This window comes from Saccostrea cucullata, unplaced genomic scaffold (assembly GCF_032062105.1).
Source record: "Saccostrea cucullata isolate Sc308-1 unplaced genomic scaffold, CSIRO_AGI_Scuc_v1 ctg2392, whole genome shotgun sequence".
Classification (NCBI taxonomy): Eukaryota; Metazoa; Mollusca; class Bivalvia; order Ostreida; family Ostreidae; genus Saccostrea; species Saccostrea cuccullata.
The window spans coordinates 7962-69976 of record NW_026935877.1 but is presented as its reverse complement, the minus strand read 5'-3'; the positions used below and the strand labels follow the sequence as shown (position 1 = coordinate 69976).

Here is a 62015-nt window from a genome sequence, read left to right as displayed (position 1 = left end):
AAACAGAAAAAATAGATGAATTCCTTATTAAAATTTTATAATGTTATAATATCTACATCAATTTACTAAAGTTTTGTTGTTCTCTCTTGTTTAATTTATAAAATTTTCGAAATAATAAACATCAATATCAGATAACTAGTGCCTTCTCTCTTCTTTTTTTTTGTCTTCTTGTTGTTGTCTCAATAAAATTGAACTTCTTTAAATTAAAATAGTAATACAAAAATTCCACCAATTTAAACCAAATATGGCGAAAACATCCTTCGGGAAAGGGTTTTTTAAAATTGAAATAAATTAGGATTTCATCTTTTTAAAGGGGGTGGGGGAATACTAAAGGGTTAGTTAAATTTCAATTGCATCATTGAAAAACAAATCTAGACAAGTAATTATATCTCATGTATACATCTGTTTAAACTGCAAAATAGCATTCAATAAAGTCACTGTACATGTATATCGATACAATATAAGTTTTGTTAACATATTTCATCCATTCCTTTCATATCATGCACGGATCATCCAACTTTCAAAAACGAAAAATTCTAGAGATTTGTCAAGGTTTAATAGAAAAATCAAGTATCAAAAATAATTTATTTATTCTCTTTTATAGGTTAAAATGTTAAAAAAAGAGATAAAATTTAAAAAATTCAATCAAGGAACAAACCATAATCGATAGAAATATTCACTACTTAAAGAATTTTTTCTCTTAGTGACAAAGATCTGCCAATTTTAAAGCGTATGCACCGCTTTACTCCCATTTTTGCTAATTTGCCGTGGATCATCGAAAACGAAAGTAGAATTTTAATTAATTAATTTTGTTTTTTTATAATCATTGCAGATCATGTAAATTTTAATTCATCAGGGTATAGATACTTATGAAATTTTATACTTGAAAGCAATTCACTTTATTTTTCGAAAAAATAGGTCTAACTATGCAATTTGATGTATCACGTTTACCGGATGATTATGATAACAGTTTGTCCGTACTTGTAAATTTAAAGGTATTTAAGGTTTCGTCAAAGATCAACATGTCTAAAAAGTTATTTTTACAATAGCTCCAAAACTGTGTGTGGTATAAAGTCAAAACGTTTACAGTTTATAAATATATCATTTATTAATAGATAGAAAGTATCACTTGATTACAAAAATTTTAATAAAGATATTTTTTGTGAAAAATTGCATCAGAAAATGTGCATATTTAAAGAAAAATGCACCTGCTTAATTCTGTCCTTTTTGTGAAAACCATCATTGCAGAAATAATATATGTTTATCATTGAAGGGCAAGTTGGACGTGAATGGTCTCTGAAAGGCTGTGATTCAAAGCATGGTATGTATAAAGACAAGGCCCCTATAGAATCCGCCATTTACAATGTACTTTCACTTTCAAGTCTTAACATTTGGACAAATTAAACAGGGAAAACAACTTTCCAGAGGCTATCCAAGTCCAACTTGCCCTTCATTGATAAACATATTGTGTTTCTGCAATGATGGTTCTCACTAAAAGCACGGAATTAATTAGGTGTATTTTTGGAAAATATATGCATTTTTAAGAAGAATTTTTCTCAATTAATATTTTTTCCAAGTATTTTTTATATCAAGTGATACTTTCTATCTGTTAATCAATGAAAAATTTATAAACTGTTAAAGTTTTAACTTTATACCTCACATAGTTTTGATGCTATGGTAAAAATAAATTTTTGGACATGTTGACCTTTGACGAAACCTTAACATACTTAGTCTACTCGTTTCATAATCTTGTAAAACGAAAGTAGCTATAAATATTTCTTTAGGATGTGTCGAAATGTCGGAGGAAATAAAACAAAAAAGTTCCTATAAACTCTTGGTGGCTGCTATTGACTTTGGCACAACTTATTCTGGATATGCCTATTCTTTCAAGGACAACTGGGCAAAAGTTGTGGCAAATAAGTGGGCAAGTGGGAACCTAATGTCTCACAAAGCACCGACAGCTCTCCTCTTAAATCCAGACCAAACGTTTAATTCATTTGGATATGAAGCAGAGAAAAATTATTCTGAACTTGATGAATATGGGGGAAAATGCGAGGACTATTACTTTTTCCACAGATTTAAGATGATTTTGAAAACAGAATTAGAGAAGGTAGAATATGTTATCATTTGAATGCATCCTATAATTTGATAAACTAGTATATTTTCTTTTTGTTTATGAACATGTGTACAAAAATAACAACTCTAGCTGAAAATATGATGAAAATCTATAGAGTGATACGATGAAATTATGGCCATATAAACTGATAAAGATGGAGTGTTGAATTTTATTTCTGATTTAATAATATTATTACTTTCACTAAAATACTTTCTATATGCAGAGAGTCAATAGAAAAACCAAATGTATTGAGGAAAACAAAAAGGAGCTGGATGCTATTGTGGTCTTTACCCACTGCATACGATATTTGAAAGATCATCTTCTTGAAGAAATAAATAAAACCCTTGTAACGAAATCGGAAACAAAAATTGAAGTAAAAGACATCACTTTTGTCATCACTGTGCCAGCAATTTGGGATGATACAGCAAAAATGTTCATGAGAAAAGCTGCAGAAGCGGTACGTCTTTCTCTCTCTCTCTCTCTCTCTCTCTCTCTCTCTCTCTCTCTCTCTCTCTCTCTCTCTCTCTCTTGGCATTCCACTGATGTTGCATACTTGGTTCTCGTTGAAAATTTTTGTTGTAACTTTTAAACAATTTTTAGGCCGAAATTCCGAGTGATCAGTTGCTTCTAGCACTGGAACCAGAGGCTGCATCTATTTATTGCCAATATATGCACTTGGAAAATCCGGACAATACGAGGAAAAAAGAAAGTATCAACTCTAAGTACATGGTTCTTGATATTGGAGGTACTTTACACATACATGATTTTAGTTAAAGTTAAAAAAGAATACGAGTGCTGTACGATCAATACAAAAAATTTCGAAATTTAGGACAAATAGATGTATCTCTTAATGAAAGTAACAAATACCAGGTAGAGGCAAAACAATTATTTTTACTGTCTTTTGGAATAATGATAAACAAATGCAATTCTTTAATAGACTACGTAGATAACGAATGGTATTCAAGCTCAAAGACCATTTAAAATTCAAGAATCAGCAGCAGAGTATACATGAACCTCTATGAACATCAGAAGTCAGATCATGTGCCATGGAGGAGTGAGCATCACATTTCGAACGCTCACACCCGCCGTGTGCTGCTTGTCGTGTTGGAAAAAAATTGAAAAATCCGTTGGCAATTCAGTGTGATAATTATGACCTAACAATAGGGTTGTATTTGCTGACAAGGTCATTCTATAGATCATAACACTTGTAAAATGATAAATTCAGATAACTGTAAGTTGATATTCTTGTTTCATCAACTTGTTTGTTAAATGCTTGGTTTGTTTTAGAAATTGTTCGTACGTATAGCATACTCTTGTGTATGAAATCAACTGAGAGACATAAGCCCGTATACGTAGTTATGTAGGTGATAAAGGTACCGGTATAAATTGCTTCTTCAATAAGAGGTGTTAAAGATTGAAAAGTTAAAGTCATTGCGTTTATCATAAATTTAAAGCTTTGTTACTTTATACAATTTGGAACATAATTCAATGTACAAGTTTTTGAATAAATACTGCTTCATATGTATACAGAATTTATTTGGTCTGCTAATGGCGGGGTGAAATAGGTACGCATGGGAATTCAAACATATTGTCTCCAAAACACAAAATTCTAGATATGGTCAATCAGAAACTCAAGCATCTTTCTAATATGAACTTCATATTACATGTACTTTTATGTACAATCAGAATTTTTATAAAATGATTCTCCAAACGTCAAGTCACATGATACAAGTATTTTTTTAAAGGTGGAACAGCAGATATTACAATACACCAGCTAGAAAATCAAAAATTGGTAGAACTAATTCCGGCAACCGGCGGGGCATGGGGAGGCACATGTGTAGATAAAGCGTTCCACAATTTTCTGGAGAACATTTTGGGTGATGAGGTCATGGAGAAGTTTTCGTCGGATATAGATTACAAAGATGACTATTTCACATTCTGGCAAGGTTTTGAGACCAAGAAAAGAAACAAAATAGGAACAGCTGTTAGTGACAATGTTCATATAAGGCTTCCATTGGGATTAGAGGATATTGTTAAAGAAGTTTTTAACTATAAGCATATGAAAAGGGGCGAACCAATAAAACGATGTATTGAAAAGTCTATATACAATGGCAAAATAGAATACAAAGAAGGAGTGATATGGATGCCATCTGCAATTTTCAAAGAAATGTTTTATCCAACAATTAGGAACATCACAACTCATCTGGAAGGTCTTTTCAAAAAAGAAAGTGGCAAAAATGTTAACATATTACTGATGGTTGGTGGATTTGCTGAGAACGAGTTATTGCAATCTGAAATGAAAGAGAAGTTTCGGGGAAAGCGTTTGGTCATACCCGAGCAAGCAGATTTGGCTGTTCTGAAGGGAGCGGTATATTTTGGTCATATTCCAGACGCTATTTCTAAACGGGTTGCTAGGTATACCTATGGCATTCAAACTTGGCCGAAATTCGACCAATTCAAACACGATTTAAAGAAAAAAGAGATGGTTTCCGGAGAAGAAAGATGTAGAGATGTCTTTTTAAAATTTATTTCCAAAGGAGATCGTATTGAACCAGGCATGAAGAAGTCAAACATTTTCCAATCGCTGCAAAATGAAAAGAGGAAGTTAGAGTGTGGGGTATTTATATCGAATTCTGAAGACCCTACATATATTGATGAAAGAGGATGCTGCAAATTAGGAACATTAGAAATTCCAATGGGCGATCGAAGTGAAACAACTCAAATTGAAGAATCTATTATTTTTGGAGAAACGGAAATTCGCGTGGAAGCCTGTAACTTGACTACTAGAGACCGATACGAGGTGAAATTTGATTTGCTGGCTGAGGATATTGAGATGCCCGATAGCAGGACTTGGAGTGTGCACTAAATTTTTTTAATCGAGTACATAAATTCAAACTGTTTTCCTCGTGACCTGTTTAATATATCTGAAATGTATCTTTCAAAGATCTACAGAATGTGCCAAAAATATAAATCGATGACGAACATTTTCAATATTCATACATTAGGTTGAATTGTTTTGAAATTGTTGTTAATGTATTTTTGTCCAAAAATATAAATCGATGACAATCATTTTCAATATTCATACATTATGTTGAATTCTTACAAAATTTGTTAGTATTTTTTCCAGATTGATTCTATTGGTAGCTAGTCCCTCAAAATCACTGTAGAATATAACTTCTTAAAAAGTAATCAAACACTAGGAAAAAAAGAATAATATTTCATTCATTAAATGTTTTTTATTTGTATCTACTTGTTGTGTCTTCCAATTTTTTACGCTATCAGGAATTTATGTTAATAGACTATTCTTGTCTCTAGGAATATACTAGATTTATTAAGAATGATATAGTTTCTTTGAAAATATATGTATGCTAAATTTATCTATAGCAACCTCTAACCCATTGCTAAGTGTAAATTAATTAGTAAGTTTAAATTTTCTATATGTATATTTGGGAGAATTAAGGTTGAAGAGTTACCCTGGACATATTTTCCACGAAAGAGGGACATTTTGAGTTTCAGGAACACGGTTTAGAATCACCTAATCATTTTCTATTGAAATACGATATTGAATATTTAATAATTCTTTTGTAGAACAATATATACTTAGGCTATATTTTTTTCAACTTTTGAAAAATAATGTCGGAAACAAATATATTATAAGGGAAAAGAGAATATAAAAGCACTAAAAAAACCTTTTTGAAACAATATATAGCTCTACTGCTTTGTGCTTTTAAATACACGAGGTAAATTAAAGAAAACCGTACCAAGCCTAGTAAGACTCTTTTGTGATTTTAATTCCAGAACTTTGCTCTAGCTTAATGTTTTCTGAATTGAATGGAAAAATAAAGAACATTTCTAGATATAATTTTTTTTACCCCTCTTCAAATAGTACGATTATGTACGATGAGGTCAATATAAAAACTAATAATTAATACATAAACTGCTATCACTGTCGTGTACAATGTTATTTTCCTCAATTTGTATTTTTAAAAAAAATTATACCTCTATGAAAGTCTATTTAAAGATTACAATTCTCATTAAGTTTTGGTTTTCAATTATCAAGGTAGTACGAACGTTTGAGGCAGAGTTATAATCTTTTAAAGGTACTTGGACACAGATTTGAAGTTAATATTTTTTCTATAATATTACGACTTATATATTTTAATAGCATTTCACACAAAAATTAATTAAAAATCTTATTTCGTTTAAAAGTTATTAAAATTTTAATTTTTTGGCGCGTTTGATTGACACATCTTTGCACTTTCACAAATTTTAACTTTTTTCTTAATCCTTAGAAAAACTGACATTCTTGTTGTTTATTAATGAAAAATATTAATCCTATAATCCAGAAAATTCAGAGTAGACATGTTCGAAAGCAAAACAAACACACAATATATTGTCAGTCCGTGTAGTTGTTGTGAGCAGACTTTGGCGTTTAAACGCACCCAGTGAATCAAAACACCAAACAATAACAAAGCTTTCGCGCTGTTGACAAAAACTGTGTACATAACACGAGTGTGCTCGATTTGCTAAACTCTGTACACAACGGAATGACAATACTTGTGAAGGAGTTTTGCTTTCTAACATTTTTACTCTAAATAAAATTATTTTCCGGATTTAAGTTTTAATGTTTCTCATTAATACACAACAAAATTGCCACTTTTCCTAAGGATTAAGAATACAGTTAAAATTTGTGAAAGTGAAAGGATGTGTCAATCAAACCCGCCAAAAAATTAAAAGTTTAAATAACTTTTAAATGAAATAAGATTTTAAATAAATTTTTGAGTGAAACGCTATTAAAATATATAATTCTTGATATCATACAGAAAAAAATAACTTCAAATCTGTGTCCAAGTACCTTTAAAACAATTTAACACCGTTTGGGCCTCTGTATTCTTTGACATGATAATGTCACAAACGGGCAGTCATTTTATGTTAAAACGAAAGTAACAAAGTGCAAAAATAAAATGGCACAGGAAAGAAAATCATCATCGACCCGGCTTTTAGTGGCAGCAATTGACTTTGGAACAACGTATTCGGGCTACGCTTACTCCTTCAAATCGGACTGTACAAAGATTCTTATGAATAAATGGGAGGGTGGCCAACTGACCTCCTATAAAACACCGACATCTCTCTTATTGAATCCAGACAAGTCTTTCAATTCCTTTGGTTTTGAAGCGGAAAAGATTTATTCTGATGTTGCAACAGATGGAGAGGACGATGAAGGTTACACTTGCAAAGATTATTATTTCTTTCAGCGATTCAAAATGATTTTGAAAACCACTCTAACAAAGGTTAGTATACTGTGGGTTACTTATTGTTCCCCCACTTTTGCAAAAGCAAGGTGACATTAATTTCATTCGTCTATCCGTCCGCCAGTCTGTCCGTCTGTGACAAAAACAGTAACCTTGGTCATATCTTTTGAATGAGAAGAGCTAGGACATGTGTTTTACCTGTGACAAGACCTTTCTAAATTAAACACTATGATTGTTGACCCCATGACCATAAAGTTTTACCTGCCTTTCAAAACCTTTTACTTTAGTCATAACTTTTGAATGAGAAGAGATAAGGTGGGGCTTTCACAATTCACATGTGTATAACCTGAAATGACCTTTTAAAATATTTTATGATTTTTTTTTTAGCTCATGACCATTAAACCTTGGTGTTTGGCCTATTTTTTGTAATTGTTATTGTTTCCTTCCTAATAACTTTTGATTGAGAATAGATAGGTCTTTATATATGACACTTGCATTGCCCGTGGTAAGATATTTCCGAGCGTGCTATGATTTATGATTTTTTACTTCTTAACTTTGACTTTCATGTTTGACCTAATTTTATAAAAATCAACTTTGAAGATACATAAAGATTGAATGACATATGCAAGGGTATTCATAACAAAAATACTTATCCTTAACTATAAATATTTTACTAAAAGCTCTCTTCACTGATAACTTTGACCCTTTGATTTACTGAAGTGATAACTATGAAAACTTTGATTTGCCATAGTGATCACTGTGAAAACTTTAATTTACAATGGTAAAAACTTTGAATGACTATAGTGATAACTTTAAAAACATTGATTTACTTTTATAGTGATAACTATGACACTATATAGTGATCACTTTGAAAATGTTGATTTAATATAGTGTTCACTTAAAGACTTTAATATACTCTAGTAAACTATATTTAAAGATATGTATGTCGTGTTAAACAGTATTTTTGCACAGCTGAAACCGAACAAAAATTGCTGAAGTATGATAAGCTATCAAAAATGAAGCATTCTTGCAAATTCGACGAAAAATTATTCGGTATTAACAAAGTACTGGTCGGGAAAAGAACACGAGATTTTCATGCATATTTATAAAGGACTGACGTTTATCCTGGATCTGCGCATGTGCGCGGGAAAAGCATCGCGAGAATCAGGTCAAGGATTTTTTTTTGTGATGTCTGTTCAGTGAGAAACCAATATAACTGACAAATCGACCAATCAGCTCAATGAGTTGCATTTAATGCATGGGTTACTACATAAAGTACTACATGTGTTTTTCGAAAAGGCCAGTTTTTTAAATCGCTCTCGGAAAAACTTGATGCATTTTCCCAAGTATTTACACGTCTAATGCATTATGTACATTATTTTCTACTAATCCCATGCTCATATTTGCATACAAATGATTAACAATGATAAAAAAGTTTCCCCAACTCCATTGTACAGGTCCGTTTGTTTAGAGTTTCCCCGTGCTGTACTGCCAGTGAAAAGACAATTGCACGTGATTATTCCTCGGTACAAAAACCAACCAACTCTGAGATGTGCTCACGTATTGACAATCCCTAACTCACGTGTTTGTAGTAAAAACGTAGTAGACCATCATGCTTTTCGGTTCATTCACGAGATTGGACCATTGTTTGCTGTGAGCATGCGAGACCACGTGATCACGAATATTTTGATAAGAGGCGGTTTATTATCCGATTCGGAGAGAAAATAATTTTTACCAATTGATTTTTCATAACTTTTAAAAGTGATGGAGTGGAATTGTCTTATTTGCAGAAAGTATATAACTTATATAACTTGATGAGACACCACATATATCTATTATATATATATATATATATATATATATATATATATATATATATATATATATATATATATATATATATATATATAATAACATCTTTCCCACCAAAACATCGAAAGCAGGGGACCACGTACAACTATTTGAATTTGCTTATTTCAATTAATTGTACTTTGTACCTTGGGATCAAAGACACTATGACCTAGCCCGTTTCGTTAACAAAATAAATATTAATGATCCCTCAGATACAATGCAAATGTATCGAATACAAATGAAAAAAAATTATCGAATACAAGTGAGAAATTATCGAATACAATTAAGTGGGTAATTATCGAATACAGGTTAGAATTATCAAATAAAAATAAGAAGTTACCGAATATAAGTAAAAAAGAAATATACAAAACAAATGAGAAATGATCGAATACAATTTGGTGGGTAATTATCGAATACAGGTTAGAATTATCTAATATAAATAAGAAATTACCGAATATATTAAGTAAAAAAAAATATACCAAACAAATGAAAAATAATGCAATACAATTGGAAAAGATCGCATATTGCTATGTTTGTCATGCATTGCCATATGTAAGTAAATTTAATTTCTATTTAATATTAGAGAATTCATCGAGAAACAATGCACAAAGACAAAGACGGACGAGAAATTGAAGTGATGCAAATATTTACCCATTCTATCAAATATCTAAAAGACCATCTTATGGGAACTATAGAAAAAAGTACCATTGGCAAGAAGTTAAGTGTGAATGACATTGACTTTGTACTCACTGTACCAGCAATATGGGACGACACGGCAAAAATGTTCATGAGAGAGGCCGCTGTAAATGTAAGTCTGATTGAGCGTTTTCAATATAATTGTTACTTTGCAATTTGTCTAAATAATGGGGAACTCTTCTCGGTTTGCAGGCTGGATTACCAGACAAACAATTGCAAATTGCTTTAGAACCTGAGACAGCATCTATTTATTGCCAACTGAAGCATGTTTATAGTGTTGAACAGGACGAGGAATCATGGGCAAAGGAATCAGGCATGAAATATATGGTTATTGATCTTGGAGGTAAGCCCTCACGATCAAAGAAATTTATAACCATTAATATGGGTTACTTGATTATATAGACGAACTTAGGCATCTTTTAAATAATGTTTGCTCCTATCCTCCGAGTTAGTGTAAATAAAAATAGTTCGGTGAGTAAGGAGATTTTTTTAATAGAAATTTCTAATTATATATTAACAGAAAATCCATAAATATAAAAAAGTTCTTTCCTGGAGGTTAAAAAAGTTATAAAACGGGGCATTTTTAGGCATTTGGTCGGGGGATGGCCTTATGCTTTTTGTAGTGTGGTATATTAATTTTTATTTCCTAAAAATATTTTTATCGATTTAAATTTCCTAAAATTATACTGGAATTACGTTGTTTCAAAGCTTCTCTGATATACATGTATATGTATTTTGCTCTCTAATTTATGGCTGCTTCACAAGATTGACATACAAAGTACAACCGAGTCATTTAATTCTCCTTTTAACAATTACACGACTAAGAGATTTACATCAAATCCTCCCAAACAATAGCATACAAGCATTTGATCAGAGAATTGGTCAGTATTCTGATGAACACCAATCTTTAGAATTTGTTACCAAAATACATCTTTAATTAATTAAACACACAATGACTCTGGCTCTCTAATAGAATGATTTGATTTCTTTTTATGAAAAATGCTTCCAATTTAGGTGGAACTGCTGATATAACTGTACATCAGCTTCAAGAAAATGGGACTTTGGCAGAAGTGGTACCAGCAAGTGGTGGAGATTGGGGCGGGACGTGTGTTGATGAGGCCTACAGGAATCTGCTAGCGGACATTTTTGGAGAAGATGTGATGGAGACATTCGATGGGGAGTTGGATTATATCATAGACTATATAGAATTCTGGCAAAATTTTGAAATAAAAAAAAGAGAACCACTTAGGACTAAGTTGTCAGAATTGGTGCATCTTACGATACCTATCGCTTTTACTGAAATAGCCAAAAAGAAATTAGGCAAAAAAGGGGGACATGATGCAATTATGAATGCGCTTATACGGGAATCAAAACAGAGAAATGAAAATTTAATCTGTAGACAAGGAAAAATTGTGATGCCCATTGAGTTCTACACGAAATTATTTACCACAACGATTGATAAACTCATCAAACATTTGTCTCAGATGTTCAGAGAGGAAGTGGGGCCGGATGTGGATGTCATCTTGTTGGTTGGTGGTTTCTCTGAGTGCGAACTGGTACAAGAAAAACTCAGGCAAAATTTTGGAAATAAGCGTTTGGTGATTCCTTATGAAGCAGGCCTTGCTGTTCTGAAGGGGGCAGTTCTTTTTGGTCACCACAAGGATTTGATCTCACGTCGAGTAGCGAGATATACATATGGAATTCAAACGTGGCCAAAATTCGACAAAACAAGACATTCTCTATATAAAAAGCAGAAGATAAACGGCGAGGACAGATGTCGGGATGTATTCTTGAAATTTGTTTCCAAGGGTGATCCCATAGAACCTGGTCTTAAGAAATCTTATATTTTCCAAACTCTCAAACAAGGAGAAAAAATACTCGAGTGCGGAGTCTTCATCTCCAACAAAAAGAATCCAGAGTACGTTGACGAAGAAGGCTGTTTTAGACTTGGGACTCTTGAAGTTCCATTGACAAATTCAGAACTTAGGACTACTATGGAGATTGAGGAGTCCATCATTTTTGGTGAGACAGAAATAAGAGTCACAGCGTGCAACTTTGCTACTGGCAAAGAACATGAAATCGTTTTCGATCTTCTCTCACCAAAAATCAAAATACCCAATAGTAAAAGTTAATATAGGTAAAAGATCGATTAACATTTTTCGACATTATGAACTCTATTTCTATATGTATTTATAATATATTCATGTTTTGCAAAATGTTTGAAATTCTGTTGTGCATCGGGTTGAACATTAGAGTAAACATTTTGATAATTTTTATCAAGATCGCTAAACTCAAAAGATATAAAGATATAATTATGAAGTATAGCTAATTACAAATATAACGCATAATACTTGAAATGATCATATTTTACATTTATATGTATCAGCGAATCATATCATAAAGATGTTTATTCAATATAATAAGAGCATTTTAAAAAATTCTGACTTCTTTCTCTTTATTTAATCAATCCATAACTGGTAAAACACAAGTAAACCCAAGTAGAATGCAGACTATATAATTATATCATATTCCGTGGAAATGGCATTTTCACGAAGCGCATCTGACCGAATTGTCTTGTCATACAAAATGTCAGTATAATAGGCGAAATTTTCTATGGTCTCATATCAGAAGCAGAAGAGCTAAGTATACAATTAATTGTAATCGAATTGTTGTGTAAATGAAAGTTTGTCAGCCAGTATACCTGTATTAATAGGATGAAATATATGGAGATAACGAACAGTATTCAAATCCAAAAGTTCAGTAAACAGTACAATAATATGAGTAAAGCAAACTCGCACCTCCCATACATCAGAAGGGGGATCAGGTCCTATGAAGGAGTTACTATTTCCTGCCGATTGTGCCATAACAAACAGTATTCAAGCTCAACAATTCATTATTTTCCGATCATGACAAGGAGCACATGGCAGGAGTAACCGGTCGGCAGGGGATGCCCACTCCTCCATGGCACCCGATCCCACCTCTTAAGTTTTGGAGGTCAGTGTTTGCACTGCTCCTATTTTGTATTGTTTTATGGCCTTTTGATCCTGATTTCTGTTCGTTATCTCCATATGTTTTATTTTATATGTACAATGCAATTTGGAGCAGAGGAAACACGGACGAGGTGGAATCAGGTTCCATGGATGAGTGCGCATCAAACATACATGAAATTGTTGATAATGAGTTTAAAGACTCAAAAATGAGACCAAGTTTATCTGGAATGAATCAAGAATATATTATTTTACAGACATTTGTACTAAATAGAACACTTTAATTACATCTTGAAAACACAAGGGAGATAATGTATTTTCTTTCATTATAATTTATTAATTGGGTTTTCTTCATTAAACATGTGTATTTATACCTCAACAACACGAAGTTTGCTACGGTACAGCTAGTATAACAATAAAAAGCGTGAAGATTTATCTTGGGGTGGGAAAAGCCAGGATTAAAAGGAAAAGTCAAGATTATAGTAGGAAAATCTAATTAACTCTGTTGAAAAAATCAATACTAAAGATTGAAGATGGAATTACTTACTTTAAAGTTGCATTTTCGAACTCTTCATGCAGCCTGCTTTGTACGGCCAAGAAGAATATAATTTTAATTGTTATGTTATTCATGATCTTTATATTTAAATGTTTCTAACGCACAGGTTCCACCATACGTAGAAAAAATTAAATCGAAAGTAGGAATTAAAAAAGAGAAAAAGAAACAGAATGCGAAACAAAACATGGGCGAATCTAACAAGGAAAGAAAGTCGAAGGCTGGTCGTATGCTGGTAGCCGCCATCGATTTTGGAACCACTTATTCTGGTTATGCCTACTCATTCAAAGACAACTGGGCAAAAGTTCTTACTAACAACTGGTCTGGAGGGGAACAATTGTCGTACAAGGCTCCCACTGCGCTTTTACTCAAACCTGATAAATCCTTCAAGGCCTTTGGGTTTGAGGCAGAAAACTGCTATGCTAATCTGACTACAGAAGAGGATGGCACTTGCAAAGATTATTACTTTTTCCAACGGTTCAAGTTGATTCTAAAAACAGAACTGGAAGAGGTATGAACAATCTCAATTTTAATTTTACCACCAACAATACACCCTGTATATCATAGTTGATGAAGGTATATTGCTGCATAAGTAAAGGATGTACATAATAATTAATGTAATGATTCATGCGTCATATATAACTTTTAAATTTGTCAAATTTGAATTAAAAAAAAAATTCAATTATGTTTGTTTTCTAATTTTATTTTTACTCAGTGTCATATTTAACAGTAAAGAAATGATGATTACTTATTTTTGGTTTTTGTTAAAAGCGTGTTCACAGAACAACACAATGTAAGGATATACGTGGGAAAACTGTGGATGGAATGTTGGTATTCACGCATTCGATGGAATATTTGAAAAATCATATGCTGAAGGCATTAAACAAATCTCATGCATTCGAAATCAAGATCACAGACATCGACTTCGTTATAACAGTGCCAGCAATATGGGACGACACGGCTAAAATGTTTATGAGAGAAGCTGCTGAAAAGGTAATAATTATATATTTCTTTTTTGTTGAATATCTCGAATATTTTTTCTTAGTCCCGGGTAAAAATCCCCGAATAGTCATTACAGCAGTTGATGCAATCAATCAGTATAAAAAAAGAGCAAAATTGATTATTGTAAATTGAACTAAAAGAAACTTTATTTAAGGAAATAAAAGCTATGGGTTTTTTGATTTTTTATTATAATTATTATTTCATTTAATTATTTTTGCAAAATAAAAATCATGTAAATGTATATAAAAAGGGTTTTTGTTCATATAATAAGGCGAAAACACAAACTGACATACAATGTAGTTGTAAACACGTGAAGTGATCCTACACACATACAGTTCCAATATCGTATTTTCTTCATATAACCTGAAATATACGTATATACACATACTTCACAGTTTACCTCTTAAGTACCTATATATGTAAATGTTGAAAAGAGATGTAAATTTGCTGCTACATTTATAAAAATGTTTTGCGATAACGTTTCACTGTAGGCCGGGATACCTGGAAACCAGCTACTATTTGCCTTGGAACCTGAGGCCGCGTCTATCTACTGTCAGTTGATGTATCTGGAACCTCAGAACGATTCCAGCTTTCGTATCACAGAAACAGACACTGATGCAAAGTATATGGTTGTGGATCTTGGAGGTAATCAAAAGATAATAAAAGCGAGGAGAGGTTTTTTAAAATCATGCTTAGATATTATATACTAAGTATATGAAATTCTTTATTGATACCACATGTTACTTTTATCAAGTTTGTAATCTCTTTGGTTTTATTTCAAATAGTTTTTTCAACTACATCAGTTTTTTTTTATCTATTAAGTTGTTCAATAATTGTTATCAATATTAGTGGTCAAAGACTCCTAAAAACTATTTTCACCTTTAGGTGGAACAGCAGATATCACCTTACATCAACTTCAGAAGACAGGTACAATCGTGGAATTGACCCCAGCGTCCGGAGGACTATGGGGTGGAACACGTATAGATAAAGCTTTTGAGGGTTTTCTTCAAGATTTATTTGGCAAAACTTCGATGGAAAAATTTCAAACTGAGGATGATTATGCCGAAGATTATTTTGACTTTTGGCAGGGATTTGAGGTCAAAAAAAGAGGATTTGATTTTGACAAGGAGACAGAAAATGTCCATATACGTATTCCAATGGGATTGACAAACATCGCGAAAAAAGTCCACAGTGAGCGAGATGTCAATAAAATAATAGAAAAATCGAAATTGAAAGGAAAGGGAATCAGATTTGAAGCTGGAAAAATACACATGCAAACAACAATAATGAAGAAAATTTTTCAATCAACTGTAGATGATATTGTTAAACATCTTAGAACACTCATCGAAAACGCTGGAAAAGACTTAAGAGTGATTCTAATGGTAGGGGGGTTTTCAGAATGTTCTCTTGTTCAAAACTGTGTTCGTCAAACATTTGAAATCAAGGACAAACGTCGGGTTATAACACCAAATCAATGTGGACTGGCGGTTTTAAAAGGTGCAGTGTATTTCGGACATCATCCAGAATTGATATCGGAGCGTGTAGCAAGATACACCTACGGGATCCAAATATGGCCAAAATTTATCCAAGGAGAACATAAAGAAGCAAAGCGGGATGTCAGAGGTTCCGAAGACAGGTGTAAAGACGTATTCTTTAAGTTCGTTACCAAGGGAGACCGATTAAAAGCAGGATTCATTAAAAGTCACATTTTCAGGGCATTGAAATCAGCCGATGGTGACCTAGAATGTGGCATTTTCATCTCTAACAAAGAAAATCCTAAATATGTTGACGAGGATGGTTGTGAAAAACTAGGAGTCCTAAAAATTGACGTAGAAAGAGGGACAGAAGTCGAGGAGTCTCTAATTTTTGGACACACAGAGCTACATGCAAAGGCCTGTAACTGCTCAACGAAAAAGGAATACAGCGTCACTTTTGATTTGTTGTCTGAGAAAATCAAATATCCTTCAAAAACTAAAACCTAGACACAAGGATGTCTGAAAGCTTGCTGTGATAAGTTCGACAAGAATAGAATAAGCATTATCATTAGACCCCGTACATTTAAAGCGTAATTACAACAAAATTTCGAATTTTAAGTTGTTTTTCCTATACTTTAAAGCCACTTGGTCCGATTCTAATCGCTAAAAATATATTTCCGTTTTTCTTCTTGAAAAATAATTGTACATAAATTGTTTCAACTTTTGTCTTTTTTCCTTTAAAAGATATCAAAATTCAAAAGTTAAAAAATTGTTAGGTCACACAAAAAATAATCCTATGTTGATCAATGTTGATTTCGCGTGAAATCACCTTCGAAAAATTAAATTTATCGCTTAAATGTTTATCTCATGAAGAACAAACCCGAGCATTTTTTTTCACAACAAAGTACATATATATTACCTGTACACGGACAATATTTTAGCTCCTTTAAAAAATCATTTAAAATATCTGATTTTCCTTTATTCTTTTAATATGCATGTTAATATAAAAATTACTATGGATTATATTCAATTAATCTCTTAATTTTGAAAAGATGTATTATGACTAAGGCTTCTACTAATAAAGAAAAAAAATACTCGGGTTTGAATTATCTTCATTATTAGATATATCCGATAAACTTATTTTTTTCAAAATTGACTTCACGACAGATCTGAACTTTCGCCAGGAACTACTGTGTGTCAATAAGGTTTTTAATCTGCGTTTTCCATGTAAGGATTGTTGTAATAAACTTTTAAATCAATCTTATAATTTATTTTTATATATTATCTATGTAATGACGTACTTTTATTGTGTAAGTTAATATGTGCCTGTTTCGGGTTAAGCGACTTTAAACATAATTCACTGAATAATACAATAAGCATTGGGCACTAGGAAAGGCCTATGAACACCATCTCCTTGTATAATAGGTCAAGATTCAATAGTCAGAAAGAGAAAGGACGTTCTAAGTATTTAAGTACTTGTGTCCAATCCTTTTGTTGTAACATCTTAACAATAAAATATGTTCAAACCAGTCAGTAATTATACATGTACATGATAATAAAAGATTATAATGAAAAATAAAGATTCACAATTAAGTATTATTCATTAATATTATATTAAATTTAAAAAAAGGTGACAACCTCCTAACTGAATTCAAACTATTTACACACTGTTCCAGCATAATACACTAATAACAAATATTTAGAAAATATGTATGATTGGATATCTGATAATAATGATTTTTAAAATATGCATTAAGATTTCTAGCATTGTTTTTCCTTTGTGTTTTATAACGCCCAGATAGTTATTTAATAATTTATTTACAATATTTTCTAGCCATATATTCATTTAATTTTTTTACTGTAGTTCTTTGCACATTAAATAAATCCTTCAGTCACTCATCCAGGGGTTGATATTATCCAAAGTTTTTATAGCTTTGATTATTACCTCTGACTAACTATGCAATTATATTTTGATATATTAGTATAACATTTTATTAAGTATTACATTGTTTTATGATTCATTCTCTATTTTTGCAGTTAATGTTGTCTTGAATGATTAAACATTTGTTACATTAAAAGTTCAAATCTGAAGTGTGCTCCTTTATGACCGAGAAAACGGGAAAAAAATCTTAGTCAATCATTGATGTGGAAATAATGGTAAAACAAAATGAAAAAAGAAAACATCAGTCAATATTCGACTTAACTATAGAATATTTACATCCACTGAAGATTTTCTCCTTTATTTCTTAAGAAACCCCATTGCGTTCATCCCTGCATAAACTACAATAGGCATGTCGCCTGTTCAGATTTCTTAATCAGTGGCTGTTCCATCAACATGATCAATGAAACGTATAAAGACGTTCGCATCATTAATACAATAATTAATCTTTTTAATCCTACTTTAATTGATTATTTAAACAGATATAAATATATAAACAATAAAATGTCTTTATTTGTTTGTTATTACTGGTATGAACGGTCGCAGCTATTGCAGAAAAATTTACATAACCCGCTTACGCGGGTTATGTATTTTTTCTGCAACAGCTGCTTCCGTTCATTCCAGTAACAACAAACAAAGAAAGCATTTTATTGTTTAATTGAATATTATACTGGGGTGCGTATGCTACATATACTTAAGTCATGTTGCTACATGTACATAAATAAGAGAAGTTGACAATAGAACAATTAAATTGATGTCTGTACGTTTTTAAGACAATCTACTGAAAAAGCAAATGAAAACGATTTGTCAGCTGACTCGGCGGTGTCTTTTATTTCTAGTTCAAATGGAAGAAGGATATGGAAATAACGAACAGTATTCAATCTCAACGTCCATTAAACAAATATACAAAATAAGAGCAGAGCAAACACGGACCTCCGAAACATCAGAGGTGGGATCAGGTGCCATGGAGGAGTGAGCATCCCCTGCCGACCGGTCACACCCGCCGTGTGCTCGTTGTCATAATCAGGAAATAACGGAAAAAATCCGTGGTCAATTCAGTGTATAAATAATGGACTAACAATTGGTATGAAAAACGTCAGTCAGCATTTCATTCAATGATAAATTGTATTTGCTGACAAGGTCATTGTATCGACCATAGAATTTACGAAATGATGACTTTAAACGAGACTGTTGATATTCTTGTTTCATCAACTTGCTTGTCAATAATTTACCTCGTTTAAGAAATTGTTCATACGTAGAGCATGCTCTTGCGTATCGAATCAACTGAGATATAAATACTCCGTATGCAGGTGATGAAGGTATATTGCTGCATAAGTAAGGGAAGTTGACGATAGAAAAGTTAAAGTCATCACGTTTATCATATAGCTTGGTTGTTAGATTACCATTAGTGTCTTTTTCAAGTAAAATATCCAAGTATGAAGCAGAAGTGTCGGACTCTGTGGTATCTTTTATCTCAAGCTCACCAGGATATATCGTGTCGACGTAGGAATGAAAATTATCATTATTAATTGACAATACGTCGTCGATATATCTAAATGTCGAGTTGAAGGCCACAGCAAGTGTTTTCTTCTTTTCACGTAAAAGATTTTGCATAAATTTTGCTTCATATGAATATAAAAATAGGTCTGCTAATAACGGAGCGCAATTTGTACCCATGGGAATTCCAATAGATTGTTGGAATACCTGGTCTCCAAAACCCACGTAGATATTGTCAATCAGAAACTCAAGCATCTTCTTGATGTCAACTTCAGAGTACTTATGTGTGCAATCAGAATCTGTTTTAACAAAATATAATTTTTCAAATGACCAATGACGAGGTAAGTAAACTTACGAGTTCCGAATAAGTATCGAATAAATCAAGAAATGAAAATGAATAACTTTAATTGATAAAACGTCATCCACATATACATGTATCTAAATGTAAAAATGTAAAATTGAGGTTCACTGAGCAAGAGATTTTTCGTTTGAAAAGGATGTTATTTTTAATAAATTCTGTTATAGGTTGATAGGGGAACATTTTTTCATCACTTTAAACAGGTCTAGAATTTCTTAAAGAATGAAACTTTAATTCAACAATTATATATAGACCTAAACAAAAACTAATTAAGATGATATCTCATGATTTCTTGAAAATATTTGTTTCATTAGTCCTTATGAAGTCTAGAATATGTTGTCCGTGGTCCGTTCAACAACGATTTAAATACACATGATAATAGTTACGAGGTTCTATATTTAATATTTACCTTTGAGACATGTTTACATTTATAAACCGAAAGTAGATTTGTAAAATGGCCGATAAATCCAAATTTCGGGAATCAGTAAAGGAAAAGCCCTCAAAATCTTCTAAACTATTCGTGGTTGCTATAGACTTCGGAACTGCTTTCTCAGGATATGCTTACTCATCAAGGGCAGAATGGACTAAAGTTTACGCAAATAAATGGGCCGGGGGAGAGCAAATATCCTATAAGGCCCCCAGTGCACTTCTCCTCAACCCAGATGAATCATTTCATTCTTTTGGATTTGACGCCGTGAAAAATTATGCTTCTTTTGTTGCTGATGAAGATTGTCAGGACTATCTTTTTTTCCATCGCTTCAAAATGATACTGAAGACAAGCTTAGAGAAGGTAAACATCCCCAAATCTACCTTAAGGTCAGACGATACGTTCCCTAACTTTCTGTTTCGTACTGTACGTTTGTATCAAGCGTATCTCATTGCATATCGTTCAAAATGTATTTTAGCGTGTTTGGTTTTGTCCACTTTACTATATTTGAATATATATTGGTTGCTGCGTCATTTGTTTAACGAATAACTATCTACATGTTTTGTTTCATGATGTGATCAACCGATTGGTTTGCGTTATAATTTGCATAAAATTATCACGCAAGTTAATCGATTGATCATCGTCATAAAAACTAAAAATCTGACAGTTATTCCTTATATTTACATTTCCTTGATTCCGCAAATTCACATGCTACAGGTCTCGCTTCTGTCTCTATTTGGCCCGCCTGCACGTGATATAAAATTTTTTAACTGCGCCTATCGACATGATCGATGAACCAGTAGATTTAAGTGAAAATAAAGTATTTTTACTATTTGTTATTTTATCTCGGACAAAGACATCGGAAATGTAAATATTTATTAATGAATGACCATGTAAATTTCAACAATGCGTTTTCATTTGTTTCAAACTGATCAGCACTACGTACCATATCAGGTATGTAAGTAGTGAAACAAATGCATAGGATTATTAGGGAAAAAAAACGCTCCATTTTTTTTTACTCTTATTCATTGCATTTTCATAATTCAAACAGGAATTGTTAATTACATGAAAATAAAGCCAAAAATCAAGCAAAAACCTCTTCATAATTCATAATAATACTTCTTCTATGCAGAGGGTTCACAGGGAAACAAAGTGCATCGCTGAGAATGGCAAGTCTGTAGATGCGATGAAGGTCTTCACGTTATCTATCAATTATATGAAGGAGCACTTATTTGATCTACTTCAAAATAAAACTGTTGGTGTTGAATTGACGATGGAGGACATTGACTTTGTCATCACGGTGCCTGCAATTTGGGATGACACAGCCAAGATGTTCATGCGAGTAGCAGCAGAAAGTGTAAGATTTGTATAATTTTTTGCTATCTTCATATCATGTCCTGTCATCCAACTAGTTACTGCATTGTAATTTGTTTTAGAACATGGTCTAATTTAAAAATTGCTATCGATTCTAACTTTAAAACAAGGGGCATGAATTCAAAGTTAAAGAAACTAAAGTTATTATTCATTCTGTTATAGCTTTTAACAAAGGAAGAAAAGATATTTGATAATAAGAACTATTTTCTTCCTATCTATATACCTGTTAATCAAATTCTTACATGAAAATTTGTTCATTTTTTTTAATGCTACATGTTTCCTTTTCTTTAACTTCCTATACTTTTTTCTTTAAAAATATATTCCCACTAAACAAACAATAAATTACATTTACATTACAATTAAGAAAATAATGAAGCGATTTTTACCTTAAAGTATTTTTTCACGTCGTTCTATTTATTAAACAATTATTTCGTGAAGAATTTTTATTACATACGATCCTATTATACATTTTATTTTTATATAGGTTGGTATCAAAAGAGAAAACTTAAAAATCGCCTTAGAACCTGAAGCTGCCTCTATCTATTGCCAGTTAATGCATTTGGAATCAGACGACAACAGTAAATTCTTTTTAGCAGGGCAAAAAGTCGGTGCAAAGTATATGGTGCTTGATCTTGGAGGTAAGAATAATGTTCATAAGATCATAAAATATATATATTTTTACAAAGTATTGTATAATTTTTGTCATAGTAAAAGTGTCTAATCCGACACTTATGCAGTCCAAACATTATTTCATTTCTCCCGATTCTACACACAGTGCAATCCAACACGTTGTCTATTCTGACACAATTTTTTGGTCTCAAGTACTAAAGAAAAATAGGCACAAAGAAACAATTAGTTCATTGATCAAATGAAGGAAAATAATAATTCTAAGAACACATACAAGCTCATACGTCTTACAAGATTAAATCGTGATACAATAGAGAAAGGCAATCATGTTAATCAGAGAATTATTAATTCATTATAGGTCCATAATTTGATCTGTCTATTGGTAAAATGGTGTTTGTACATGTATTTCCTGCCCATCTTATATCAAGTTTCGTAATAAATAAATCTCTGCTTTGTTCTTCTCAAAGACTATGACAAAATTGGCAAGACTGCTTTAAATAAAATGACCTAATTCTTAATCAATGTTTAAACCTCAAAATTTAGGTGGGACAGCAGATATCACCGTTCATCAGATGAAGGCAGATGGAACGTTAGCAGAATTGGTGCCAGCAAGTGGAGGTGCCTGGGGTGGAACATGTGTTGATCAAGCATTCGAAGATTTTCTTGTGGAGTTACTTGGCGAAGATGTCATAAAAATATTCAAAATGGATCCGGAATACGTTGAAGATTATTTTGATTTTTGGCAAACTTTTGAAATCAAAAAACGAAGTTTTGATACAAGCAACAAAGACACATTTCTTCTTCGTCTTCCTGTTGGACTCGCAGATATAGTGGCAAATAAATTAAACAAGAAAGGTGATAAAACAAAAGAAAACCAAGAGAAAATAACCTCAGAAATTAGTATGCAACAAGTTATTAAAAAATCAATATTTAAAGATGATCTGAAGTATGTACACGGAAAACTACAGATGAATTATTTCTTCTTTAAAAAAATGTTTGACCCTACTGTGAAATTACTTACAGACCATTTATCTAAACTTTCTAAAGATATAGGAAAGGATTTAAAGGTGATTCTCATGGTAGGAGGGTTTTCAGAGTGTAGCGTTGTCCAAGAAGCTGTAAGAGAGATCCTTAAAGATAAATGCAGAGTTGTGATTCCAAACGAAGCCGGCCTTGCTGTCCTGAAAGGAGCCGTCTATTTTGGACACCAACCCCATCTTATCTCGGAGCGTGTCGCGAGGTATACTTACGGAATCCAAACTTGGCCGAAATTTGATGAAAAGGTTCACTTGCAATCAAAGCGTGTCACGATGGGAGATGAGGAAAGATGCAGAGATGTGTTCTTCCGATTCGTTTCGAAAGGAGAAAAGATCAAACCGGGAGATAAAAAATCTTACATATTTAACGCCCTAAAACCTGGGGAAAGGGCGCTGGAATGTGGTGTATACATTTCAACCGAGGAAGACCCTCACTATGTTGATGAGAGGAGTTGTGTAAAGCTGGGGGTTCTTGAAGTTCCACTTCAAAGTGTTAGAGATAAAAAATTAGAACTAGAAGAGTCTTTGATTTTTGGTCACACTGAATTACAAGTAACAGCTTGCAATTGTCACAACAAGAAAGAATATAATGTTACTTTTGATTTGTTGTCTCCAAAAATCAATTTCCCTGATAAGTAAGAGATTTCTTTATGTCCCAATTATAAATGCCAGACATGTTTAATTGTTTTTGTTGTCAGCGACTCATGATCTGAGTTTCCATATCAGGGATGTGTTTTGGTAAGTACATTTATTTCAAAGTACATGGACATAAACTATTACTATTTCTTTGATATGTCATAAGTGTACCTATTGTCTTTTGTTTTCGTCCTTCAGCTTCTCACAATCCAATAACCGATTTTAGTTTTTTATTCAAAGAGTAAAAGTAAATTTACTTCTTTTTAAATGAAACGCAGCGGAGTTTGATGGAAGTGAATGTTTATCATATTTACTTAATATTATTCCTAAGATTGCTAAAAAGAAAAATGAATATGGTTCCACTGACATATTCAAGCAGGTAAAAGGATTATATATCTTCGTGTTGTTAAACTATTTTCTAGATAACCGTGTGCTCTATTTCTTTTCTGTGATATCAACGTATTTTATTTTACCAATTTATATATATATACATACTTTTTTATGAAATGGTATTGTTTTGTTATTTTATAAAACTTTGACAGTGTTAAATAGTACTCAGATGACCTTTGAATGATTTTGATTATCTCGTCAAAACTATTATTTAAATGCATTCATGGTCTTAATCAAGATATCAACCTTAAAATTACAAGTAATGATATTTTCTAAAATGGACAGCCCTCTGCAGTAGATGACATACTGACAAATTTCTTTTTTCAAACACCAACATGACCAAACTCTCATTAAAATATGGTAAAAGTTTTAAGCCCCTGTAGCAGACCGGTATTTTAGTAGCATGCTATAGGCATTAAATTTAACGCAACATACATTTGACTGTGATGTATTGAGGAGAGAGAGAGAGAGATTCGTACAAATATATATCCATTTATTCAGAATGATATAGGATTTAATTTGCGCCAAATTAATTTTCTCTGTTTCGTCATGATGTCAAATATTAAAGGTTTATCTGAAATACTTCAAAAGTTTTGCTCGTTAATTTCTTGGAAAAATAACTTGCATTTAAATAGAAATGATTCCTGAGTTTCAAAACATTATATCTGTTGGATTTCTATAATTAAATGAATGATAAAAACTTTTTTTTTAATGATATATGATATAATATCTGATTTTTTTTTGTAATGATATAAACAATTTAAATAAAGTGAAAAAATAGAAATATCACATTATTAAATTGTTATATGAGCTTATCACCACTTAACACAAAATGGCAATCTTTATCAAAAGTCCTGTGCTCTAAGAAATACATATGTATCGTGAAACTGATCACAGAGACGGGTTTATAGAGTCGGATTCAATTTCAATATTGTGTAAGGCCTCCAATTGCAGCAACTACAACAACATAATGGCGTCTCATGCTCCTTATAACCCTAACAAAAAATATAGTAATCTGTAGTATAATATAGTTTACTAGAGTTAACAATAGTTTACTATAGTTAAGCAAAGTTACAATAGTTAACTATAGATCACTATAGTAAATCTGAGTGTCAATGTTTTTGCCAAAGTTTTTCAAAGTGTTTAAGTTTTCGCCGAAGTTTTTTAAAGTGTCAAAGTTTTCGCCAAAGTTTTTCAAATTGTCAAATTTTTCGCCAAAGTTTTTCAAAATGTCAAAGTTTTTACCAAAGTTTTTCAAAGTGTCAAAGTTTTGGCCAAAGTTTTTTCGATAACGTTTTGAAAGTGTTAAAGATTTTGATAAAGTTTTAGAAGGTTTTCGATAATCTTTTTCAAAGTGTCAAAGTTTTCGATCAAGCATCAAGTTAAAGAAAAAAGAAGTATGTGTTTTATTACTCTTTTCTATATTGATTTTAAGTAGAAAAAAAGTAAGACAATTTTGAAAAATATTTTTGATAAAATTTTGAAACAATTTCTAAACTTATTTTGCTCAGTATATTTGATCAGGTACATTGTATGGTTATCTAGCTAAGACTATGCATTGATTTTTTTAACGTTAAGATACAGTAGCTGGAAAGCTTTACAAACGAAAACAAATTTTGTATTATATAAATACTGCATGTAGTTAAGATAAGATTTAAAATTTTCATCTCAGATATATAGTAATTGTCTAACGGAGTGCAGCAGTATATAATTAATAATGATTCATAATAACATTAAAATATGTTAATACCGTTAATTGTTTTTATCGGTTTTGAATGACATTGAAATAGCATGGACAAATCAACAAAAAGAAAGTTTTTAAAATACACGTTTACAAGAGGAAAACAAATTATATACTTCATCATATTAATTTATTCAAATGATTAGATTCTACTTATAGTGAACTGTTTTATCAGCTTTTAATTCACACTTTTTGGCACATCAAATTAATTCAAACACCCAGTGCATTAAAATGACACATTTAGTTCATACAGACTGTCTCAAGATGGTACGATGATATGCAAAGTAAAACTTACCAAAAGAAAGTATAACGAAGCAATCGAAATTTTACATTGCTAAAATAAAATATTATAAGAATTTATAGTCATTCTAAAGAAAATTATATAAAAAACTACAATAGACCTTTTGCTTTAAGTATTACATTTGATGAGTAATACTATATTGTACATTATATGTAAGAAATGCAAGTTCTACTGTATTGTTTTAAAGGGAAACATTTTACTAAGTATACAATAAATTAATGATTTATATGATCTTTTGGAGAACCCTATATATGACGGATGCAAAGTATTTATACAAAAAAGACAAAATGTGTTTGTGAAACACTGACAAACGTGACAAATATACTAAAGATTAAAGGTTTTCTAAATCCAAATTAACTATATTGGTACCCAAAGCAGGGTCTTCTGAATATAAATACAATTGTGAAGTTTAAAAGCCTTAGCAACACCTCAATAGTTATGGCAAATGATAAGTTATTGAAAGGTAGATAATGCTGGGTCATGGTCAAATGTGTTGATTTCTAAAGAAAGGTCTTGTCCCAAGGATTATTACATATGTGTAGTAATTATCAGTTTATCAAAAAGTAGTTCAAACTCCAACGTTATGGTCAAATGGACAAAATTGTGGTATCCAATGAAAGGTCTTGTCTAAAGTATTACAGATGGGAAGTACGAAAGCCATAGCCCTACCCATTCAAAAGCTTTGGTCAAAGTTAAAGGTTTTTAAAAGGTATGTCAAACTCCAAGGTCAAAGTTGTCAGAGTTAATCTCTGACCATGTCATTGTGTTCATTGTTTATGATTCTCAGTTTACTGCAAACTTTTCTCTTTGTAAATCCTTTATCTCTTCTGCGATTGTAAGACTCTTTTACAAACGGTGCTTGGCCGAATCGTCCATGCGTAAAATAGATAAAACCGGAAGAACAAGTTTTTTTTCTATATATACGTAACGAGTCACATGGTGTGGAGGACCCTTAAGAAAAAAAAATGTAAATGCAATGAACTCCCAAACTTGCTGAAAATTTATCTAGAGCAAAGGATTCCAGATTTACGGTAATGCGACTGACATGAGTTTTGCAAATAAATTCATGAATCATGAGAACATAGTATTTTACATAAAGAAGGAAAAAAACATTTACCTAACTGAAATATATTTAACCCTTACATTGACTAATCATACTATTCTGTTAAAAAAAAACTCGAACAATACAATATCCACTCCTACTCATTGCGTTTTAGCTCATCTAAGCCGAAGGCTCAATTGAACTTTCCTGATAAAAATTTGTCCGTTGTCTGTCTTGGCTGTCGTCGTCGTCTTTGTCATTGTTAACTTTTCACATTTTCATATCAAGAACCACAAGGCCAATTCAATCAAACTTGCCACAAAGTAATACATCTTTGGGCAAACGGAATTCCAGTTTATTCAAAAGAAGGGCTATGCCCTTGTCCAAAGGGAAATAATTATTATACCCCGGTATTTTTAGCGAAAAATTAAAGGCATCTTTTAAATTTCTTCTTCTCAAGAACCACTATGCCAGGAGTAATGAAACTCATGTTGAATCATTCCAAAGTAGTGCAGAATCAAGTTTCATTAAACCATGACCCAAGGGGTCATATTTATATAATTTTAATATAGATAATCTTGGCAAGATAAGAGATAAAACTTATCAAGGTGCGACAACAAATTGCCGGATAAACAACATATGAAAAAATATTTTCACAAACTTTACATAAAACGAAAGTTAAAATAACTTAACTAATGTGTAAATTATGGCACAGGAAAGATCGTTCCGAATTTTAGTGGCAGCAATTGATTTTGAGAAAACGTATTCGGGTTATGCCTACTCTTTCAAGTCCGCCTAGGCAAAAGTGGTGTTTAGTTAATGGGAATGGGGCCAGTTGTCGTTTACAAAGCACCAACTGCTCTTCTATTGAATTCAGACAAGTCTTTCAATTCCTTTGATTTTGAAGCGGAGAAAATGTATTCTAAAATTGCAACAGATGGTAATGAAGAAGGTCGCACTTGCAAGGAATATATTATTTCTTTCATAGTTTAAAAAGGATTCTGAAAACTACATTTACTAAGGTTTGTTTAAGTCATGAATTTGTGTTCACGTAATACAGCTTCTAGTTTACATGAGGACCTAGAGGGCATACAAATTCTGAATCCGTTTTTTACCAAGTAAAACCCAGAGATGTTTGTTTTAGCGCTCCATTTGTTTTTTCAAGAATGGAGAGTTGCAAATTACATTGGAAACAGAATTTGTCTCGTTGAATTTTTTCCTCCCCGTGCCTCTACCGAGGAAAGAACTTAAATTATTTTATCAATTTTAATTTCACACAGAAAATAAATGTGTCATTTCAGAGATTAGAGCCCGTCGGTACCCTCATCTTCATAGTCAGGTACTTACTTCACTGAGCTATTGAAGCTGTTAAATTGGTTCAAGAAAAAATCAAAAAAGAGTTTGAAAATAAGCGTTTGGTGATCCCCTATCAAGCAGGCATTGCTGTTTTGAAGGGGGCAACTGTCTATTCTCATGGTAGCATCCTAAGGTGCTGAAGATTAAAGTTTGTTCAAATTTTACCCCTTCTACCTTTTAAGAGTAGGTCGAGACCACTCATGCATTTAAGCTTTTTAGATTTGTTGCCCTTTTTCTTAGCCACAGTACTCATGTGAGCGATGTGGCATCTGGACCTCTTATTATATAGATAATCTTGGCAAGACTAGAGATAAAACTTATCAAGGTGCGACAACAAATTGCCGGATAAAAAACCTATGAAAAAATATTTTCACAAACTTTACATAAAACGAAAGTTAAAATAACTTAACTAATGTGTAAATTATGGCACAGGAAAGATCGTTCCGAATTTTAGTGGCAGCAATTAATTTTGGGAAAACGTATTCGGGTTATGCCTACTCTTTCAAATCCAACTGTGCAAAAGCGGTGTTTAGTAAATGGGAATGAGGCCATGAGCCTCCTGTTCTTTTTTTGCTTTCTTTTTATTCTTTGTGTGATTGTACCAAACATCTCCATTTATTTTCAACTTTCAAATGGGAAAAGTTTAGCTGCAGATCTGTAGCTATCCGGAAAATTAAATATTGATAGACCGGACATCAACAGTGCCACCCATTTAAAAAAAACTGTATATTTATTGCGCACTAAAAAGTGCGCTCGGTTTTCAATTTATTTCTCCACGTTCCTAAAACTGAAATCTCATAATATTACTAACCGTGTGTTACTAACATATTCTTGGACTCTTTCTACAACAAAACGTTCGTCAGAATTATTTTTAATAGTCCTTCTGACCCTGATAGTGTAATTATCGGACATTTCGATTATATATACTGCCATTTTGGTTTCAAAGATAATTCGGTCCAATATGCTTCGTTTAGATGTCAACTACGAATGTAATTGATAAAGGAAACAGAAACTTTTTAAAATCTTCCTTCTTTTGCAATTGAGGTAAGAATTAGGAAGAAAAAATCAAGAACCGAGCGCACTTTTTTGTACGCAGTTAATAATATTTTTTTTCAATATGTGGCATTGTACAATGTAGCTAGGAAAAGTTGTACCCGGCTTCATTTGATTTTTGAGTGATTTCCCTACACACTTCTCACACTCCTTTTTTTTTTTCTTTCTAGGATCTTCAAAATCTTGTTCAAACCCCTCATATAAAGCTATGAGGAGGTTAGTTGCTGGTTTGGTCCAGTACACATATCTGCTACCTGTACCACTTTGCTCAACATCACCTGGGGAAAATATTATAAATAATTTAAATATTTTTTAAACAAGTGAAGTTTCAGACTATTTTTTTTATAAATGGGTTTAACCAGGCTGAATTTAAGCAATTCTGTTTTTTGTATTTATTTGGGCATTGTATTCTGAAAATATAGTATGCATTCATTGTACTGCATCATCAAAGCATCAAGTTGTTCATTCAAAAAAAGGTAGTTTATAGAATTATCTTTCTAAACAGCTACCGTTAAATTGACTTGTAATTGTTTATTTCCAGTATGAAAAGAAAATGCACAACTTATATTGTAAATACAGTTTCATATCCAATTGAATTATACACTTCCTACGATATATGTATATATATATATATATATATATATATATATATATATATATATATATATATATATATATATATATATATATATATATATATATATATATATATATATATATATCAGAGGTTGACTGACAACCACATTTTCTTTGACTTGTCTTACTTGTTACGCTAGTTGTCTCAGTGTCCAGACTTTCACCTACAATTACATCAATATATGATCACTTCACATATAATATACCAAAAATATCTCATACAAAACAGAGGTAACATTTAATTTAATGCACAGATTAAAATATGTTAAATGGATGTAGCACATAAAAGAAAATTTTAATTAAAAATACTAACCTATAAATGTATCATCTGGACCATCACTTATCACTTGACCTAAAGAGGAATATATACTCAAATTACTCTTTAATATTAAGTTAAAATACCTATAAAAATTGCTAAAGTATATTATGTATTTCACTAATAGTTTAATAAGAATATTAAAAATATTACTGATATAATATCCACCTACTGCTCCTGCTGTTGTTGTTGCAATCTCAACAAGATCAGCACCAGAGCCTACAATTTAAAATAAAGTATTGCACAATATTTCAAACATGCATGCATGTTTCTTTTCCTAAAATGCAATTGTGATACATTTGAATTTTAGCTGATTGAATTTTATTTTAAAGATTTTATTTTGCTTACCAAGAGTTTTTCAGTTTTTTCTTATCTGTGCTATCAGCTCTTTGTCTGTCATAAAATAAAAAAAAACAAAGTTTTCTTTCTGACATGCTTAAAAATAATTTCAATACCAATTTTTAAAGACAAACACTTTTGCAAGGCAAACATATGAGAAAGCACCAAATATATTTAAGATAATTGCCTATTATTATTTAATACTCCAGTTGTCTAACACACCTACACACACACATATATATAAACATTTTTTAAATTATATGAAAAATAAAGTTACCTTCACTATCAATAACTATATATATATTGTTGCATCAAACACTTGTGTGATCTGTATTTCCAATAGCTAGAAAATAAACAAATATCGAGGGTTTACTCGTGTATTGTATCTAACTTTTTTATTGTCATAAAATTGAAGAAACTCAGTAATCTGCATGTTTTGTTTTATTTGCTGTTGAGAAAATTCGAACGGAGTACCTTGTGTTGCTCAATATCGCATAAATACTCTGTACAAGAGTCATCTCTGCAGTTACCCGCCATCTTTTCTTCCGTGTACACGTGACTTATTTCAAGCCCGATTTCTAATATGGATTTTCTTAAAAATTTTTCTGAAATACCAGTCGAATGGAAAATATTATTAGTTTTTACAATAGTATCTTCAGGGTATCGACCAGTCGAATTCACCAATGATACGAAGATGATTAAAATATCGTATTGGTTGCGGCGAATTATTGCTTATACCGTTATTTGTTCTATGGAAATAAATTTAAAATGAAAAATAAAGCTTTGGTTTTCTGTGGGTTGAATTTTAACAACCATTTCTTGGGCTGTTCTAAACTCATAGTTAAGATTTTGCTCAATAAGAGTGAAATTTTCTGAACGTTGTTGTAAAAAATTATAAACAGCATATAAATACAGACATCATATTCTGAGCAAAAACATCCCAAAAAATATTACATCGTCAAGATAATACAAACATCGATCTATATTTTGAATTAATTAAACAAGGTGAGAAAACTTTGATCAATACCATTGAAATTCAACACTTTATTAGAACTCTAATCAATGACTTTAAGTTTTAATCGCGAAAACATAAAAAAGGCTAACGTAGATTTAAAATTTAACACCCATTTTCTTAAAGCACCTTAAATTTACTATGAGGCTTTGAAATGACATCTCTTCGATTTTTATTAAGTTTGCGCCTTAAAACCGCTTGGTCCGATTGTAATCGCTTAAAAAAAATATTCGTTTTTCTTCTCGAAAAATAATTGTCCATAAATTATTTCAACTTTGGTCAAATTATATCCCCAACGTCTTTTCTTTTTAAAGATATCAAAATTAAAAAGTTAAAAAAATAATTTTTGTTAGGTCAGACAATAAATAATCCTTTGTTGACATTTGTTGACATTGCTTGAAGTCATCTTCGAAAAATAAAATTTATCGCTTACATGTATAACTCGTGAAGAACAAATCCGAACATTTTTTCCACAACAAAGTGTATACAGGCAATATTCTAGCCCTCGTTACTAAACCCTATTTTTCCTTTATTCTGTAAATAAATAAAATATTAATATAAAAATTACTATGGATTATATTCAATTAATTCTTTATTTTTTAAAAGATAGTTCATAACTTAGCTGAGAAAAATACATACTCGGGTTTGAAATCTCTTCATTATTAAATATATCCGATAAAGGTATTTTTTCAAAGGTGACTTCAAAACAGATCTTAACTTCCAGTCAGGAACTGCTGTTTATCAACAGGGTTTTTTGGTATATGTTTTCTTTGCAAGGATTGCTGTAATAAACTATTAAATCAATCTCATAATTAATTTCTATATGTTATCTATGTAATGACATACTTTTATTGATAAAGATAATATGTGCCTGTTTCGGATGAAGCGGCTTTAAATAAAAACTACCAATTGTGGTGGTAGAAATTCACTTTGCTCAAGTATCCAGTTGTCATGGAGATCCATTGCATTTCTCTATTTTTGGCAAAATGAAAATTGAGAAAATGAAAATACATTTTTATTCCTTGTAAACTGAAACAGAAATAATTGCATCCTAAGAAAACACCATATTTTTAAAGTAAACAAGACACACGCATAATTATGCTACATGTAATTACAAACATAGGTAATCAAATATTAAGAAGCTCACCTCAACGAATGTTATCAGTGTCAGTAATGCAAATCTGACATGATATTTCCTTAATAAATTATATTTATCCCAGGTATAGCATAAATTCATCTCGACTTCGTTGAGGTGAGCAAAAGCATGCAAATCAATATACTAACTACATATACTATGCTAAATATAAGAAGGGAGTTTCTTTTTTTTATATAAAGTTTAAAATGCATGAAAATAAACATGTCTCAAAATTAGCCTACTAAAATAATTGGAAAAAAGACTATTTTCTACCGTTTATCAACTCTTCTTAAAGATAAGTTTAAAACACACTGCTCTCTCAAATGTTTAATTAATTAGTACAAGGGATAATACAATAATGCACAAAATATATTGATGATAGGCTGTCATTTCTATTAATAGTAAAAAATTCTAAGAATATTATGGAAAATGATTATTTTCTATCATTTAGTAGCTCTACTATAACACTATTCAATTAAAAACATATTGCTCACACTAAACTGAATGTTTTTTTCTATTAGTACCAGGGATAGTACAATAATTCACCAATCGGCAATCCTCGGCTGTGATACTATTAGGGGGAGAAATACGCATCAAGTCGATGCATTTCTCCGCCGGTGTAAAGACGAATAATGACGCTCATCGAATAATGACCGGGGGTCATTATTCGACAGCGAAAAATGAGCCCCGGTCATTATTCGAGGTAGAAAAATTACCCTTTTGCCTGTAGAAAAAATGGCACCACCTTAGACATTTGCAGAACCAACGTGAAGAAAAATAACCGGAGTAGAAAAATGACTCCATGTGGATTAAAACTTTTTCGGGGGCAAAAAAAAGATAAAGAAGCATATTGGCCAAAATGCTCACCTGAGCTAATTTGGAATAAATTGATGGTATGTTGATCTTAAAACAAACGATTATAGCTTTATTTTAAGGTCGTTGCGATGATTCAGAATCTAAAGGAATAAAGATTAATCGAGCCTGTAAGGTTAGGTAAACATTGTTTTTCGATGGGGAAATCATCGTCCTGACAGAAAAAAATCAATAGTATCATATATTATTATATCCTCCGCTTGAAAAGCGGGAGGGTATATAGTAATCAGGATGTCCCTCCGTCCGTCTGTTACGCTTTTGGATATCCGTCTGTTATCCGCAACTCCTCTTATATATAAAATGATGTGTTTGTGAAACAGCTATGCCCCTGTATTGCAACAAGGCGATGATTAAACTTTTCTTAAGTGCAATTTAAATATAAAGGAACCAAAAGTAGTGAAATACAATTGCAAATTAGGAAAGCCCCAGCACCAAATGTTCAAAATTAATGGCCAAGGATAAGACTTAGTGTTTGAAAGGTAGGTCAAACTCAAAGGTCAAAGAGTCAAAGTTGATGGTTTCTTAAGAAAGGTTTGATGTAACAAGGACTACATCTGTGAAGTTTGAGAGTACTTATGTCTAGTATTTACTGTTTAAAAGTTATAGCCAAAGTAAATTAAAAATTTGGCATTTTTTTGTAAAATGGGACAAACTCCAACGTAAAGGTCAAAAGGTCAGATTTGGTGGTACCCAAAGTAAGGTCTTGTCACAAGGAATATACACATATTGAATACGAAAGGCATAGCTACAAAAAATGAAAAGTTGTGATCAAGGTTAGAGTTTTTGCGAGAAAAACACCGCCAGATAGACAGACAGGCATACAGACGGACACGATAAAACTATATAACCCCGAATCTTCGATTACAGGGACTTAATAAGAAATGGTCTTCAATTAGCTTTTCATATTATGATACAGTATAAAGAAGACGTTACAAAAACGAAAATGTTTGTTCAGATTTTCATATTAAATTCTCTGAAAAATATACTTAGAACTGGGTAAAAATGTGGATTAAAGCAAGAATTAAGAAATTCTTCGAAAACCCAAAATGCATCTACTGACAAAGTTTGATTTTTCTTAGCCAATAAATACTTGTGATCCTCAAAAGTAGGTCACCGTGACCTAATTTTTGGTTGACATGCTTTGAAAATCTAAGATGCATCAAACGACAAAGTTCGATGATTGTAGCCCAATATGTACCTGAGATACTTAAATAAAGCAATAAAATATCGAAAGTAGATCACCGTGACCTACTTTTTGGTCGAAATCTTTAGGAACTTAAGATGCATCAACTGACAAAATTTAATGATCATAGGTCTAATAGTATTCAAAATATGCCTTTTAAACAATTTGAAAACAAATGCCTGCAGAGTTCAAAAAGTAGGTCATAAATATGTTTTAAGACCCCATGTTGTATCAACTTTCAAGATTTGGAGATTTTACACATCTCGGTGTCTCAAATAATAGGAATAAATGTTTTACAAAAGATTTGCCATTAAGTTCAAAAAGTAGGTCACGATGACCTACTTTTTTGTTGATGTTGTTTAAGGACCAAACATGCACCAACGGACAAAGCTTTTTGATCATAGGCCTTATAGTGTCTAAAATAAGCCTTCAAATCAATTTGAAAACAAAAGCCCGTAAGTGGGTCACTGTGACCTAATTTTGTGTTAAGGTGATGTGAAGTCCTGAGATGCATCAACTTACAAGATTTGATGATCTTAGTCCTTATGGTAAGCAAAATATCAATGTTTTTAATAAGTGTTAATTTTGGTCAACTTTTAAGTGATCTTGAGACCACGCTCTTTGCCCAAGGGTCATGTCTTGAAATTATTTTTACTTCAACATATTCCAACCCTTGTATGTAAGTTTGATTTTTAAGTTATGGCCCATATTCTAAAAATTTACGCACTCCGCACTCCACACGACGCACATCACACAAATAGCCATAGCATTACCTCTTTGAGCATATAACTCAAAAAAGCTAAAAATGCATTTCAATTAATCAGTAATATTCAGCAATAATCAGTAGTGCCCCTTCCACATATCAGTCCCTGACGCTAGGTCCACAAATTGCACAACTCTCTAAAAAGGCACCCTTGCTTATCAAAATTTTTGATTAATACCAAAGAGAGATTTCAATCAAGTCTTTTTCAGTAAATTAGAAGAGCTCTCCCCCTCTATGGTATCCCTGATCCAGCCGGCTTGGGCCTTGAAATTCACAATTCTGGAAGAAGGGTCATGTAATGTAAACTCAACACAAAAATGCACTTATGACATATAAAAACATAGGTAATCAAAGATTACGAAGCTCACCTCGACGAATGTTATTAGTATAAGTAGTGCAAATATCACATGTAATATTTTGTTTAAAACGAATGTGCATCCTGACAACAATATTTATGCAAGTTCTGTTTAAGTAGGTCTTATAGTTCACTGGGAAAAGACCTCGACTCAAAAACTCTAATCTGGTCACTCATCTGGAAAATGTAGACAAGATCCAGCATCCGAAGCGAGTCTGGTAGTGTCCGTCCCCAGATCTATCATCCAGATTTATCATCCATGCAATTTTTTTCCAGGTAGGGTTTTTAGTTACTTGGGAATTGACTTGATCCTAAAACTTGAACCTAGTCACTCATCTGAAAAATGTAGGTCAGATCCAACATCCGAAGCAAGTCAAGTAGTTTCCATCTCCAGATGCATCATCCATGCAAGTTTGGTCTTGATAGATAGGGCTTATAGTTACTTTGGAATGAACCTACTCCTAAAACTTTAATCTAGTCACTCATCCTGAAAATGTAGGTCAGATCCACCATCCAAAGCAAGTCTTGTTGTATCCATTCCTAGATACATAATCCAAGGACATATTTTTTGGGAATGGACATGCTCCTAAAACTTTAACCGGGACGCCGACGCTAACGCCGACGTAGACGCCGGGCCAGGGTTATAGCATAAGCTAATCTTAATAAACATTTTGTAAATTCTCACAAGACCTTATCAAAACACCAAACTGAAAATTCACAAAATTATGCACTTTTTTCGCCTTCTACGCTGTGCACCTGTAAAAAGATAATTTTGAAAATCACCGATGATATATAAAATTAAAGACTATAACAGATTTACAATATAAATGAGAAGTTTTATGGTTACCTTCAAACCCTATACCTGATTTTATTTCTCCCACATCTCTCATCACCAAATTCAAATTTGACTCTACTGAATGCATACCAGCATTCAAGGAATGCATTTGTGACTCTATTGAATTCATTCTCTCGAGGATTTCTTTGTCATGCTTACATTCAATTTTGATTTTATCTATATATGCCTCTCGATTATTTTCTTCCAAGGAGAGATTCTTTATGTAATTGAGTGTATTCAAGTAGCTATTTCCAGTAAAGGTTTCAAGTCGCGTGCAGATATCAGAGATGATTGACCAGCAATCGTTAAACACTGATTGGGAGGTTGAAGCTGATCTTACGTGACCAAACACATTGTTTCGTATCAGTCTGATCCTTTCCACGTCATCGCCCTCAGTTATCTCCCCTGATGCAGGTAAGGCCTTCAAACCCCAATCTTTTGTTGGCTTAGTGATTGTTGAAAAATTTCTTATCAAGGTGTACAAAAGTGTTATATCAAAGTTCTTATAACCTGAATTTTTGGCATCTTTCAAGAGATTCTGTTGCTCACCATTGAGATCTTTATATCTTTTTGATGCATTCACCTTGACAAAAATATTAGAAGAGGGTATATTATTCTCTAAAATGTCTCTAAGGGTTTGTGTCAACACATCAATTATCGCCATTCCAACTTTGGCAAATCTAGTACGGTCATCAAGATTTAATCCTGAAGATCCTGATGTCATGCATTTAGCACATTCCTCTGTCTCCTAAAATGAATAAGTAATTCATTACAAGAAGGTAGATATTGCTCTTGTTTTCGTTTTTAAATGTATTCGCCACAAATATACCCAGAAGGATTTATCTATACAATTAGCATGTAAAGAAAAAAAAGAAACAATAGACTTAACGACCTTAATGGTTACCTGAGTCTTTATTACGTGCAAACTTTACACACCAATATAATTGTGCACTACATGTATTAGTATGCCTATCTTAAATTATTTTCCATATGGGACACCCTTGGTCTATGAAGAAGTTAAAGCCACGAATTACACATATTAAGAAGATTGATTGATTAATTGTATACTGTTTAACGTCCCTCTCCAGAATATTTCACTGATATGGAGACGTCACCATTACCGGTGAAGGGCTGCAAATTTGGGCCTTTGCTCGGCACTCAGGGCCATTGAGCAGGGACGGATTTTTATCGTGCCACACCTGCTGTGACACGGGGCCTCGGTTTATACGGTCTCATCCGAAGGACCGCCCCATTTAGACGCCTTTTACGACAAGCAAGGGGGTACTGAGGATCTATTCTAACCCGGATTCCCACGGGGTCAATTTAGGAAGAAGCATCCTTGCTTTCCCACCTTTGCATTTAAAGTTTTCAGCCAAATACCCATTAGCAACGAAAATGTTTAAAATATCAATGCATTTTTACTAAAAAAATCAATGAAGCCTCACCTAACACCAGTACCCATGATCCAAATATCATTTAATTCACAATTTTATAACAATATCCTTGCCCATAATAAACTAGCTTGTCTGCTTCATACCCAGAAGATTGATTGATTGAATGTATGTATGTCTAATTCGAGAACGTTTTATACATATAGAGACCTCACCATATACCGTTAAAGGGCTTTAAATTTTGACCTTTACTTGACTCTAAGGGTAATTGAGCAGTGAAGGATCTTATCGTGCCAATGTCTGCAGTGACAAGGGGCCTCTGTTTTAAAGATACCATTGAAGGTCTTGCAAACTCTCACTTGAACGTGCGGAGCGCATGTCGAAGGAACATTTGCTAAATACTTTTTATATCGACATAGGTCAGTTGTGGCAGAGATTCCAACCTTCCAAACACGGAGCGAGCGAGCTGTAATGATGGTATCAGAAGAATTTTTTTTCAATAAATAGCGCATTTTACTCCATCAAAAGAGCACCAACCCTTACACCACAAGAACCTATGAAAATCACAATATTTGAAGTGACAACCTTGCTTATCAATAGTATGCACCTTGTTTGCTTTGTACCATGGAGAAGAAAAGAACATCTTGAAAGAAATGAAGCATTTCCACTATATAATCTATATACAAGAACCCCTGAGGATTAGGCCAAAAATTTTGCAATCTAAAATGAGACACTTTGCTCGTCATAACCAATCTGTTCTTGTTGAACTGTTTTAGATTCAGGGGGAGAGAAAAAGATTGAATAATTTATGCACTTTAACTCTATAGAGCCCTACCATTAAGAACCCTGACCCGGGACCCAGGAATGTTTAAATTTTGAACAGAGTACAAATTACAATTTTATCCACAATTTGACTAAATAATTTTTAGGAGTAAAAAGAAATGTTACAAGAAAACACTATCTTGATGACTTTAGCCCCATATCTCAAGCCAACGGGGGACAGGTAGAATTAAGTTCATAGCATTTGTGCCCCTTTGCCCATTGATGTTATATAATAAAATTGATTGAAATCGGTTCTGTGATTCAAGAGAAGAAGCTGGCTATGTTCAAACGACGAACAACGATGGTCAAAAACGTATATCAATAGGTCATCTTAGTGATATGAAAAGTAACTACGTGAGGTTTTTGAAAAAAAAAGAGAACAGTAGTTTAGGTGCTTACTGACACTTTTGGTTTTGAAAATCAAAAATGTACAAATATTTGTGTAACCGAGACCATCTGCTGAGAAGTAAACTGTGTTGGAAGATGTTCAAGGGACTAGATTTAGTCAGTGAAATACAAATGACATTGTTTTAATAGTAGGCTCATTTAATATTAAGTTTGACTACATTTTTCTAAATAATTCAGAGGGCTGAAGTCAATCAACAAGAAATGTATTCAAGTCACCAGGTCTTAAGGTCTTATCTGTGATATTGCAAGATCTGTGATTTCGCCCTCTTCTCGATTGAATTCCTCTAGATAATTATGACATTGGTCACTGTTAGTTATCTTCACTCTTTTTATTTATATCATATCATTGTATATAACATTTCATTTTTCTCGGATAATTTTAATCATGTTCACTAAAATTAAATTGCTCTTCTCAAACAAGATTCTAAATGAGAGACGTTAATTTATCCCTTAATTGAGATTTTATTAGTATAGAGTAAACAAAAATCAAAGAATTTACACCATTCAGTCAACTGAATGGTGACTGGAAATGCTACAAAGGTCAATGAATGAGAGAAATGTATCATTCAGTGACCTTTCGTGAGACTTTCTGTCATCTCTTATTGAAATGAATAACGGAGATCATCATGTGTACTACATGTTTATACATACCTTTTCCCAAAATATCAAAGTTTCATTAACGTCTATTTCGTGTTTATTCACTATCGGACAGTTGCATTGAATTTCTTTAGCTTCAGATAGTTTCTTTTCGGGGATGAATGACGTATCCTTTTCACTGCAGAAAACATTCAAACATTTATAACCCTTCTGAAAGGTCTTCTCCTCCTCAAATGTCTTTGTCAATTGTGTTAAGGCAATTTCAATGGATCTTCCAATTTCACAGGAAACCTTTGGTTGCAGATTATTAATTCTCATGACCTGTATCTGAATGTCGTTATCAAAAATACCAACAATAACAGTGTGATTTTCTGTTGTTTCAAAAATTGCGGCTGTGTGATACAGACAAAGACTTTTGTCCTCATCCAGCTGTGCAATCCACTTAAGGGAACTCATGCAGTATGCAATTAGTCTGTAATACACAAACATGGCAAAGGATGTAAACCGAAAGCACAAAACGGAAGAGTACCTCCATTTCCTTTTAAATATTTGGCGTGTAAAACTTTTATTATTCATGCAGGGGACATACCACGAGGTTTTGTCAGCGGCATCAACTATGCTTACTAACATAAGTAATCTTTCCATATATAGCATAAGTTCTCTCTTGTGATCTAGATACGATTGGTCACCTGTCCAGAGAGCTTCGACAAGTTCATGTTCCAGTTTTCCAGTTTCGTTGAAACATTCCCATTTTCTAATGTATCTTTTACTGCAGTCTTGGCTGATGTGCTTCCTGTCCGCAATAAGTTTACTAAATGCATTGGAAAACCACTGTATCCCAAATATTGCATACTTCCTCAGTCCTTTATCTCTAAAAAACAGTAACAATCCATGATCATGGAAAAAGGATAGAAATTCAAAAATTTCTCCCGGATTTTTTAGCTGATAGTTATTTGGAAGTGTTTTATTCACTTCGTTGATTTCTTCAAGTGACATGATTGGCTTCTCTGTCTTTCGCAAGAGATGCTCAAGAAGAGCCCAAGCTGATGGAACTTCTAACTCAGCTTTTGGACTTTGCGATACTACCTCAGCAATTGTTTGTTTTAAACACTTCAGTGAATTTTCTTCATCTTCTTTCATCTCAATAAGTCCTAGAGAAAATTCACGGGGATTCATGCTTTTTCCGAGCCAGTCACAATCTTTTTCTGGTATTAATCTCCAAAAATTCCGCCAAAAAAGCTCTTTCTCCTATACAAATATTATAACAATTATTATCGAAGTCATATATATATATATATCCCAACTTGAAAAACGGGAGAATATACAGTGATCGAGATGTACATTGTACGTCCGTCTGTACGTCCGTACGTCTTTTATACTTAGGGGTACCCATTTCTTATCCGCAACACCTCTATTACCACTGAATGAAATTTAATGGAGCTTTCAAATAATCTTTGTTACATAGTGTCATTGTGCACATCCTATTTTATCGATCGGACATATATTGTGGCTTTCCCAGAGAGAACATGAATACAGTCATTCTTTTTGTAATATTAAAGGGTATCTATATCTTATCCGCAACTGCTCTCAAAAAACTAAATGAGATTGAAATAAAAACTTTTACAGGTTCTTCACTACATATTGCCATTGTGTACCTTCTGTATCACTTTTTGATCCAATGCTTATTTCAGGTTTCCATTGTCCTTCACTTCCATTTCAAAGCAACAGATTATTTCATAATTCTCCTTTTTTCAATCAAATTAAAAAAAAACACCAAATTGTCATAAATGTTCGATTGGGTTTTTGCAACTTGTTGAAAATTACAAATGAAACACAACTAGAAGAAAATGCGTTTAGTTTTGAGATTGGAATGCTTTTTTTTTTTACATATTTTATTGACCCTACATGTATATTCAATTAGATTAATCCAACATTTTAAAGTTCTTTCCGTATCATAACAAATTCTTGAATGACCAACTAACAGGTCTTGTCATCACGAGAACATCTACAGTGCAGTATTGCGATTTGCTAATAAACAGTCTGCATATTTACCATAATTATCTCATTAAATATTTTACACACCTCTTCTCTTTTGTCCTCCGCATGTGAAGCCACGGCAAGTATGTGTGGAGTTTTTCCGCCGAACGATTTAATGGATTCAAGCCAGAAGTAAACATAATCTAATAACAAAGAAAAATACTTAAAATCTTGTTTACATGAAATACTAGTAAATTATTTAAATAAATGTAAAAAGCCCATTGGTGGTTCTTTTCCACCTGAAAAAAGTAAACAAATCAGTGTATATTTTCTGTGCCACCTGCAGTTCAGAGTGAAACAAGATAGCGATTATTTTGAAGCTGCCTGTCTGTCTGATAGTTCATCTGTCCCAATACACATCTTTCAAATCGTACATGTAAAAGAACTATAAACAGCAGTGATTTGATATTTTGCTTTTATTAATCTTAGAAGGATTGATTTTGTAAAATCTCCAGGGTTCCCAAACCGTTACCTTAAACATGACCTTTGAAAAACATTAAAAATGCAATGTAGTACTGGTATGCATATAATATTTAACCTTTAAGAGGTACATGTAACTCTGTGCTATATGGCAAGTGCAATCCTTGTCATAAAGATATTATGTTGAAAATAGCAGCTTATAAATTCATTTGACCTTGACCATTGACTTTTGTTCAGAAAATAATTGAACCGTGACTCTATCTTCCATCTGAAGCTTTTCTTCGTGGAATCGAAGATGAAATTAGTTATACTTGGGAAAAAGTCGACAGCTCGGTATCAAAACAATTCCTAGTACTTCATTCATTCAAAGTAGACAATAAGGCAAAAAGGACCTTCCATATGAATTTTAAGGTGTGTTTCTTTTTTTCAATTTTCTATCAGGTGTAATCAATTCAATTCTAATCTGATAATAAATTAAATTCTAGAATTTAAAATTATTTTCCACGCTTATTAAATTTAGATCACGTTTAACTATGAAAAGTTGTTTACCAGCTGAAATATTTTGTAGTGATTTGTCATACTCAGTGCAGAGTTTACGGTTTAAATTTAAAGTTGAAATTTTGTAAAGTAAGAAGCATCATTGCCAAGTTAGAGTTAGAAGCATACCTTTGCAAGTCCATGTTGAATATACAGAGCCCTCACGGTCATCTAGTTCACTACCAATGACATCATGAAAGGCTTTACTCATGTCCAACACCAGAATGTAGAATGTTTCAGACCTCATGTAGATCTGATGACATGCATAATAAGCAAATTGTCCTGCAAAATCAATCATACTAACACTAGTTTCATTTTCCTTGGCAACTAATATTTCTCGCATATCATCCTGCGTCAGTTGTAAATTATTTTCGACATTTTCCCTGGCACCCAATGTTTCTCTCATTTCATCATGCATCTGTTGTTGATCAGTTTCTTCCCTTTTGCTGGCACCCAATGTTTCTCTTATTTCATCATGCGTCTGTTGTTGATCTGTTTCTTCTCTTGCACTAAATGTTTCTCTCATTTCATCATTAGCCTGTTGTTGAACATTTTCTTCCCTTTCCCTGGCACCAGATCTTTCTCTCATTTCATCATGCGTCTGTTGTTGACCATTTTCTTCATTTTCCCTGGCATTTGTTTCTCTCATTTCATCTCCTGTCACATGTAAATCATTTGCTCCATTATCCGTGGTACTCAATATATCGAGAAAAATATTTTGTATAGTCAATGGACTTGCACTCTGTTCTTCTCTAGTCAACACATCGTTTTGCAAATTTTCTAAACTTTCATTTTTTTCACTTCTTCTTTCTATCCCACTCATTGATTTATCTTCACCAATTTGTTCATTCCTCTCAAGTGCAGACAATGGAACTCTGATCAGTCGTTTTTTAGAGACATTATCTTCAGTTGCTGTAATGCAGCAATGACATAAATTTGAAATAAATTCAGACGACAATTTTGTGTAAAACAAGAGTCCCAAGAGCCTTGAAGGTCACCTAAGTACCATGTAACAACTTTCTAACAATTGAATATGGTTTGTGATTTTTAGACCAAAAGCCATAAAATTTACAATATTAAAAGAGGTACAATTGTTTATATTAACTATACACTTATCATGCTTACTTTGATTATTCAATACCAAGAGGTAGATCAGAATAACAAAGAGAAATGCATTTAAACTTTATAACCACCAATAGTGCATCCAACCCCACAGAAACCAAGCACTGGCCCGGGGCTACAATTTTCAAAATTTTGGAAATTTCATCAAAAATTTTATTTTATTATACATGGTTGATTAATACCAAGGTGCATATTTCAATGCATTGATTTATTTTTTAGCTAATACCTAACACCAGAACCCCCGACCCAGGGGCCATGAAATTCAAAATTTTGGTAGAGGCAGCTTTATTGAATAAAACTATAAATACTTGGTTAGTTTATTATATGTTCAGAAGCAGAAAAGTAGATTTTCAAAGAAATAAATAAATGCATTTTCACTATTTAATCAATAGGGCCCCGCCCTAATACCAAAACCTCTGACTCAGGGACCATGCATGATTTTCATAATTTTGGTAGAGGGCTCACTGCTTATTACAATCATACCAACAGTTTGACTGCGTGATTTCCAGGAGTACAGAAGACTTTTTATATAGCATTTATTTGGTTGTTTTGGTCCTTTTCCTCAGGCCCCAAGGGGCAGGGTCCATGAAATTCACAATATATATTCTCCTCCATCCATAGATGCTTTGTGTTATAATTGATTGATATATGTTGAGCGGTTGCAGAGAAAAATCTGAAAAAGTTCAAATGTTATCACAAGACGGACGATGGACGAAGTACGACGACGGACGAAAACAGAGCAATAGGTAAAAAATCATAATAATAAAGAATAAGTTAATCTATCCTCCATCCATCCAAGATTTAAATATTATAATAAATTTCACCTACTTCTTTTTTTTAAATGAAAACATTGTCTCTATATCAGATTAATTGCATTTACGGCTTTCTATTAACGGCACTATACTTAATTAAACTGTTCTTTTTTTTTGCATTATTCTTTACATTCCCCCTGCAATCTCGATTGTGATTAAAAAAAAGAAAGGATGACAAAAAATAAGACAAGTAAAATAAACTGGGATTATCACATTCTGCGTGAGATCAACGAAGAATATTATATAAAACAAAATGGAATAACACACTTCATATTTTCATACTTATTGTTATTTATACCATAACTAACGAGGTTTTTTCCCGTTATTTCCCAATCATGACAAGCAGCACATGTTGGATGTGATTGGTCAGCAGGGGATACTCACTCCTCCATGGCACCTGATCCCACCCCCAATGTTTAAGAGGTCTGTGTTTGCCCTCCTCCTTTGTATTGTTTTGAGGACTTTGATATTGAATACTGTTCGCTATCTCTATATTCTTCATTATAACAAGTTATTATATTCTATGTAAAAATTTACGCAAAATTTAATTACGACTCAAATTGAAGTAGATTTGTTTGAAAAGACAAATGCATATCATATCAAAAATTCGGAAAAATATCTCAAAAATGAATTCAAATCACACGTTTGAAAAAGATTTAAATATAGAAATTTATTTCTTATTTATGCTTTGACAAAAGCGAAAATAGGATTACGGAGAGGATATACATTTCTCTATTACAATGAAGATATCAAATAATGTCTGAAGTCCTCTCTCTTCTGTAAAATGGCACATAAACGGAAAATCCTACTCGTCCAAATTAAAAATTGTAAAATTGCTTCATACGAAAAAGAATTACCTAATATTTATACGCCCACTTTTGACAGAAAATTAAGTTATATTGTTTTTTTTTCAGGTCTGTCCGTCTGTCACACTTTCTTCTTCCTCAAACTTCTCTATCATTAACACATTAGTCTAATTATCTTTTTAGAGATGGTTGAAAGTGTCATGTAGACGTGTAATAACAATATATGAGCTTTCATTTTCATCCTAGGGGTCAAATAAAAAGCCTATTGGTGGTGGGTTGTAGATTTAATATAAGGTTTTGAAATTTCACCACCGGAGTCCAATGGTGCTCGAAAAATGACTTTTTAACAAAGTGTATACAGTATTATTCTAATGGAACAAATAAGATAATATATTACACGTAGGTTCAAAGATAAACAAATTATCTTTCAAAAATACACAACTGCAAGTGAATTGTTTAACATCCCTCTCCAGAATATTTCACTGAAATGGAGACGTCACCATTGCCGATGAAGGTCTGCAAGTTTAGGCCTATGCTCGGCACTTAGGGCCTTTGAGCAGGGAGGGATCTTTATGGTGCCACACCTGCTGTGACACGGGGCCTCGGTTTATATGGTCTCATCCGAAGGACTGCCCCATTTAGTCGCCTTTTACGACAAGCAAGGGGGTACTGAGGACCTATTCTAACCCAGATCCCCACGGGGGCAAAAAATAACTGAAATTTCACGGAAAAGTAAACCATTGACCTTTTCAGGTACCTTTCAATGAATACCCAGTTACCATTCCGTCAGATAAATAGTTAAATTTCATCTTGAGCTTTTCACTGTAAAATATTTTCCACAGGTCATGATTAACAATCTTGAAACTGCAATACACGAGAAAGCATACACAGAAGAACCCTATGAATGCTTTACACTTGACAAACAGAAACCTGATATTCTTCTTACATAAACTCTCATGAGCTTTACGCTCAGATACTATATAATGAGCTATTATTTAAGGGGCTTCTGCTCTGAAAACCTTTAAATATTCTTTCCGATGACTTTTGAAAATGTAAGTTATCAAATATGCGCTTACCAACCAAATCTCCTTTTTCCACAGAAAATATGTGTTCGTAGACACAAAGTCCCCTCGTCGATTTTATCTCCTTTATTTCTTGTAGACTTTTACCCATCAGTCTATATAACAGAGTCGTTTTACCTACACCAGCACACCCAATCACAACCCCTCGTGCATGACGTACGGTGGTCTTTCCGTTTTCCATGTATGCCAAAAGTTTTTGATGTGGGATAGGTTTACTTTTGAAATTGATTTTCTGCAGATCTTCTGTTAGAGAATGCCCATTATGGTCATCGGAAGAGAGGCAGGTATCACAAATAGGAATGTCACATTTCTCACAGTATGTCCGACAAATTTGCTGTGTGTGGCTTTGACATTTTGGATATTTTTTAGCAAAGATGTGAAGTCTGTAAGGTACGATATTTTCTCTGTCGCATGAATGTAAGAGATGCCTCTCTATACAGGCAATACACAGATTTATTTGACAATTTTCACAATGAAACCTCAAGGGAGCAGTTTCACACAAATCACAAAGGATTATGTCTATAGCACTGTATCGGGGGTCCATGTCTAGATTTTAGGCGAACATTCAAATGACACTGTAAATAGAATTCAAAAAATAAATAAATAAATCACTGTTTATAAAACTTACCGTATAAGCATGACTTGAATTATTAAAGACGATGATAAATTATACACAGCTGGTTGGGGTAAAAGGCTTAATAAAGTTTATATAGGAAAATTAATGTTCAAAGTAAATGTTTAAATTGCACCCATCTATTTCAATTATTTTGACTTTAAGCAGATGGAAATGAAGTAATTTTAAGCTGCATATTTCCAATTTTGCTGGTTAATCACTGTACCCGCGGTCTTGTGCTACAGCGCTAAAGGGAGTGAAATGTAAAACGAAGTGGGTAAAAAGTATATCGGTTCTGTGTGAAATTGGAGAACAATTTCTTTGTATTTGATGTACAAGCAGAATTGCATAGTATTACTCTTTCACGCTACTGGGTAGCGAGGGAATGTCTCTCTCTCAGCTATTGCAAGCTATATGTATATGCGTGTTCTCCTTTTCTGACACTCGAGTAGGAGCCCCATACAGATCAATAAAACGAAAATCACATTGAGGGAAGTTTTGTAAGTTTTATCGATCTACGGGCTTTTTCTGTGTCTATAGTAAAAGGAATGTTAATCTTATTGTGTCAAAAGCAGTGATATTGGAAGAACATGTATTCTTAAAATATATACATGCAATTTCCCCTGGAATCTTAAAAAACCAGAAGTATCTGTTGAGACTGTAGCTCTACTGGTTTGTACTTATCAAAAACCATTGCACTATTTTATGTATCTTTGTGTAATCTACTCGTGTGCCAACTCCTTTTGAAATCAGACAAAAACTGTAGAAGGAGTAGTGTTTTAAAGGAATTTCCAAGAAAATAATATTTTAGTAACCATAGCAATACCAATCATCGAAATCAAAAACTGATGCACTATTCTATGTATCTGAGTGTATTCTACTTGTGTACCAAGTTATACTGAAATCAAACTAAAATTGTAGGAGGAGTAGCATTTTGAAAAAAATGTTTACAGACGGACAGACAGACGGACGGACGCCGGACGCATTACTATCGCATAAGCTCTTCTGGTCTCTGACCAGTAGAGCCAAAAATTCTGAAGACTATTCTATAAATTTCTGATTACAAACTCAAGTTGTCGTTTTGTATGTATGCCAATTAAATTCACAAAAATGAGCTGAACATAGTTTCACAGTTGATAAACTAGGTTTATCGACTGTAAACTATAGTTTACAGATCGTGAACTATAATTATCAATTCATTCACTAAAGTTTTCATCTGTAATACTATGTTTAACGGTTGTTAACTATAATAGTTACGAATTGTAAGTCAATAATAAAATGTTGATAATCATATATTCACGTCCGTTAACTAGGTTTAATTTACAATCGTGAACTGTAGTAAGGATTTGTCAATCATATTTTCACATATCGTGAAACTATATTCATCAGATCGTTAACTAAAGTTTAGATTTGTAAACCGTAGAAACTGTATTTATCAGATAATTTATGTTTTGTAGTCGCAAATGATTGTTTTTAGTTTAAGTTTAGTTAACGGTTCTGAAACATAAATTATCGTGTTTACTATGTTTACAGATGTAGAATATAGATTCACATTGTTAACTATAGTTTACAGTCCGTAAACTATAGTTTACAACCGATAAACCTACATGTAGTTTATGGACTTCAGAACAAACTTTTATTTCATTTCTGTATATTTGACTTGCCATACTTGTCAAAGGAATTATGAAAAGAATATATTTGCGTAATTCAAAGACTATTTCAGGCGCTTTAAGGTAATTCACTCCTGAAATTTGTTATATCAAGGATTTTTTGAGAAGTATATTTTGGATAAGTACTCATAAAGTGTAACTCAAAATCGCAAAGAAAATACGAGGTCAGTGTGCATCCTACTGATCTACGGTACATTTAAGTTGACCTTTTTGCACTTAAATTTCATCTCCTTGGTTAATTACTTTAACCCTTATAATATTTGATTAGATTAAGCATGACAATAAATATAATCTTATTTTACGTAAACAAGTTTGAATAATATTTATCATTAAACAAATCTTGCAGATTAATGCGCATAAATTATTGTGTGACCTTTTTGCACTAAAAAATAACATATTTGGGGTATTAAAAAACTTAATATGCTATAAAAAATTTTCTTATATCAAACTTTTTACGACTTGGGTGGGGTCAGTAATGTAAATTTTGAAATATTTGTCAAAATATGTGTTTTTCAGGCAAAAAATGGTGTAAATTTGACCTTAACTTGTTCAATATATTTTCATTTTTTGGAAAAGATTGTTAAGGGAAGGTGTAAAACTTACATTGTAGTCAAAAACTATAAATTAAGACCTATATTAAATATATTTAGCAATATCAAAACGGAAAATATTCTCCGATTAAAAGTATGTGAGGCTCAATTTCCATTACATTAAATTTTATAAATGTGCAGATTTGCAGAATTTTCTGCTAAATATCCTTCCACTAAAAGAAATAGTCCCTCATAAATCTTGCTTTTTTTGTAGATTTTTGAGCAGTTTTTTCATTGAATGTTAAAAAATTTACATTGTTGAATTTAATTATGTAATAAAAATTGAATTTAAATAAGTAGTTTTGAAGTAAAAGCTTCTGCGTGAACTTTTCTAAAAAGCTGAGGAGTGACTTACCTTAAAGTTATGTAAAAAACCATTTTGATAAGAAACAATTTTAAAAAATTTTAAAACTATTCTGACAATACGAAGAAAATAAATGCAAATCTTTTCAAATTCATTGAGACTTTTAAGCAGTATCTCGTGATAAACAAATACTATTGTGAACCAATGAGAAGGAAAAATTGTATTTTTTAAAATTTATTTAAGGTATTCAATGTATAACGACCATATTTTGTACCTAATAAATGAACGGTCCAATATTTTTAATCATGGTAGCAAATTGAAGATATTATCAAATGAAAATGCTCCACCAAAGGAATTTACAAAATTTTGATTATTGTCCAATTAATATCACTTTGAATTTTACATTGAAGTATATGGGCAGTGCATGTTATTAAAAGATATTGTAATAAGTAATTTGAATTTCAAAGAAATCTCTTGGTGAAAATATGCATAAACTCCCTCTTTATTAAAATATAAAATAAAATAAATTATTTATCGCAGAAATTTTGTAAAATCAAAAAGTTTCTTCTTTTCATCAAGGGCAGATAACTCTTCAAAAACTGTAAATGTGCAAAATGACCGTCTCCTTACATGTTATAAGTCCTGTGAATTTGGTTTATTTCACTTTTATTGTTTTCTAGCTGTGTGCTTTTAACTAGTTTAAAATTATTTAAAATCAGTCAAAATACCTTCGTTATACATTGAATACCTTAACAGTTTGAATTTAGTAGAGAAAACAAACGTGAACCGTATAGTGATATAGTCAATGAATTGATTCATTCATTTCTAAGTCATTGCATGTACAATACACGTACATGTAGCTTAGAGAAGACACGCAGAAAACTGACCTAAATTCAGCCGCATAAAATTGTATGAAAATCTTATCCCCAGTAGTATTTCATGCACATGTATTTTAGTACCCTTTTGTACTCCTTTAAAGGGTAAATTTTATTAGTGGCACTATGAAATTTCTGAATAGGAATGAATTACTTTATTTTAAAATAGAATGGTAATATTAAATGACAAATTTTATGGCATAGTATATGCCCAAAATAACCCTTTTATTAACTGATTGAGATGTCGTTATTATTTTTCTTGAAATGCGTACATGTATTTATTTTCCTAATATAGCATCGTAAATATATATTAGAAATTAATACAATCATCAAACTACTTAAGTTTTATTGTATAAAAATTCACAAAAATGTTTTTAAGAAACAGCTGCGCTTGTGTTGTTTAGCAATTATAGTTATTTGATTTTGGAGTTAGAAAGTGAAACAATTATCTACAAAAATTTTTCATCAAATTTTCTGACTTTAATTATAATTCTAAACTAACACAATGTGTACGAATTTTTTTTCGCATATGTGAGAGAATAAAATTATGTACAAATTTACTTGTGTATTTTGCATACGAATATGCGAGTTGGTTGGTGTACGAGTTAGTTGTAGTTTGGCGTATTTAAATGAATACTCATGAGGCGAGAAATATCGATAACGGCAATTAACAGGAATTAGGCTTTGTTTTCATCAACGAAATGTCTTTAATAACTTGAAAATATTTCGTACTTTTAGTTGGTACGTGATAAAATCTACTGAAAAGCCTTTTGGGCTTCACAGGATTTGATCATGTGAGCAACTAAAAGTTCATTTCCCAAAAAACTTTTCAACATTGTTGTTTATTTCTTAATACAACTGGATTGAAAGTCAATTAAATATATTTTGCTCAGATTAGTCAAATTAGAGTAATACACAGTATTTCATTTAATTAAGCTGGTCGTCAAAATTAATTATCTTATAAATGTAAGTTCTATTAAATTGAACAGCTTATTGTACGTGTATATACATTTATTTACCTCAGTCATCTATATACAATTACATCTGTAGTTATGATTTAAGAATGAATTGTCCTTCTTCAAAGTGCATTTATCTAAGCATTTTGTACTTTTCAAAGATGAAAATGACATTCTTGATGTATGTATGATTGATCATTTTACAATTGAAAGGCTAGCAACTAAAATATTTGTAAACAGGACAAAAGCGCAGTTTTTCTTATTAATATTTACGTTTCATTGAGTGTGTCAAACTCTGCACACATGCATCACAAATTAAATGCTCTAAAAGAATTTAATCGAGAAAAATTATTTTAAAAATGCATATTCTTTTACAAAATACACTTAAGTACATCCGAACTTTTAGTAAATACGTAACTGCAGAGATAAAATGTTTATCAACGATGGGGAAGTAGGACTTTGATAGACTCCTGAATGTTGCTTTCTCTTTTTATTTTGCCCAAATGTTGACTTGAAACCGGAAGTGCAATGCAAATGGCGGATTTTATAGGAGAGTTTTAATGCATATATCATGTCTTCGATATCAGTCTTTCAGAAACCATTCAAGTACAATTTGCCCTTCATTGCCTACAATGATGCTTTTCACTAAAAGTGCAGCATTTTACCGGTGAATTTCTTAAATATGCAAAATTTTTCAATTTAACTAAAAATATTTGGGAATATGTTGACCTTTGGTGAAACTTTTAATTCTAGAAGTAGAACAACCTACCTTATTGTTTCAACTTCCTTCTCCGTCCATTTGTTTGCTAAATACAAAAGGAAACCAGTAACCAAAATGAGTTGATATTATTTTGGACTTAACAGATATTTGCCACAGGATGTCGTCTAGATACACTAAACATTGCTTATCAAAACTGGTTGTCAAACTTGACCTACAGGATTGATTTTATCTAACACGTGATTGTGTGTCATTGTGCACCTGATTACTGCAGGTCTCTGCAAAATTCGGGGAAAGGTAAATCATATACGTTCTCAGAATTCTATTATTTTTCAGTTTTCACTAAAGACTTCTCTTTAGTGTTACATACATGCACATGTATGCAGAATGTAAAATATATTTAAGGAATGAAGCGGTTTATAAAAAAGCGTAAACTGACCCAAGTTATGTTATATCGTATAACATCAGTTTAAATAAGCATTCCTTATAATTTAATTTCATTGTAGACAATGATACAATTTTTCCTTTTTTTTTCCTTCGAAAAAGGGCTTTAAATGGAGTTTTTTTTAATTTAACGTCAAGCGGAGTAATACTTTTTTGACGTAACTCATTGTGACGTAGGCAAGTTATGTAATACAAAATGGATAAAACAGTTTAACCAATCAAATGACGTTTTGCAACTAAAATTAAATTATTTGATCATAGGTTCAATGGAAACATGGATAAATAAATTTCCCCAGCAAGCAATTAAAATGATCAAATATTCATTAATCTTTGGGGATACTATTGTTAATATAATGGAATTTTTCTTCTTTTTTTATTTTTGTATTAATAATCATTTAAAGTGTTTTCACAAATGCATAGTAGAAAAATTACATAGCCGTTGAGAGATAAAATATTATATAAACTTTACATTTTTGTTGTTCAGCATTTATGTTGATTCACTCGGAGTTCCTCGGATGACTCGTACCTCGCACATAACCTCGGACGTCAACGGTGATCTACCATCTTGCTGATTCAGTCATGTGATCTTATTTGAATTTCTTTCAAATGTCATACATTTGAAATCGGAGTTATTTTGTGGCACACTCAACAGTTTTTTCTTGCTTTCAAAGCCTGTTAACATGAGGATGTAATCAAAACCTGTTTACGATAAAGAATTGCATAAATTAAGAAACATTTTCGAAGAACGTTCTGCAGAGCGAAATATGAAATGAGTGATAAGGCAGTTTCCGGCGGAGAAATGTAAGGATCTGTTGCGTATTCCTCCACCAATCACATCCGAGGTTTGAATGGAGCGGAGCGGAGTCAGCCGAGGATTGCCGATTGATGTTGATTTCAAATCAATGCAAAATTTTCTAAAACACGATACAGGAATTCCATGTATGTTCATAAACTTTTGCAAGTAAATATCAAAAGTGTTTCCAATGAGTTGCCTAGCAAACAAATAATTATTCTTAAATTGATAAAATTGTAAAATGTGGACATTATTAATAATATTACTTGCCAAAGCGGATCAGCAAATCAAACAAGCATTCTGAGAGTATTGCATAAGCAATATATGTCCCCTACCGGGTTCCCCTTTTTCTTCAGGATGTCATTTTTTAATGTGCAAAAGTGATGTCCAAGGTTAAACTGAAAGATTTTCAAGTTCTAAATGCCTTAAATCAAATAAAATAATATACAGTAAGACGACAATTCAACTCATTTATCCATCGTCTTTTCCTCGCTTCATATTTTTGTCGACAATCGGAAGTTAGCGCAGTTCGAACCCGATCTTAATTAAGCGATTATGAAAAATATTCAAAATGCCATAATTCTGTCAGAAATCAATGAAGCGAAACAAAATCCAAACTTGATCTGTAACTCATGAAGATACACTCACATACCAAGAAATCAGCTCAATATCTACAAGCGTTTAGGAAAAAGTGCGGAAAACCAAGTGGAACAGATTGACAGACAGACGGGGACAGACAGACGGACGGACGGACGCAGAGGAAACCTATAGTCCCCTCCGGTTTCATACTTCTTGAGGAATGCAAAATTTTTAAATAAAATAACGATTTTGACGATAATGTCAAAACTAGTCTAGTGGTAAAACAGGTTAATTCCATTTATACTGTTATCTGAGAAATCAGAATGGCTTCCAATACCTTGATAATTTGTATACATCCAACCATAAAATGGAAGTACAATATAAATCTCTTGAGGGGGAAAGAGAGAGGGAGAGAATGTCAAAAGGACAGTGGGTCATATTTGAAAATGTATGCATTGTGGAATTAAATTGTTTTCTTTGCATATTTGATTCTAAGAGGGCCGCCTGGCAAATTTTTCGAGTCGGATAATTCAGTATCATGTCGATGTAGGACATATAATACAAAGCAGGGGTAGAGCAAACACGGACTATCGAAACATCAGAAGTGGTTCGTCCAAACATCAGAGGTGCCATGGAGGAGTGAGCATCCCCTGCCGGCCCGTTTCACTCGCTGTGTGCCCCCTGTCATGATTGTCAATTCAGTGCATAAATAATGGACTACTTGTAACAATTAGTATGAAAAACGTGTCAGCATTTCGAATAATGATAATTAATGAAAACGACATTGTTTCGACCATAAACTTACAAAATGATTACTTTAAACGAAACTGCTGATAATGTTTCATCATGTTTGTCGATAATAAACCTCATTTTAGAAATTGTTTTTACGTAGAACATGTTCTTGCATATCAAATCAGTACTTAAATATAAACTCCGCATGCAGGTGATGTTGGTGTATTGCTGAATAAGTAAGCTAGTAGACGATAGAAAAGTTAAAAGTCATCACCTTTATAATGTTAGATTACCATTAACTAATTTTTCAAGTAAAATATCCAAATATGAAATAGATGTGTCAGACTCTGTGGTATCTCAAGCTCACTAACATACATCGTTTCGACAGAAGAATGTAAATTGCCATTGTTAATATACCCGGTAATTGACAATGCGTTGATACGTGTATATCTAAAGGTCGAATTGAAAGTCACAGCAAGCGTCTACGCATAAAACTAGGCACAGATTCTACTTCCTATGAATACAGAATTATGTCTGCTAATAACGGGGGATTAGCTACCCATGGGAATTCCAATAGATTGTTGGAAGGCCTAATGTCCAAAAACAACATATTTATTGTCCATCAGAGACTCAAGGATTTTTTATTACTATTAAGGATGTACAACACACCTACCCCAAAAAAATTCCTGTCGTTTAATTTTCGTTATTTTTTTATATTTAGTACATGACTACATCTACTGCATGTATGCATATTGTGGACAAAATCGTTCGAGTGGTTTTTGGACAGGAACTTCCCAAAGTTACCCCCCCCCCTTTAGATATTACAAGAAGAGAAAATTTTTAATCAATGTAATACTTAAACCTTGATTTTCAATAAAACCAGGTTATAAAGAAATGTCAAATTTCATTAGCTTATTCCTTTGACTATTTTACACAAAAATATAGTCATCTTTTTGATATACATACCATCAAAACAATTTTTAAAGACTCTAAACTGAAAAACTATGAATTTTCTAGGCCTTGAAAATTGTGTATTTTTTAAAATCAAATTTTTTTTGTGAAAAAACCTTTCGTTTAATTTTGGTAAAAATATTTCTTTAGGTACATGTAGCTGGTAGTAAAAACAAACTTCATAATTTTTTGTATAATTTTTGTACGACCAGTTTTGCTTTAATAGCGGAAAATTAACCCCCCCCCCCTTTCTCAATAAATCACGTTCCCTCGCGTCTTTCCGACGGGGGTCGATCACTTTGTTATATAAATCTAACAATACACACTAAAAAATAAATTGGAATACTGCTTTTGCTTCAAATATATATATAACTTACAAATTTAAAAGTTCTCATATGTAAAGCATATTTAAATGTAGATTTTTAGGCATTTTTGAATGCCCCTATCACCCCCATCCCCTTCCTTTTTTGCGTTGCAGACCATTAATAGCTTTTGACGAAACGTCGTTTACAGATCAAATATATTGGTATTTCGTCAAGAATCCCGGAGGTATGCATTAGTTTTTAATTAAATTCATTATGCAGAATAAATATGGACTACTCTTTTCATATGTACAAATTGTACAGTGTATCAGGAAAAAAATTCTGAAAGATTTTAGTGTTTAGTCCATATACGTATGCGTTATGCATTCCACATCACATGAAATCTGGACACGAATTCAATACAATTTGTTGAACTTGAATATGTTGATTTTGAATTTTATTTCTTTAATTTTATTTATTATAAAAATGGTGTATGTTCCACTCTCCTGTGATATAAATAGAATAATTTTAGTTTCTTTCATGTCATTATTTCAAACGAGACAGCATGTGGCCGTGGGGATACATCGACATTTGCATTAGGCTTAGATGTGCACCCCTCATGATATTGTTTCAATGTCGTCGCTTCTAAAGTTAAAATGAAAATTCCGTATTTGTCCACATTATCTTCAAAATATCAAACATTATACCCGTATAGGTTACATCATAGAAGCCGAGTAGTATTGATTATATCGTTTTTATGGGGCGTGGAAATCGAGGGCGCGGAGCGCCCGAGATTTCCACGCCCCATGAAAACGATATAACCAATAGTACGAGGCATCTATGATGTAAGCAACTTGTCGCATGTCTGATGACGTAAATTTCATTGAGAGTGTCAAAATTCAAGACAAAAAAATATTTAGCGTTAAGATTCATTCCAAGCTAGCCCTCCAACATAACGGACGCTCTTAGTGAATTTGACTTCGACATTTTAACTGAGTTTGAAGATTTTGACAATTTATTTTTGATTCAGGCACTTGACAAATATGAAATTAGATTCTGAAGCAAATATCAAGGAGTTTAATTACATAAAGTTTGGAGATTTTACCGTAACTTTCAAAATTTCAAAATGGAGTAATCTTTGAACGACTGGGAACTTTCAACCGAGTTAAATGCATGTATTTTAATTTAGTAAAAGGTAAAAAAATGCAAAACATGTGCATTTTTTGTAGTTATGAACTTTAAAATTAAATCTTTTTTTTCTCATGACCTGATTTCTGCCACATGCAGTGATATATGAAGGGGCGTGGAAAGTATTATCGCATATGTGATATGGGATATATCACCACAGAAAGATCAAAGAAAATCACCGCAGATATGCGACAATACATCTATTTCAATTTATATCAAATCCCACATTGATATTTTTTTTTAATCTTATAGACTACGTTTTCTTTTGATTCGAGGAAATGCGAACCGACATTGTTGACAGAAAGTCAAAGTTACGATACGCGATTTTCTGCAATTGGATATTCATGAATGCAGATAATTTCAATACAAGTGAACAATTCTTTTCAATTCTATACTTACATTGTGTATATGAGGTCTATAGTATTCAATTCTCCGATTTATCAGGTCTTGCTAGACTTGCTGTAAATTATCATAATGTATCTGATTCTGTGGAAAACCGTGAATAAAGGGAGGAAAATAAACATCTCCTACATTTCCAGAGTTGTTCCTCTTTGATCAGTAAGGGTCTAAGAACAACATCGATTCTACATTGTAAAAAGTTTTTTTTGTGTGTGTGTATTTATTGTTGTTTTATTTAATTAAAGAAGAAAAACAATATTTATATCGTGTATGCACAAATTGTAATGAAGACCATTAATCGGAATGTTATATACATTAGCCAATTGTACATAATGAGAATTTTGGCATGTCAAAATAAAATTTTCAGACTAAAAAACAAATTCTGCGCTTTGTTTATAAATACAATTTCTTGTACATATGAAATGAAAAGAAATAAACATTAAGGGGGGTATTTTATGTCTCGCTTAAATTACGGTGTTTAATCGGGTTAATTAAAAAAATACTTATCGATTGAGTATGGTAGCACAATCACAGCCACGCAATGTACCAATTTTCTTTCATGCTTGATATACATCGGGATCGTTTTACTCGTCGTTTTGACGCTTTATTTTTGACGTTAAATTTGACGTCACGTCAAACGTTCTATTGAAATTGCAAGAGTTATCTCCCCCAGTGTGTTGTACGTCTTTAAAGGATGTTTAATAACTGAGAACTTACTATGGTTTATATAGTGATTTTAACTGCTGTCTGTAGGATATGAAAGGTGCGTTATCAATCGCCACACAGAGTTATCCCTCTTTGGTTCCACTCCCACTGGAGATACTCTGAGATTACATATGGGAAACACCCCCCCCCCTTTCATTCAACTTCTTTGTTATAATTATATATTAATTTTATTCCTGCTTTGTTATAATTATATATTAATTTTATTCCTGCTTTGTTATAATTATATATTAATTTTATTCCTGCTTTGTATTGATAAGTTGAAATTAAATTGTTAATTTTTTTATGTAACATTGGACTTGAGTTGATAAGGGTTTGTTTGGAGAACGATCAGCGTCGGATCGTATTTAATATAAGAATTTTAATTGACATGTTTGCTACAGCCAAATTGTTTTTAGCCATTTGTCTCGTATTTTTGGATGTGGGACTGAGGTTTTTTGTTAGGAGTTTGTTGGAGCTTGATGACTTGTTTATGGATTTCTATATTTTAAACTTATTGTGGTTGCATGGGCTTGGTTCGAAATGAGTAGGTGAGTTCGAATGAGCTACTGGTATTTATTTACCTGGGCTCTTTGAAAATTGCATTAATGATAGTGTGCTTGCCAACACCACTTGTACGAGTGCGCATGTACTGATACAGATTTGACTGCCCCTTAAAATTGAAATCAACGAACATTTTGTTTATTTGAGAGCGTTGAGTCTGGAGAAATTCCAGCCGATAACTAGGATTCAAATATAACAACCAGTTCCAAGTCAACTTTGAAGGCCCAGGAAATAGGGGGATCTATAGATTCTCGAAGACGATATTGCGTGACATATTCAAACCCCAAGCGAAGTGTATGTACAAAGTCAGGATGGGCAAATATGTAAACAGATGCAAACATGCATGAGCATAACATCCATCCGATTTTCAAATGGAAATAATTTTTTTTTTGGAGACATTTACCTTTGTTGCAATTTCTCCTGTGCACTTAGGGTTAGTTTTTTATCAGTGCCCCCCCCCCCTTTGGGTGGAAGCAGAGACTAATTCTTCAAGGAGGAAACCTGTAGCCACCAGTTTGAATGTTGTTGAAAGTTGGTGTTATTATCAGTGATATAAAGTAAGATTTTCCTGTTTGTAACGAAATAGTTATATGCTTACCTGTATTGTTCTTATTAATTCATGCATTTTTTTTTAGTCAAAAAAAAAAATATTTATCAGTTACAAAGAAATTAAGCTGAAAAGATTCAATTAATCATAGATTCGCATGAATTATTGATAAACTTATTATCGATTAGGCCTACATGATATTATTCGATTACTCAAATTATAATTTATTTATTTATTTTTTTTTCACTTGGGCCAAAGATGGCGGCTAGCACATGGTGATGCAAATAGACAAATTGAAATGAATCTGACCTTATCCAAATTAAATCCTTTGTTATCGAATAGATAAATAAACAATACGAATTCATAAAAATAGTAATAGACATTAAAACTTTTCAAGGCAAGAGTCTATTTTTTAAATCTACACTAAGCCATTGATTTGTCAAATTTGATTAACACCAACCTTGCAACTAGCGTGTAACCGGTGTAACGCTGAATATTGACCCGAGTTGAAAATCGACCCGGGGGTCATTTTTCAACATTGAATATTGAACCGGGGTCATTTTTCAACGTTGAATATTGAGACTAAAAGTTGTTTAATTTATACCCGGGGTCATTTTGCAACGGCTTGATAATTTTTTTTCTTACACCTGATGACGTCAACAAGTTGAAAATTGACCTTGTTGAATATTGACCCCACTTCAAAGTTTGAACATTTTTTTTAGCTGGGAAGTTGTTTTACGGGATTTTTTAGTATCACTATATTTTTATTTCTGTTTCAATTTTTTCCCTTTTCAAGAATAATAGAAATAAACATACTGTATCACCCCGTGTAAATATATATATGTACATTTTGATCAGTGCACGGTTTCAGCGGGTGCGTATCATTACCGCTACATTTTCAAATTTTTCATTACCGCTACATAAAAAAGTATACATTACCGCTATATTGAATCTTTCGTTAGCCAGCCACTTATTCGTGTACAGTACAACCAATTAATACATGTACATGCATAAGACTTGTTTCCCCTACTCACCACGGGGAGGTGAAAGCAGGACTATGAACAGGTTGTTTTATTTAATATAAAAATCAACCAATAATTTGCAGTTCTTTTCAACGCAGCTCCATAATTTTTTTTTATGAGAGTCTTTTTTTTTGAATTTATAACCACCGATAAGTGAGCTGCATTCCCTCGATTTAATTGTAACAAACCTCTCAATGATAGCCATATGATAAAATTCAGGTGACGCTAAATAATTAAATTTCGACTGCAGAGTTATTCATTTCTATGTACTCATTCTGATTAGATGGAGAGTGAATTATGTAGATTAGAACTCGTATACCGAACCATACCCGGATAAATCGATATGCAGCGACAATGAGTTGTTTTTGGCTTATTCATTATGTAGCGGTAATGAGTCACATATTTTTTGTCGGAAAAATGTAGCGGTAATGATCGGTCAAAAATCTGACAAATCTGCCCCCCCCACCACTTTTTTTTCTCAACCTTACCCACCCCCAACTTTCAAAAACGATGCTACGCCATGGCTTCAAGCATGACAACTTTATTTTTGAAGATACTTTACAAAATCCATGGTATCAATAAATAACTACAAAACAACGAATAGGTACGACGGCGTATGCGTGCCATTTTAACAATGTAGAATATTTTTTTAAATTGTTTGAACGATTTAAGAAAACAAACGTTTGTACAATTTAATAAATCGTTTGTACAATTTGTTTGTTAAATCGTTTGTACAATTTATTAAATCCTTCTTACCATTTATCAAAATAGTTTGTAGGTTTTTTGTTAATCGTTTGAACAATTTAGGAAAGCGTTTTTACGATTTAAGAAAAACGTTTGTACGATATTAAAAAATAGTTTGTATGATTTTATAA

General features: G+C 32.4%; 4 protein-coding genes across 4 annotated transcripts; all 4 read left to right on the top strand.

Annotated features, from left to right (window-relative positions):
* The first annotated feature begins 1777 nt into the window (after positions 1-1777).
* LOC134244110 (heat shock 70 kDa protein 12B-like) lies at positions 1778-4984 on the top strand. Its single transcript, XM_062726384.1, has 4 exons — positions 1778-2110; positions 2340-2573; positions 2717-2861; positions 3862-4984. The coding sequence occupies exons 1-4, from the start codon at positions 1796-1798 to the stop codon at positions 4980-4982; spliced, it is 1815 nt and encodes a 604-aa protein (XP_062582368.1). The 5' UTR covers positions 1778-1795; the 3' UTR covers positions 4983-4984.
* Positions 4985-7077: 2093 nt separating this feature from the next.
* Positions 7078-12058, top strand: LOC134244108 (heat shock 70 kDa protein 12A-like). The gene is made up of 4 exons (XM_062726383.1): positions 7078-7407; positions 9803-10027; positions 10108-10258; positions 10930-12058. The coding sequence occupies exons 1-4, from the start codon at positions 7081-7083 to the stop codon at positions 12045-12047; spliced, it is 1821 nt and encodes a 606-aa protein (XP_062582367.1). The 5' UTR covers positions 7078-7080; the 3' UTR covers positions 12048-12058.
* A 1528-nt stretch (positions 12059-13586) lies between these two features.
* LOC134244112 (heat shock 70 kDa protein 12A-like) lies at positions 13587-17613 on the top strand. The gene is made up of 4 exons (XM_062726386.1): positions 13587-13966; positions 14227-14448; positions 14949-15102; positions 15343-17613. The coding sequence occupies exons 1-4, from the start codon at positions 13643-13645 to the stop codon at positions 16437-16439; spliced, it is 1797 nt and encodes a 598-aa protein (XP_062582370.1). The 5' UTR covers positions 13587-13642; the 3' UTR covers positions 16440-17613.
* A 2566-nt stretch (positions 17614-20179) lies between these two features.
* LOC134244111 (heat shock 70 kDa protein 12A-like) lies at positions 20180-24297 on the top strand. Its single transcript, XM_062726385.1, has 4 exons — positions 20180-20516; positions 21286-21510; positions 22012-22165; positions 22698-24297. Exons 1-4 carry the CDS (start codon positions 20181-20183, stop codon positions 23828-23830), a joined length of 1848 nt encoding a protein of 615 aa, XP_062582369.1. The 5' UTR covers position 20180; the 3' UTR covers positions 23831-24297.
* The last annotated feature ends 37718 nt before the right edge of the window (positions 24298-62015 follow it).

Bases quoted from the DNA above. Each gene is read 5' to 3' on its own strand.
- LOC134244110 (XM_062726384.1), top strand. From the start codon at position 1,796: ATGTCGGAGGAAATAAAACAAAAAAGTTCCTATAAACTCTTGGTGGCT. The intron at 2,111-2,339 runs GTAGAATATGTT...TTCTATATGCAG, and splicing joins TGAAAACAGAATTAGAGAAG to AGAGTCAATAGAAAAACCAA. The intron at 2,574-2,716 runs GTACGTCTTTCT...AACAATTTTTAG, and splicing joins TGAGAAAAGCTGCAGAAGCG to GCCGAAATTCCGAGTGATCA.
- LOC134244108 (XM_062726383.1), top strand. From the start codon at position 7,081: ATGGCACAGGAAAGAAAATCATCATCGACCCGGCTTTTAGTGGCAGCA. The intron at 7,408-9,802 runs GTTAGTATACTG...ATTTAATATTAG, and splicing joins TGAAAACCACTCTAACAAAG to AGAATTCATCGAGAAACAAT. The intron at 10,259-10,929 runs GTAAGCCCTCAC...CTTCCAATTTAG, and splicing joins TATGGTTATTGATCTTGGAG to GTGGAACTGCTGATATAACT.
- LOC134244112 (XM_062726386.1), top strand. From the start codon at position 13,643: ATGGGCGAATCTAACAAGGAAAGAAAGTCGAAGGCTGGTCGTATGCTG. The intron at 13,967-14,226 runs GTATGAACAATC...TTTTGTTAAAAG, and splicing joins TAAAAACAGAACTGGAAGAG to CGTGTTCACAGAACAACACA. The intron at 14,449-14,948 runs GTAATAATTATA...GTTTCACTGTAG, and splicing joins TGAGAGAAGCTGCTGAAAAG to GCCGGGATACCTGGAAACCA.
- LOC134244111 (XM_062726385.1), top strand. From the start codon at position 20,181: ATGGCCGATAAATCCAAATTTCGGGAATCAGTAAAGGAAAAGCCCTCA. The intron at 20,517-21,285 runs GTAAACATCCCC...TCTTCTATGCAG, and splicing joins TGAAGACAAGCTTAGAGAAG to AGGGTTCACAGGGAAACAAA. The intron at 22,166-22,697 runs GTAAGAATAATG...CTCAAAATTTAG, and splicing joins TATGGTGCTTGATCTTGGAG to GTGGGACAGCAGATATCACC.